This window comes from Schistocerca nitens, chromosome 4, assembly GCF_023898315.1.
Source record: "Schistocerca nitens isolate TAMUIC-IGC-003100 chromosome 4, iqSchNite1.1, whole genome shotgun sequence".
In the NCBI taxonomy this organism is placed as follows: Eukaryota; Metazoa; Arthropoda; class Insecta; order Orthoptera; family Acrididae; genus Schistocerca; species Schistocerca nitens.
The window spans coordinates 577,122,713-577,194,801 of NC_064617.1; the positions used below are offsets into that span (position 1 = coordinate 577,122,713).

Consider the following 72,089-nt stretch of genomic DNA (forward strand, 5'->3'; position numbering starts at 1 on the left):
CGCTCAAAGTCCGTCAACTGCACATACGGTTCACGTCCACGCTGTCGCGGCATGCTATCAGTGTTAAAGACTGCGATGGAGCTCCGTATGCCACGGCAAACTGGCTGATACTGACGGCGGCGGTGCACAAATGCTGCGCAGCTAGCGCCATTCGACGGCCAACACCGCGGTTCCTGGTGTGTCCGCTGTGTCGTGCGTGTGATCATTGCTTGTACAGCCCTCTCGCAGTGTCCGGAGCAAGTATGGTGGGTCTGACACACCGGTGTCAATGTGTTCTTTTTTCCATTTCCAGGAGTGTATTATGGTCATAAGCTGCGGAACTCGCTGGTGTGGAAGATTTCGTGCCACGTCAGACAACACCGTGCCGGTGCCGCATTAGAGTGCGATGTATTTGCCTGTGAAAGAGTGGCAATAATTCTCAAGTGAACCTTGGATTTAAAAAAAATGAGACTTCTCAGGATAGTATGTTTATTTCTTCTCTTAACACAATAGGCATACTGGAACACCACAGAAGTCTTTGGTGTTCAGACTATGTTGGGCATCAGTCCAAGTACATCGCGTCTGTATGTACAAGATTTTTTTCGTAACGCACATACCATTATTTTCAAAACCAGCCAGGAACGCAATCCCCGTTCCTGTGCAGCATTCTAAGACTTCCATACGAAAGTAAAGTTACCATTTTGAAGTCCATCCCTTTCCCTCCCCTTTCTCTGCAAATGTCCTTTTCTCTCTTCTCTGTTCATCCCCCCCCCCCCCCGTTATCACCCTACACCCTACCACTTCCACACCAATCCCCATAGCCTTTTTTTTTTTTTTGAGATAGTAATATGTATACCAAGCTTAGTTGAAATCAATCCTGGAGATTAGGAGAAAATGTTGAACATTTGCGGGTGAGACATTTATGGCATACATTGATGTCTGATTTTCTGCTGTTTTGCACCAGACGACTCTAGAGAAGATGTTGAATTTATCTCTTGTATTCGGCCGTGTGGCTTTACCTGAGGCCTCGAAACACGTTGACAAAACTTATTGGCTCGCTGCAATGCTCATTGTTCCGACCTGGTTGACACACTGAACAGCACAAACAAGAGACATACTTTTAAAAGTATTCAAGTCAATTAAATGAATGAAATAGATACCAACAGGTCGTTTTTGAACATTTTTACTTAACTCCTTCACAGCCTCACCCCAAATGATAGTGGGGAATCTTACTCCGACAGTATTTTTACGTAAATAATTAATGACGTTCATAGCAAATACCACTGACATTGCTACAGGTCTTCTTGAGTTGTACTTCAGTGTCACTTCATTTTCATTCTTACATCTGTGGTATGTAGGTGGTTCTTAACTCGATAATGCTTCCTTCCAAACAGTAAATCCCCGATTATATAAAGACTGGAACTCTGCTGTATCAAAAGGTTACAAACTTCTGATTACTTTAGCAAATGAGTTAGTGTGCTAAACAATTGACATTAGGGATAAAAGTGAGAAAAGCTTAGGAAAGGTTTGAAATTATGTTTAACGTTCATTAAAAATCGCTTAGTGCTCTCATCATCAAACACAGGGTGAGTATCTCCCGGCTAATTTGTACTCCGTTTTAATAACCCTAGTTTGCTTCGCATCTAAGTGTCTATGGTGTCATATCCCCTGAACTATGAGTCGTACAATCATACACGGGGGCATGCTGAAAGGTAATGCCACCAAATTTTTATGTGAAATATTTAAAGATTTCTGAACAAATCAAACGTTATTAACATTCTACATCTTTATTCTTCGTACTTACATATTTATTTTTTCAACATAGTCACTCCACGACGAACGCAGTTCTTCGAACGAGAGGCAAGTTTGTTATACTGAAGAATGTTTGAATTTGTTGACGGAACCACAATCTCACCTCTACTTGCACCGTTTCATCAATATTCAATTGAAGTCCTCGAAGGTGCTCTTCATGTCTTGTAAATAAATGAAAATCGAATGGGGCCGACTCGGGACTGTTTGAAGGGCGATCTATGACAGTGAACACAAGGGGGCGGACTGTTGGTGACGTCGCAGAGCTCGTGTATGGTCTGGTATTGTCATGTTGAAGGAGGGAGTGCTCCATGTTTGGACGAACTCTTCCAATTCGAAACTCTGTTACAGCATGCTGTTTCTCACACATCGACATAGGTAATTTACACACCGCCATGTTGCACGCTACAATTCAGAGCCCTCTAGCGGCACTGCGTTACAAACACTTAGACATGAAGAATACAGATGAAGAATGTTAATAAAGTTTTATTTAAAAAGTATAACAGTTCTGACTTGAAAAAATTGGAGGCATTACTTTTCAGCACGCCCTCATAATGTAACTGATACATTCTGTTGCACGTGTATATACGGCAGGAAAACTGTGCTGTGAATAGAGTTCGCAGTAAAAAAGTAATAAATTATGACATCATACTTGATGCGCCAGTTTTATTGCCTGAGCAGCGTAAATGTACTAAACGATAACCTTTTCCATTTCATTATTTCGTTCGAGTGTCAGCGGGAGACTTTCGAAGATTTGAAGGTATGTGTTGTTTGGAAGTCGCTAATGCTCGTATTATGGAGGAATATGGTCTGTATAGTCTGGACACTTTCACGCGATGCGTTATGCTTATTTTTCACCCTCACTCACACCCCTGTAAGAGGTGGTGTTTTTACCCCCACGGTGCTTCTTTCCGGATGTCAAGAGATACGTGTACCAAATTTGATAGTTTAGAAAATGTTGAACATACATAAATATAGATACATAAGTAGAGCGGTTGGACAAAAATATGGAATCTACTCGAGAAACGCACGTTTGAACATAAATGCAGATACTAATCACGCCTGCAGGTTGCGCTGTTGTATTTGACCACGAACGGCACCAACGCATGATCCTCAATACGTTGCAAGTGTCGATCGTGGCCCCAATGGTGTAATTGAGTGCATAGTGTCAGAGCTCAGTACGTTCGAAAGTTGTGAAACTGTTGGTGATCGTATGTAGGTGCTTCCGTAACCAAGGCAGCCGAAATGTTTGGTATTCAAGAGGCACGGTATCGATGATTAATCTCCCACGTAGGAAAGGCGAAGAAACGTTGCCCACTTAGTCACAACGCGGGCGGAAGTTTGTGTTGAACGGTCGCGATGGACGGGCAGTGAGGACTGTGACAAAAACAAGAGGTCAACAGCTGCGAAACTCACTAGAGAACTAAATGTTGAAACGTCCTGGCAGATTAAAACTGTATGCTCCATACTCAGGGAATTGCAGGGACAGCTGGAACTGCAAAACCACTCATCAGTGTGAGACCTGAGTTTCTCCTGGCGTGTACAATTATCAAACAACTTACCGGTATTCAGCCAGGTAATACTTTCAGCGACCACCATATTTCGGCGGGAGTACACCCCGCCATTTTGAAGGCCAACTGCAACGGACAGGCTATGTACAGGCAAATTTAAAACTTCGATTTTTAGACTGATGAAGGAAAGATAACACACACTGAACACTAGTGCCACCAAAGATGACTAAAGTCAGAGATATCGATAATGAGACTACGAACTAGCAGGTGAGGTAACAGTGACTCGATCCCACCGTTTCTTGACAAGGCAGAGAGGAGGATTCCAAACAGAGTTTAAACAAAAGTCTCCATCCCTGTTTACAAGGTTGCTCGCTAATTTAATCTCAACTGCCTCCTTAATAACACTGTCCCAATAGCTGGACGTGCATGCCAGTATCTCGGCGTCGTTATATATCATGGGGTGACCAGTATCCAAGCAATGTTCGGCAATAGCAGATCTACTTGGCTGCTGTAATCGTGTGTGCCGTTTATGTTCAGTACGTCGGTCCTCCACGGTCCTGATAGTTTGACCAATATATACCATGCCACAGCTACAAAGAATGCGATATACACCCGCCTTACGCAAACGAAGATCATCCTTAACAGAACCCGAAAGCACTTTAATTTAAGTTGGAGGTCGGAAAACTCATTTCACATTGTATTTCCGTAAAATACGATCTATCTTGTTGAAAGTGCTTCCTACGTAAGGCAAAAAGGCAATAGACTTAGGTGACGACTCAGAATTATCGTCAATCACCCGATGCACAGTTGGTCGATAGCGCAACGCACGTTCAATCTGTCTATCACTATAACCATTTTGACGAAACGTAACTTCAAGATGGGACAGCTCAGCTGGCAAAGTCTCAGCGTCGGAAATGGCATGTGCCCTGTGTACCAAGGTACGAAGTACCCCTTCACGCAGAGCCGGATGGTGACAACTATTAGCCTGTAATTACAGGTCGGCGTGAGTACGTTTCCTGTAAACCGCATGACCCACACGTCAAGAAAAGGATAGCAACCATCCTCTTCTACCTCCATTGTAAAACGAATGTTCAGGTGGATCGAGTTCAGATGTTCTAGAAAGGCTTTCAAATTCTTCCTACCATGAGGCCAAACAACAAAAGTATTGTCAACATATCCCAAGAAACAGGCGGGTTTGAAAGGCGCCGACTCCAATGCACGTTCCTCAGAGTCTTCCACTAACAAATATGCGAGCACAGGGGACAACGGACTACCCATCGCAACTCCATCTGTCTGCTCGTAATACTGGTCATTGAATAAAAAGTAAGTGGATGTCAACACATGCCGAAAGAAGTTAGTTAATTCAGCACCAAACCTAAACTCAATTAACCTCAACGGATCAGACATAGGAACACGCGTGAAGAAGAGACCACATGGAAACTTACTAAAATACCAGTCGTTCAACCGCAGTCCCTCCAAACGACGTAAAAAACAGCTGAGGTCCTGATATGATGTTGACACCGACCAACTTGTGGACTCAACAGAGAAACAAGATGCTTGGCTACACGAAATGTCGAAGCGCCGATATTACTCACTATAAAACCCTCATCAGTGATGCAAACATCTGTAAAAGGAAAACGTGGTACCGAGGCATAAAAAACTTCGACTTTGGAATAATGGAATAAAATTATTTTTGTTCGGATGAGTCTTGTGTCCAACCTCCGACCGATTTTATACCCCAATAGTGAAGCATGGCGTGGGTTCCAGGTGATTAGGTCAGCCATATCGTGGTATTCGTCCCCCTCCACCCCCTCCTCCCGCCATGAACCATGGACCTTGCCGTTGGCAAGGAGGTTTGCGTGCCTCAGCGATGTATACAGCTGTACTGTAGGTGCAACCACAGCCGAGGGGTACCTGTTGAGAGGTAAGACAAACACGTGGTTTCTGCAGTGGGGCAGCAACCTTGTCAGTAGTTGCAGAGGCAATAGTCTGGGTGATTGACCGATCTGGTCTTGTAACAGAAATGAAAACGGCCTGCTGTGGGAACGGCTGAAAGCAGGGGGGAACTACAGTCATAATTTTTCCCAGGTCATGCAGTTCTACTGTATGGTTAAATAATGATGGTATCCTCTTGGGTAAAATACGAGTATCCCGGAGGTAAAATAGTCCCTCATTCGGATATCCGGGCCGAACCAACTCTGAATGATGTTATCCGGAGAAACAAAACGCGTTGTACGGTTCAGAGCATGGAATATGTCCCTTAATTGGGCAGGTAGGTAAGAAAAAATTAAAAAGGGAAATCGATAGGTTAAAGCTAGATATAGTTGGAGCTAGTTAAGTTCGGTGGCAGGTGGAACAGGACTTCTGGTCGGGCGAATACAGGGTAATAAGAACAAAATCAATTAGAAAACAGGAAGGCGGATAAGCTATTACGAACAGTATGTGAAAGCATTATTGTAGCCAAAGAAATGCACAAAACCCAGACCCACAACAGTAGTACAAGCTTATATGCTAACTAGCACTGCATATGATGATGAGATTGAAGAAATGTAAGATGAGAAAAAGGAAATTATTCAGATATTTGAGGGAGACGAAAATTTAATAGTCATGGGGGACTGGAATTCCATAGTAGTACAAGGAAGTGAAGGAAAAATAGTAGATGAATATGGTCTGAGGAAATGGAATGGAAAAGGAAGCCGCCTGGTAGAATTTTGCACAGAGCATAATTTGATCATCACCAACGAATGTTTAAGAAACGTAAAATGAGGTTGTATACGTGGAAGACACTGAAAGATATCACATTCATTATATAATGTTAAGTCAGAGATTTCGGAACCAGGTTTTAAACGGTAAGACATTTCCAGGGGTAATGTAGACTCTGACCACAATTTACTGGTTATGAACTGTAGATTAAAACCAAAGAAATTGCGAAAAAGTAGGAATTTAGGAAGCTGAGACCTGCATAAACTGAAAGAACTAGAGGTTGTTAAGAGAGCATTAGGGAACAATTGACAAGAACAGTGGAAAGGAATGCAGGAGAAGAAGAACGGGTAACGCTGAGAGAGGAATAAGTGAAGGCAGCAGAGGATCAGATAGGTAAAAAGACGAAGGCGAAAAACTAAAAATGCAGTAAATGAAGTCCTTGAAGGCGATTACAAACGTCTAAAAGCGAGGTTGACAGGAGGTGCAAAATTGCTAAGCAGGAATGGCTAGAGGCCAATGAAAGGATTTATAAGTACATATCACTAGGGAAATACAGATGCCACCCACAGTAAAATTAGACCTTCGGAGAAAAGAGAATGAGTATCAAGAACTCAGATGGAAAACCAGTCCTAAGGAAAGAAGGGAGACCTGAAGCGTGGAACGAGCATATAGAGGATCTATACAAGAGAGATGTACTTGAGGGCAGTGTTATAGAAATGGAAGAGGATGCAGATGAAGATGAGACGAGAGATAAGATAGTGCGTAAAGAATTTGAAGAGAACTGAAAGATCTAACTCAAAACAAGGCTCAGGAAGTAGACAACACCTTCTTAGAACTACTGATAGCCTTGGAGAGCCAGCCATCACAAAACTCTTCCAGAGCAAGATGAATGAAACAGGCGAAATACTCTCAGACTTCAAGAAGAATATAATAATTCCAATTCCAAAGAAAGCAAGTGCTGACAGGTGCGATAACTGTGGAACTATCAATTTAATAAGTTATGGTTGGAAATACTAACACGAATTATTTACAGAACAATGGAAAAACTAGTACAAATGTCCTCGAGGAAGCTCAGTTTGGACTCCGGAGAAATGTAGGAAAACGCAAGGCAGTACTGACTCTACGACTGCTCATGGGAGATAGGTTAATCATTACGTTTATATCATTTGTAGACTTAGAGTAAGCTTTTTGACAATGTTGACTGGAACACTCAAATGGTTCAAATGGCTCTGAGCACTATGGGACTGAACAGCGGAGGTCATCAGTCTCCTAGAACTTAGAACTACTTAAACCTAACTAACCTAAGGACATCACACACAGCCATGCCCGAGGCAGGATTCGAACGTGCGACCGTAGCAGTCGCGCAGTTCCAGACTGAAGCGCCTAAAACCGTTCGGCCACTCTGGCCGGCTGGAATACTCACTCTGCAATTCTGAGGGTAGCAGGGATGAAATAAAGGGAGCGAAAGGCTATCTGCAACTTGTACAGAAACCATTCGGCAGTTGTGAGTTGAGGAGCATGAAAGGGAAATCATGTTTGAGAAGAGAGTGAGACAGGGTTGTAGCCTATCTCCGACGTTTAATCTGTACACTGAGTAAGCAATAAAGGAAACAAAGGAAACATTTTGGGTAGGAATTAAAGTCCAGGAAAAAGAAATAAAAGCTTTGTAATTCTGTCAGAGACAGCAAAGGACTTCGAAGAGCAGTTGAACGGAATGGACAGTGTCTTGAAAGGAGGATATAAGATGAACATCAACAAAAGCAAAACGAGGATAATGGAATGCAGTCGAATTAAATCAGGTGATGCTGAGGGATTAGATTAGGAAATGAGAAACTTAAAGTAGTAAATGAGTTTGCTATTTGGGGAGCAAAATAACTAATGGTGGTCGAAGTAGAGAAGATATAAAATGTGGCCTGCAAGGCCAAGAAAATCGATTCTGACGAAGAGAAATTTGTTAACATTGACTATAGATATAAGTATCGGGAACTCTTTTCTGAAAGTATTTGTGTGGAGTGCAGCCATGAATGGAAGTGAAACATGGACGACAAACAGTTTAGACAGGAAGAGAATAGAAGCTTCTGAAATGTGATGCTACAGAATAATACTGATAAATGATTAGACAGGTCGATCACGTAACTAATGTGGAGGTACTGAGCAGAATTGGGGAGAAAAGTTGTCGCACAGTTTGACCAGAAGAAGGGATCGGTTGATAAGACACATTCTGACACATTAATTTAATACTGGAGGGAAGTATGGGGGGCAAAAATCTTACGGGAAGACCAAGAGAGCAAGAAGTGAATACAACAAGCAAATTCAGAAGGATGTAGGTTGCAATAGTTACTCGGAGATGAAGAAGCTTGCACAGGACAGATTAGCATGGAGAGCTGCATCAGACCAGTCAGCATCATGGTATTCCATGAATCCCATGATTACCCTGCAAGGTCGCATTACTTCCAAGGGCTATGTGAGCATTCTGGATGACCATGTCCACCCCATGGAATGCTGTTCATTCCCCGATGGTGACGCTGATTTCCAAGACGACAGGACCCCCTTTCACACAGCTCGCATTGCCCGGGATTGGTTTTGTGAGCGCGAAGAACTGCCGCATGTCCCCTTGCCCAAGAGTCACTAGATCTCAATATTGTTGAGCCTCTGTGGTCTAGTTTGGAGAAAAGGGTGGTATACATCTGCATCAGCATTACCTGGACTTGCCAGTATTTTGCGAAAATAATCATATAAGATGCCCTTGAAAACCATATAGGACATATTTATATTTTCCAAGTTGACTGGAAGCTGTTTTGAAGACCGATGGCCGGCCGCTGGTGGCCGAGCGGTTCTGGCGCTACAGTCTGGAACCGCGCGACCGCTACGGTCGCAGGTTCGAATCCTGCCTCGGGCATGGATGTGTGTGTTGTCCTTAGGTTAGTTAGGTTTAAGTAGTTCTAAGTTCTAGGGGACTTATGACCTCAGCAGTTGAGTCCCATAGTGCTCAGAGCCATTTGAACCATTTGAAGACCGATGGTTTTCCCGTTTTCCTCTACCGCATGAGACATGACAGTGTGTTGTTGTTATGGCTTTTCCACATTTTTAACCAACCCATGTACATACCACCATCAGTTCTATAAGACATAGAAGCGTCTCACTCTTATTGCCTTCCCTTCTCCGTATTCCAGAAAATTAAACTGCGGCAGTGTTTATCACGACTGTGGCTACACAGTTACACATGTCAGGACGCACACATAGCTTGCAAGAGGGCGCAGACTGTACAGAACGCAATTGTCAAAGAATTTAACGAAGGAATGTACTTCTTTCGGTGTTACAGAAATCTTACGATTGTGCTAAACAAGAACAGAATAACTGGAAGGGAAAAAAGGGAATACCAAGTGAAAAAATTATGATGGCCTAAAAGTATAATAATATTCGTCGTCTTACATATATAACTGAGAATTTCATTCGTTGTTTCTGTTACTGTTACAACAAGAATAATAAGAAATAACTACGTAAGTAAGGAATTAGAAACCGCTGAAACAAGTTCATCACTGTTCGCTGTTCGTTTCGTTGTCGTCGTCATAGGTTCCACAAAAGTTTTGTTTTAATTGTAGAGGTTCAATTTGATTGTTCGAAGATAATATCCTTATGATCATTTCTAGTTTACACGACCGTGCGTCCAGCTTTATTGTTTAGCGAAAGTCATATCTTTGCATTGAAACCTGACAACTTGACTGGAGTTTGCACACTTATTTTTTTTAACATTCGTCAAGACTGGCAGTACTTGGGACGCACTACACTGACGCGAGCGACACTGCTGCGAACGGCGGCCGGCGGGCGTCAGAAGCTGCACTGGAGGCGTCCTCTGCTGGGGTTGTAGCTGCAAGGCAGGTGCGCCGTGCTCTCTGGCGCCCGCGACCCCCTCTGGAGCACCACCTCCACGAAACCGCGCTGCGCGGCCCCAATTCGCTGATGCACGCCCACCAGCGCGCTGAAGTTGTCGGCGTCGGCCACGTCACGAGCCAGCACGAGGACCGTGCAGTTGCTGGAGCGGCCCGCGCACACCGCCACCGACAAGAAGCGTTCGTCGGGTGACAGGTCCACCACTGTGTACCCGAAGACGGCCACTGTAAAACAGACGAGCGGTGCAACACTTAAAGCTCTTCCATAGCGACGTAAGAAAGTACATTTATAACAGCAGACAGAGACATTTAAGGGGACAACACCGTGGTTCAGGTCTAAAAAGTAGATTTTCAGTTATCATCATATTTCGATAGATTAAGGTTTTATTTAAGTACTCTGAAAAGGATTTTGCTGAAAAAAGTTTTTTCGAGCATTTAAAGAGCATTTTCCTACCACGTGTGTTTATGTGTCACGCACACTTTTCCGCCACCCAATGTCAACCCATCCATTGTCAACTCTAAGCGATATGAAGATGACATTATTAGCAAAATAGAATGTGTAGGCCATGTTCAAAAACGTTTGGGAACAAGGCTGAGAAAACTAACTGTTGATATGAGAGGAAAAAAATTAGAAGATGGAAAATTGTTGACCGGACAGGGTCAGTTAACTAAAACTGAAATAGAAAACTTGCAGGTTCAAAAAATGGTTCAAATGGCTCTGAGCACTATGGGACTTAACATCTTAGGTCATCAGTCCCCTAGAACTTAGAACTACTTAAACCTAACTAACCTAAGGACATCACACACATCCATGCCCGAGGCAGGATTCGAACCTGCGACCGTAGCAGTCGCGCGGTTCCGGACTGCGCGCCTAGAACCGCGAGACCACCGCGGCCGGCTCTTGCAGGTATACTTTGGGCAGGCAATTAGGAGAAATAAAGAAAATCTGGAGGCAATGAAGAGAGACGTGTGGGCCAAATTCTTCCGTAAGTCCTCTACTGATGATAAGCCATGTCGTGGATTGTGTCCATCAGGAGAAAATTCGTGGTTCAAATACAATAGGGCTCAGGCAACTGGGGTATCTCATTCCCAACAGCATTCTCTTCTTGCTGCTGTTATTACAGCAATTAAACCTATTTTCAGAGACTTGGCACATCCTGACCTTCTAAGGAAATGTCTGCTTAGGCAGGCACAGAACCCAAATGAATGTTTCAACAGCATAATTTGGAACCGCCTTCCTAAAACTGTATTTGTACGCACGCATACAATGAAACTAGGGGTTCATGATGCTGTTGTTACATTCAGTTGTTGTAATATTGGAAAGTGTTGGGTACTGAAAACGCTGGGAATTAATAATGGTGAAAATATGATCACTGGGCTGCAACACTGCGCTAAAATGAGGATAGCCGATGACGACTGGTCTGCATCTAATATGGCCAAGAAAGGAAGACAAACATCCAGGAAGGTGAAAAAGAAGCTGGAAGACCTGCTAGAGGCCAAAGAAGGGCCATCATATGCAGCAGGACAGTTTTAATTAATTGTAAGTAACAAATTTTAAAAGTTTTTTCTTTAAAGTCAATTTCCCGCAAACTAAAATTTTCAGTACATATTCCTCATTATATCACAAACTATCATAGATAAATGAATGAAATTTTCAGACACTCTGCATAACATAAAAATCCGCCTCTGGTACTACACTCATTAATATTCCCCAATTAGGAAATTCACAAAAAAATATTTTCTGCAGAAAAAACTTAATATTTTTGTTAATAAATTTAAAAAAGTATTTCTTAAAAATTATATATAAAGTAGATTTTAGTACAGTTGTCTCTATTAGCATCATGTAACATATAATAAAAAATATTAAGGTCCTGCATCAAAATATTTTTCAGAAATGGTCCAAATACTTGCCTAAATTAACGTAGGTTAGATAGGTAGGGTGTGGTCCCCTTAACACAAAATACTTTTCATTCGCCCATTTTGCATGGGCTTATGACCTGGCCCATAACACTGCGGCCTGGTAAAGGTGCTCGTTCGCAGGCTGATCAAACCTGCTATGACCTAAGTAACCTAAGGACATCACACACACCCTCGCCCGAGGCAGGATTCCAACCTGCGACCGTAGCGGTCGCGCGGTTCCAGACTGTAGCGCCTAGAACCGCTGGGCCACTCTGGCCAGCAGTTTTAGTTAGGTTTAAGTAGTTCTAAGTTCTAGGGGACTGATGGCCTCATAAATTAAGTCCCATAGTGCTCAGAGCCATTTGAACCATTTTTTGAACCTGCTATAACCAAAAATCCGACACAATTCGTAAGTCCACCTCAAGTAGAAGCTACAAAGAACAGGATATTGAATAAAAGAGCTGTGGATTCCATTTACGTAAAAACAGACTGTAGAGATACACGAAATGACTTAGACAAAATTTCTAATTGGTATGATGAACGAAAAAATTAAATCATCGTATTGCATTGATGGCCGGCAGTCCCCACGAAGTTCGGCAGCCGACTTGCAAGTGTTCTCAGTCGAAGCCACATTGGGCGACTTACATGTCGATGATGACCAAACGATGATGAAAACAACGCAATATCCAGTCCCGAGGCGGAACAAATCTCCGATTCGGCCAGGAATCGAACCCACGCCCGCTGCATAGGAGGCGAACGCGGTAAACACTTAGCTAAGGGGGCGAACAGTGTGAGTATGTCAGGTTGCTCCAAATGTAGAAGAATGCAAGTCAGTGCGGATGACTAGGAAAAAACCGTCCTGTAACGTTCGAATACAGTATTAGTAGGATGCAGCGTGACAGTCACTTCGATTAAATATACAGGCGTAACGTTGCAAAGCTATATAAAATGGAATGAACACGTCCGGATGATGGTAGAGAAGGTGAATGCTGGACTACGTTTCACTGGCAGAATTTTGGGAAGATGCAACTCATCCGTAAATGAGACGGTGTATACAACGGTAGTGCGGTCAACTCTTGAGTATTGTTAGAGTGTTTGCGATCCCCTCCAGGTCGGGTTAAAGAAAGCCGTCGAAGCAGTTCAGAGGCCGGCTGCTAGATTTGTTACCGGTATGTTCGATCAGCACGCAAGTATTACGGAGATGGTAAGTGAACTCAAATTGCAATCTCTGAGAGGAAGACGACGCTCCTTCCGCAAGATATTGCTATGGAAATTTAGAGAACTTGCATCTGAGGTCGACTGCAGAACGATTCTACTGCCGCCAACGTACATTTCGCCGGACAACCATGAAGAAAAGACGCGGGAAATTTGGGCTCGTAGATAGGCCTTTAGACAGTCGTCTTTCCCTCGCTCTGTTTCTGAGTGTAGTAGGAGAGGAAATGACTAGTAGTGGTAAGAGGTGCCCTCCGCCGTGCACCCTACAGTGGATTGCGGAGTATTTACGTAGAAGTAGATGTAGAACACTCCCTGCTTTACCACAAAACGTTCTGCTTTCATTACTGCAAAAGTGCACATATCTTTACCATTTAAGTTAGAAATCGCTACCTCATTAATAAAGTGTGCAACAGATTATTTTTACTGTTGTGCGCCCTAAAACACTAATAATCATCATCATCAACAGATTATTTTTAAAACGGGTAGCACTACACACTGCTTGCCCCAGTGAAACATTAGCCCTTGAGTGGGATAGGATGGATCCAATCTGCAATTCTTTTTAAGTACTCCAGTAACGATAACTGACCACGGTAATATTTGTCCTCCCACAATTCCCTAGCAACACGATGATTTTCATGGTCACCTCAATTTTTTTTTACAATGCATTTTGTAAAAACGCAGAGACTTACCGACAACCATTCTTCCCACGCACTATTCGCGGGTGGAACAGGGTCGGAGGGATCAGATAGTGGTACCGAAAGTACCCTCCGCCACACACCATTAGATGCGGAGTATGATGTAGATGTAGATGTAGACTTCGCATTCATTTTTCCTTTATAATGCATTGTGTTAAGGCACAGGTAAGCTTCACTTTGCAATTGACTTAAAATTTCTGTAAACTCGCATATGGAAGGACGTGGTTTGTAGAAATGGTGTGTTAAATGTCGATGAAACCAATCCGCACCATTTATAGTTATGATTTCATTTCTTGGTTTACTGGCACAAAAATTATGGGGGAAAATTAGATTCTCTGCTTACATAGTTTTCAAGTACATAGTCATTGTTATTGTGAGCGATACTCTACGAACGCATCCCTGACTGTGTTTGGTGGTAGAAATCTTAAATCATACATACATTTCAGAAACTTTCCGACTTCTGCTTGAGGACTGGTATAGTCGGAAAGAAGATCAGTTCGATTAACTTTCGATACCATGCCTGACCTAAGTGAAAACTGCAGCCTTATATGTCAAGGCTTGGAAACACTTTCTGTGCCGCCACATGCAGTTCAACTTCGGTATCTAAGATTAGTCTTCCAGGTTTAGCATTGTTAGTGTACAAACTATGAATACCGTTCGATATGCATTAGAACGCTTACACAGTTTTTGATAACACAGGGATATTGAAAACTTATCTTTTGCCCTAATGAAAAAATATTGTTACCGGTAATCAAAATTAATATTTGTGGAATTTCTTTTATTTTTTTGCGAATTTTCTGTCTAGCCTAAAGGAAGACTGAAAGAAAAAGATCCTCCACTTAAAAAAAAAAAAAACAACAGAAAGACTGACTTCCGAACGTACGTGAAAGAAAGTGGATTCCCGTCATTTAGTCTCATTTAGCCACTTTCTTCACTCCACGTTCACATCCGTCGTTCTAAGTGAAATACGGATAACTGTGAGCCCACACATCGGTTTTATATTGTGTAATTATGACGTTGTCAAAGTTGAAATAGTTCGTTACTAACATAGTTCTTAGATATGTTGTTCTCAAATGTCCGGACGAATTCTTTTCGATTTATTCAATAGAAAGAGCTCCACAAATTGTGCAAGTCAACAACGCGTTGGTCCACATATGGCCCTTACGCTAGCATTTATTCCTCTTGGCACTGATACAGTTGTTGAGTGTCCTCCTGAGGGTTACCGTGTCAAATTCTGTCCGATTGGGGCGTTACATAGACATATACCGAAAAACCGCTGTACAGTACAAGAAACCATATAAGAACTTGTAAACGAGTCTTACAAGGAGAAAGCCTCAAACACGACCGAACGATTCGGCTCCTATTTGACAGGTTGTTTGTATGCAACACAAAATGAGAGACTCTAAGGTTTCGGCTCAACAGCCCTCCGGTTTTGAGAAGACCACACCTTAAGCTCATGAAGTGCAGTCGTCTCAGAATTAACAAGATCGATAGATAATTGAAAATTCAGAACTTTTCATCTGCATATGTTTGGTCCGCATACGCGTATTTTCTGATAAATCGAGCAAAGAAACTATTACGACTGCCGCTTTTGTGTTCATAATGTCAACGCTGTCTAATGAAAACGCCGCTATCGTAGCGACCCTTGCATATGGGTGGACAGCAGGGAATCCTTGTCGATTCCTAGATATATTCTGCAGTTATTTTTTATTTGTTTTTACTCGTATCGAAATTGGTAGGAATGGGAAGACTAATAAGGTAATCGATAAGGAATAATAATAACGTAGGCAAATTAATTTCTCCAATTACTTGGAGTAGTAGAGAATGAAACTGTTAAACCTGGTTGTGTGAAAATTATTCTGGGTAATACAGCTGCGAGTTCTCGCGAGGAACCACAGGCAGCCGGCTGCGTGATGCTTGTTAATAGGGAGACGCGATACAGGACTGTATATGGAGGTTTCCAAATTGCAGTGTGCTTCGGAAAACGTAGCGGGAATTGCACGGTCGCGCTGATGCAACAACGATTTAGAGCATAATCATGAACTTTCAGGACCAATTTTCCAGGCGACGTTACCGTATGCGTGGTTGCATTAAAATTAATTCCCAAAAAATAAATATTTTTAAATGTAAGCCAACACACTGTTTTTCGTCGAATCTTCGGAAGGAACGATTTAGTTGGGTGAAAATCGCGTTCATTTCATGTTCTTCATGCCGCGAGTATACTTGCTTCGAATGTTTATGTGAAAAGTGCCTTCCATGTAGTTGTTTGAAGTACAGTGACGCCACGTAACAGAGTTGGTGGAAGAGATGTTGTAAGACAACCAGGATTAAAAATGTAATTCTTTACTAATCCAAGTCTTTTTAGAAATTTATTCGCTTACGTTCTTTTTGCTCCTTATTGATTATCTTATTAATCCTCCAATTTCTACGAATTTCGATACGGAAAAAATAAAGAAATTACAGAACGTATTTGGAAATCGGACACAGTTTCTTTCCAAGATTTGTAACAAAACACACGTTTGCGAACCCCACATATGACGAAGAAAAATGCTCAGTTTCCTACAGATTCCGTCGCTTTTGAGTCGATTAAGTGTCACGAAGTTTGAGTTGTTTCCTCAAAAACGAGGAGGTGTTGACCTACAATATCTTAATCTTATTTTTAGTTGTACACAAGACGCATGCCAAGTATGAACCGAATTGTTTGACCGTGTCTGAGGCCTTCCCCTTGTTAGCCATCGGAGCAAAGGGTAAACAACATGTTCCATTAACGGGTGATTTCCTCTCTGTGCAGCTCGGAATTACCGCGTTACAGCAGTTATAGCACAGCGCTACCCATTGCGCGCACTATTTTTGTGAAACACGACTGGCTCTCTACTCACAAGAAGTAAAGTATTTAAAGGCAGGGGATTTGAAGCTGATTCCGCGTTCCTAGATTTCCATAAAGCTTCTAAATCCGTGTCTCCAGAATGGCTTCTAATCAATGTGCTTGCCGACAAAGTGTCACCTCAGTTAAGAGAATGCATTTGTGATTTCCTGCCACTAAATAGTCACAGTACACAGTAATCGTCGTGAACAGAAGTAGCATATGGCGCTCGTCGAGGAAATGTGATAAGTCTGTTGCCATTTTCAATCTGTATAAATAGCTTAAGATACAGCAGTTCTTATATACTATTTGTAAATATTCCGTTGTTTACCTACTAATGAAATCAACAGAAGAACAAAACAAGTCACAGTATGATTTAGACAAGATATCGGAGACTTGCAAATAATCGTAATTGATTCTGAATAAGGAAAAAATTTTGGAAATTTGTTGTGAGGTCTTATGGGACCAAACAGCTGAGGTCATCGGTCCGTAAGCCTACACACTACTTAATCTAACTTAAACTAACTTACACTATGGACAAAACACACACACACACACACACACACACACACACACACACACACACACACACGCACACACACATGTCCGAGGGAGGACTGAACCTCCGATGAGAGGAGCTGCACGGACCGTGACACGGCGACTCAGGCCGCGCGGCTACCCTGCACGGCGATAAGGAAAAGTTTGAGGTTCTCCTCATAACACAAATTTAAAGGTTGTCGATTTTACTAACAGGAGCATCGCAAATTGGTACGATCACATACATGTTGTCATAAGGCGAACCGACAACAGCGATTTGTTAGCAAAATGCTTACAAGATGCATGAAATCCACTAAAGAAACTGCTTACTTGTAAATAAGTTATACACAACTGCAACCAGTCACTTTTTTTCAATAATAATGCTTTATTACATGAACCGGTTTTCGAACCCTTTCAGGTTCATCTTCAGATGATTTCGGGAGGATCCGGGAAGCTACATCATTACTGGTAGTAGCATAATGCTGGGTGCTGGTTCTATGGCAGAAAGATGGGTCACACTTTAATGTATCGCCATGACTATAGCTTATCTGTCGATATGGATGTAAATTTAGTTTTTACTTACTGCGACAGTATAGGCGGCTTTTTTCGTATCTGTCTGCCTCCATTTTGATGTCCAGAACACTTTCACACGAACTATATTAGTTTACACTTTGACAGTGACTTTACCAGCATCCAGCATACACTTTACAATTTATCAAAATTTTACATAAACGGATATTTTTCTACCGGTCGTGTGATAGGCTCACTTCTTGGCCACATTGACACTAGATGGGGGCCGCAAGTGGTCCCGTGGGCCGGCGGGTTCGACGCCCCTGGTTTAGATGATCATTTTTTCCTCGCGCTTTTCGTGAATAGAATGGTAGATATGATGTTCGGAATTAGTGTCTTGGAGTCTCTTTACATGGGGTGGTCAGAAACAATCTGAAAAGTTCCTAAGGGTGTTACAGGGGAGACCGTTGTGAGAAATAATTGTTAAGGAAAAAAAAATCGATACGTTGCATCGTTTCCGTGTTATATACGATGACCTGATTGGCTAACTTCAACACTAAATTACTCGAAAACGGAGCAACGTATCGAATATTTTTCTTAACAATTATTTATCAGCACAACTTCCCCTGCAACACGCTTACAAGCTTTTTAAATGGTTCAAATGGCTCTGAGCACTATGGGACTTAACATCTGAGATCATCAGTCCCCTAGAACTTAGAACTACTTAAACCTAACTAACCTAAGGACATTACACACATCCATGCCCGAGGCAGGATTCGAACCTGCGACCGTAGCAGTCGCGCGGTTCCAGTCTGAAGCGTCTAGACCCGCACGGCCACCGCGGCCGGCTACAAGCTTTTCAGACTGTTTCTAATCACCCGGTATGAACACCAAAGACGGACGCTCAGGCGTTGCTGCTCAATTCGGCCACTCTACCTCTCTGAAATTCTTGTCGTTAAAAATAATAAATGAATGTCCCATAAGTGTGATGTCATTTACATGCACGCCCTATGGTCACGTATTTCCATAAACAAAAGTGTATAAATATTTATTTCTAACTTCATTTAAAACAACGAGTTTTATGTGATAAACATGAAGAGTACGAAGTCTGGACAACAGTAATCAAGTTCAAATGTATTGCTGGCTCCTTTAGTTAGGCAGAGATGAAGAGATTTGCACAGGAAAGACTAGAGTGGAGAGATGCGTCAAACACATATTGGGACTGATGACCAAAAAAGGAACACAACAAAATCAACAACAACACGAGGACGGAAAACTTAGTATCAAAAGTTCAGAATATGATGAGGGTGAAGAGGCTACGAAGATAGACGAGTTAAGATTACCATGCTTTTGGTGTCAATAGCTTTGGATTATCATCCAAAGTATACGATATAGACCAAGACTAGCTCATTTTCTGTAATGAGATGGTTGTGAACACATGTTCAAAACAATAAATGAATAAATAAAATCAAATGCTCGAAAGCGCAAGTTTTAAGTCGCGTCTAAAGGCGATCAAGTGATGTAAAGCACTGTACTCTGGATTTGCATCAAGCTAATATGGGCAATGATACAACAGACAGATTGATTGATTGATTTTGGGGATGGACCAAACAGCGGGGTCATCGGTCCCGTCGGATTAGGGTAGCAAGTCGGCAGTTCACTTTCAAAGGAACCATCCCGCTATTTGCCTAAAGCGATTTAGGGAAATCATGGAAAACCGACATCAAGATGGTTGGACGCGGGTTTGAACCGTCATCCTCTCGAATGCGAGTCCAGTGTGCTAACCACTGCGCCACCTCGTTCGATCCCCAGACAGACACCCCGAATGTATTCCTTGTCAGTGGTTTGTCATATTGCGTTGTTTCTGGATGCGAAAGCTGGTACCACACAACGTACTGATTGTTCCACGTTCTGTGTGCTATGACCCCTGTGAGGTACTTGAACTTCAGTTTTGCAGCATTAATGAGCAGCAATTAAAATGAACAGTCTGCGCTCTTTTTGGCACGGTAACGTCTTTAAAATTGTTCCACTCCATGTCGTAACTATGTTAGAATTATTGAAAAATTACGTTCTCTTTGCTGTAAATGTGCGCATGTGTCATTCATATTCTCTATACAAAAACAGCTGCTCACCTCTCTCAATCCTTGTTCTCACACCATTGAGGTAGGTAAAGTAACGTCACACTTCGACTGAGCACAGAATTAGCAGTACATCACTTTCAGAATGAGACAGACGTGCAGCTGCTACACTTGCATGAATAAAAAAGCTTCTGAGGTTAAAGGAATCGCTTAAGCATAAAGAACCAATAGTTTCTTAGTCTAAAGTGATAAACATCGTAAGACTCAAATTCACGAATTGAGCGTGAAGCCAAAATAAACCAGGAAGATGTGCCAGGAGTAACCGAACACGGCTCGAAAGAAGTGAGTCTGAAGAGTCGAACAAGCCTAAGATAATCTCTGCAGAGCGAATGAAAAAGGTGTAACTGGGGCGTTGACTGTGGTGAACCATCCGACAGCAAAGAGTGAGAGCGATGCAGGCGAAGTATGCACAGAGCTAAGTCGACTCGTGGCCAAAAGGACAGGAAAGAAATGACGCCGAACAGGAGACAGCAGTTGAGTTAGTATCGGTCCCCAAGAAAGTAGTGAAATGTAACAAATAGCGAAAGTTTCTCATTATTTTAGGCACTGACTGGTTATGATTCATCCGAAAGAAATTTATTGATACCTTCTACAGCATACACAACGCTACTCACCCACGAGTTTCAGATAAGTATGAGTAAAAAAAAATTCTTAACATAATGATCGATTTGACGTATGAAATAGTGACACTGTGGCTGCAATGCTTCTAGAGATAGCGTGACATGATGTGATTAATCGAAAAGTATTTTAGCTATGATTAAACTGACTGCCAGTTTCCTTGTTCCCCTAATGGACTAACGATCTTAAACCTCACCTGTGGCTGTGCTTTTGTCCCAACAGCAGCCACCATCAGGCTCCGTCAGGTCTCGCTTGGATTCAGTATTCAATTGATAATACAAAGAGACGCCTGGGGGAAACCACAGACTAAGGCAAAATAGACATACCTGATAAAATATCGCATGCATTGTCACAGAGGAAAACATTACATGAGAGGTGGCATGTTACGAGGGATAACTGATAGAATACACAAATTAAGCTAAGATATTGGCGAGAACTAGTATTGCTGCAGGTCGAGACACAATAAAAATTAAACAGGTAACAAATTACCGACGTTGCGACAAACGGTCTAACACGCTATTGCATGACTTCAGAATTATTACCGATTACCAAATGGAAATCGATTACTGACCGTACTGTAGCGAGTCGCGCCATCGATGGCCACTGTCGATGTAACAAGCATGTACATCCGTGCATAATGGCGGCAATTCACTAGCTGACGATGATCATGAACCTCCTCCAACAAGAACTGGGGTGTCGATGGCGTCTCTTATCACTTTTGTGAACGAAGACCCCAACGACACTGTAAAGTTCCGCCGGCACGAAGAGGAGCCCAGTGATCAACCTAACAGGTTGTTCGGGCCTGTAAAGGCAGTGCGTGCGGTCCACAAAAAATGGTTCAAATGGCTCTGAGCACTATGGGACTTATCTTCTGAAGTCATCAGTCCCCTAGAACTTAGAACTACTTAAACCTAACTAACCTAAGGACATTACACCCATCCATGAGGGTCGTCAGTCGCCTAGAACTTAGAACTACTTAAACCTAGCTAACCTAAGGACATCACACACATCCATGAGGCAGGATTCGAACCTGCGACCGTAGCGGTCGCGCGGTTCCAGACTGAAGCACCTAGAACCGCTCGGCCACTTCGGCCGGCGTGCGGACCACAGATTGGAAGAACAGGAATAGCGAGTCCCCTGCGAAAATGGCGGGCGCGGTGTGTCCCTCCGTCGTTATTGAAGGGCTGAAATTCAAACTAACGGCCGACTTGGCCTTCCAGAAATACAGCATATTGTACAAATTTTATGTTAATTAAACCAGGCGTCAGAAAATTATGTCTTCACGAGCTGTGGGTCCTGTGGTTAGGCAAGCCTACGGAGGTCTCTAATTTCTGTGGAAAATTCATTTGATATAATTTAAATGGAATTAAATTAAATCGACTTTTAACTTCTGGGACCATTAGCCCATGACCTATATCAACTGACTCGTTCTTAAAGACAAATCTAAATCTGTAATTAAAAGTATTAATTAAATTTTATGTGAGCACTGCCCCTTTGTCAGGAGGCTGGACTAGCTGCTTCCATGCTTCCACATGTTTTGTGCCTAGGTAGCACAATTTATCAGTGCTACAACAAGAATGATAATGTTGCTATACATAATTGTCACGTATATCTGTAGCAGAGCATGACGCATTTTTAATAGCAGACGCACAGTATATGACACAGTGAATTAGCAGGTATAAAACTTATTAGATACTCACTCTTCTCATCCGCCAGTTCATCGTCGAACTCAGGGGTTGCAGGAAATTCCGTTTCGATAGCTGCAGCTGGCGTTATCACGTAGCCTTCTTCTGGCTTTGTAAACCACTCGACCGTCAGTATACCATTTTCATCGAGCGAGAAGTCGAACCAATCATATATGGTATAATCTAAGACGTGACTTGGACCCCACTCTTCCACAACGTACCAGCGTCCAAGAACCTGTGGACGAATGTCGTTAGCTGCCGTGTTTGATGGATGGTATCATAAAATGTTATCTAGTTGGAGAGAACCTCCGCAGCACGTAAACAAAATATGAATATACCAACCCACTATTTTCAAAATTTTATATTCCTAAGTAACAGAAGATAATAAAGACAAATTACGTGAATGATAACGAGTACTGTAATTGATGACAGTATACTGTATAGTCGAAATAATCAATAAATACAACACCATGAGAAACCTGAAGTCGGTGTGAAGTGAATTCAAGTTATTACTAATTTTCAAGTCGTATCATTACTTCTAACAACTATGAATCCAGTCGTCTCGGCAATACGGCCAGCATTCATTATGCCCTATCCACCTTAGAGACAACATAACGAAGGAATTAAATTTCCTTCCTGTGATGAACTTTTTTAGGAGCCACCAAATGATGCAAGACTATACGATGATTGTCTGAAGTACAATCCAATGATAGAAAATAGATTTACGAGTGCCTATGAATGCCTAAGATTAGCAACCGCATGATCTAATGAAAACAGCTAAGTTGCTGAAAAATTCTACAGAAAAGTGGTGTTATTAACGGTGTTCCAAACTTGGCAACATATATTCTGTAGAAACTCCAAAAATCCTCCGACGTGTCACAATCCATGGACTCCATATACATAAAGATGGCAAAAGTAGACATGAAATACTGATATTTTGCAGATACAGTATTCATATGCATACATTGTTAACACCGATATCGCACATTTCACAGATACATCGAGTTTCGTATTCTGTTTTCCATAATTTTTACTGGGTAATGGGTGTAGGTAATTACTAGTTTTCAAGCATCCTATCAAATAAACGTAATGAATCGTCATTTCCTTATGTAGGCTGATGGAAAAAAGGGGCAAAATCAAGAAAGAGTAATGTGACATTGAAAGGGTACAGGACCGCCCGACATTGAACATAGGTACAACATACTTCATTATTTTTGTCAGAAAAACACATTTTTTTGTAAAATAACTCAATTTCAATTAATACAGCGAAGCCAGATACCAGTGTGGGAAAGAATGACAATTTATTTATTTAATTGATCACATGTGCACTCCCACAAAATAAATCCCTACATCCAGTTTGGTGAGATCTGTGAAATGAATGAATGTATGGTCGTCTGCTAACAGCAGATAGTGAATGTGAATATATGATCATCTTTGAGACGATCTTTTGGCCACCTTTGGTGGGACCAAAGAGATGAAATTTACCTGAGCTTTGAGCGCCTGAAATGTGGCTGACCAATACGGTAGCAAGGTGCTCCCCCACTTCGGTAGAGGTGCGAGAGGACCTGAAGAACGGCCATGTTTTCGGCACTCTGCCGCTGATCTTGTGTTGTTAAGACCTGTCTTACGTGTGCTCCGTAAAGACAAAAGAGTGGAGACATGGTATGGATGTGGAATATTTAAGAGTAGTTTGAAATAATAATTTCTCTATTTCAGGAACTTTTGTGGGGAGAATTAAATCTCAGGCAGGTAATATTAATGGGATCGTAGTAATCTTCCGAAGTGACCAACGGTCACAATGAAACCACGTGTAGCAATAAGTTGAAATACTTCCGTGTGCTTAAGTTAAGCTGAATTACTAGCGTGTGTACTATAAGTTGAAATATTTAAGAAATAGCGTGTGCAGGACTTGAAATTAGAGGCGAGTACTTCCACGTGGCGAGTACTGTGTGAGTCTCAATCTGTGTATGAGACAAAGGATAAAGAGAAGTACTCGTCCATGGTATCAGTTGAGGACTCGCGTGTGTGATGAATATGTTCTTAATATTACTTTGCGTGATATTTTTCTGTGTGACGCTTGATTCAAACTATAATACTCTGAGAGAGAAACAAGGTGAGTTAGCCGTCTATTCAGCAACGGCACTTGGTTTGCATTGCACAGGAAGACGTGCATATATCTCCAGAGTTCATAGTAGGAAAGTAGAATTACGAAGTGGGGCAGTGTCGTGTGAAACTGGGATAAATATTAATTGAAGTGGGAAAGCTGAAAGTGATAATGTTGTGACTATTCCCTGTGATGTATTTCATGTTGTAGTGTGGTTTGCATGGGAGAGTAGCAAGGTAGTTTCAGAGGTAGTGGGTTATGCGTGTTCCTTTTGTACTGCTCGGTCGGGAGGAAAGTTTCGTGATGATGATTGTGAGAGTCGAAGTGTGAGAAATAATAAAAGATCCACCTTCCTATCCAGAAAGTGCACTGTAGCGTTAAATAATTACGAGACCATAAGATAGAGATTCACCAATGTAAAGCCATGCCCACTGGGCGGAATTTCTCATGTGTTAGTGTTGTAGGTTATAGAATTTGTGTGTTTAGGTTATAGAATTTATCGGAATAAATAAGATAGTGAAAAGAAAAAGATTGGTGGCCTTTTCCTTCGAATTGTATGTTGTCATGATATCCAGAATTTATAATGTGTGCGCCACTCATATTCAGTGCAATGGCCACGTGTTGATAAAAGCCGTTAAAAAAAAGAAAAACAGAAAATGTGGTATTGCCAGTGCGTAATGAAAACTCAGAGTTCTGTAAATTACTGATAGTCAGATGTGCGTTTCCGTTGCGTATTATTTTTACAGGAGGATAATTTGTAACTTAATTGTGAGTACGAGAGTTCATGTTACTCGATAAATAAGAATGAATCCACTCGCTTGGCAGACCACTCATCTTGCAGGCCTGACTGCTTGATGCCACAGTATGAGCAAGGCATGTGGGTGCCTCTCAACATAAACGAAAGTTGGTAGGCGTCTTTCTACATCTGAAAGATACCCTCTGTTCAAATTTCGCGCCAGTCGAGTAAAAGTATCGCCACTATGAGGATGCAAATCAGGTTTTCTTTAAATAAACGCCGTAGGAGGAGATTATTAGTGTTTAACGTCCCGTCAACAACGACGTCATTAGAGGCGGAGCACAAGCTCGGATTAGAGAAAGATGGGGAAGGAAATCGGCCATGTTCTTTCAAAGGAATCATCTCGGCATCTGCCTCAAACACTTTAGGAAAATTATGGAAAACCTAAATCAGGATGGCCGTACACGGGTTTGAACCGTCGTCCTCCCGAAAGCGAGTCCAGTGTACTAACCAATGTACAGTCTCGCTCGGTAAATAGACGCTGTAACAATCGTGAACGCTAGCTGCCTTTAAGATTGGACGTGGTGAGTTAATGTTAATCACGTATGCCTTTAAGGCGAGGAAGAAGCCATTATCGACACCTCACTGAATTTGAGCAACGAGAAGGTGGATGTTCCTTCTGCGATATTGCAGGAAATCCTGCCAAGAGCATAACCACTGTACACGACTGCTGGCAGCGGTGGTGACAGGAACATACAGTCGCAAGAAGACGATGCTCCGGACTGCCACTTGGCACTGCCTAGAAGGAAGACCATCGCATTCGGCGTGTGGCTCTGCCGCATCGTACTGCATCTACAGCAGCAGTATGAGCAGCAGTTGGCACAACAGTGACACAACGAACTGTTACAAGGACAGCTCCGAGTCAGACGCCCTGTTGGGTGCATTCCACTAACCCCAAACCACCGCCACTTGCGACTTCAGTGGTGTCAAGCAAGAGCTCGTTGGAGGGTAGGGTGTTTCCTGATGATTTCTGCCTCGGTGCCAGTGACTGCCGTGTGTTGGTTAGAAGGGCCCAGTTTAGGGCCTGCTACCAACATGTATGCGTGATAGACACACGAGAGCTACATCTGGAGTTATGCTCTGCAATGCGATTTCGTATGAAAGCAGGAGCACAGTCGAGATTACCTCACGCATCCTGACTGCAAAACTGTACGTCAGTATGGTGATTCGACCCGTTGGGCTGCCATTCATGAACACCAATCCAGGAAGTGTTTACCAACTGGATAACGCTATAAAATGGCTCTGAGCACTATGGTACTTAACTTCTGAGGTTATCAGTCCCCTAGAGCATAGAACTACTTAAACCTAACTAACCTAAGGATATCACACACATCCATGCCCGAGGCGGGATTCGAACCTGCGACCGTAGCGGTCACGCGGTTCCAAACTGAAGCGCTTGGAACCGCACGGCCACACTGGCCAGCGATAACGCTATAACGTTTGCTCATGAACCGCTGTTGTAACCGACCACTTTCTACAGAATGTCAACAAGTTGCCTTGGCCTGCTCGATCACCTTCAGTTGTATAACGAAATGATCACAACGAAAATTCATGCCGGACCGGCATTCGCACCCAAATTTCTCACTTATCACTAGCAGTCGCCTTACCGTTATGCTATCCGAGCACTCCTTAGGGCCAGACCCAAACTTCCACATGTCATCAACCACATGTCTACAATTTGCACACATACAACCATTATGCATATTTCCGTGCATGTATGTCAAAAGGAACATTGCATTGTATTTCTGAGCAACAAACGCACTGCAATATCTTAATTTGAAGGTAGTTCGATCAACCTTCTGCCTGGCACTTAAGCGTAGTCATATAGATGTATATCTAGATGGGTAGATCGAATAACAGACCAGGAGTTACTGAATCGAAACGGTGGAAAAGAGAAATTTATGACACAACTTGACTAACAGAAGGGGTCAGTTAACAGGATACATCCGGAGGCATCAAGGAATTGGTAGTATCGTAATGGAAGGAAGTGTGGAGAAAAAAAAAATGTAGAGGGAGAGCAAGGCTTGAATACTGTAAACTGGCTGAAATGGATGTAGACTGCGGTAGCTATGCAGAGATGAAGAGGCTTACACGGGACAGACTTATGTTGAGAGCTGCATCAAACCAGTCTTCGAACTAAAGACAACAACAAATAATAACCTTTGTTAACCTGCGTTAATCTACTCTTATTACCGAACCCGCTTTGGTATGTTTGTAGGATCTGATTCTTTATCCTTCCACTGCACCTTCCTTAGTTATTATTCTTAGCAAAACATTCAAATTGTTCATCATATCCATCTTAGCCTGTATTCTCCTTCTCACATTTTCTGTCCAAGTTACTCCACTCAACAGTTTAACGTTTTCATAATTTGCAGTCTAAAAGGAATTTAATCTCAGATCTGTAGCATTGGTATCTGCCCCTGCTGTAAGGGGTGATCGAAAAGTTTCCGTTCGAAGGCCGTACAGTCCAGAAACTGTATCCCAACCAGGCAAAATCGCTGTGAGCATTGAGGCAATCATCCCACAGATCCTCCGGGCTGAAGATACCCGTTTGGTCAAACACCATGTCCTGCTGGTTGAAGAAGTTTGCAATGTTTGCTGCTCATCCTCGTCCGACAGGAATCGTCGCCACTTCAAGGCAATTTTTAAGGGACCAAAGGCGAGATAATCGCGTGGGGGGAGATCAGGACCATAGGGCGGGTGCTCTAGTGTCCCCCACTTAAGTTGGCGTTAACTTCTGCGTTACGATATTTGCAACATGTGAACGTGCTTTGTCACGAAGCAGCAGTGACCTGCTCGCACATCATTGCATGAAGGTGATTTTCGATAGACATGCTGCCCCATTACACATTCTTCGTTCTCCGATGGATATCTACTAGTGTTTATTTTTCACAAGCCAAAAAAAGAATAATAAAAAATGGTTCAAATGGCTCTGAGCACTATGGGACTTAACATCGGAGGCCATCAGTCCCCTAGAACTTACAACTACTTAAACCTGACTAACCTAAGGACATCACACACATCCATGCCCGAGGCGGGATTCGAACCTGCGACCGTAGCGGCCGCGCGGCTCCAGACTGTAGCGCCTAGAACCGCTCGGCCACTCCGGCCGGCAAAAGATTAATAGAACATTGGTACTGTTTGGAGGCATTTAGTTATAACGTCGCCATATTCAAAAGACTGGGAAGTCAGAAATTAGTTGAAGTTTCAGCATTAACAGCAGGCACCTCAGAAAGAAGATGAATGTCACACTATTCTCTTGCCTACATGTCAATCGCATCAGAGTCACGCTACGTTGCGTATACGCTGCAGCAACGCACTTAAACGAAAACTTTTTAATCGCCCCGTGCTTATTTTTATTCCTTCTTGCCTTCTTAAATTTAATGGCCTTGCATTACTTTACACTTGGGTGACAAAGTCCATGGGATAGCAATAAGCCGGCCGAAGTGGCCGTGCGGTTAAAGGCGCTGCAGTCTGGAACCGCAAGACCGCTACGGTCGCAGGTTCGAATCCTGCCTCGGGCATGGATGTTTGTGATGTCCTTAGGTTAGTTAGGTTTAACTAGTTCTAAGTTCTAGGGGACTAATGACCTCAGCAGTTGAGTCCCATAGTGCTCAGAGCCATTTGAACCATTTTTTTGGATAGCAATATGTACGTATCCAGAGGGCGGTAATATCAGGTTCACAGTGCATGAAAGGGCAGTGCATGGGCAGAGCTGTAATATGAACTCAGGTGATCCATGTGTAAATGTTTCCGACGTGATTATGGCCGCACGAAGGAAATTAACAGACTTTGAACGCGGAATTGCAGCTGGAGCTAGACGCATGGGACATTCCATTCCGAAAATCGTTAGGGAATTCAATATTTCGAGATCCACAGTGTGAAGAGTAAGCCGAGAATACCAGACTTCATGAGTTACCTCTCACCACAGACCTCGCAGTGGCGGACGGCCTTCACTTAACGACCGAGAGCATCAGCGTTTGCGTAGAGTTGTCAGTGCTAACAACAAGCAACGTTGCTTAAAACAACCGCAGAAATCAATGTGGAATGTACGTCGAATGTATCCGTTGGTACCGTGTGGCGAAATTCGGCTTTAATGGGCTATGACAGCAGGCAACCGACGCGAGTGCCTTTGCTAACAACACGACATCGCATGCAGCAGCTCTCCTGGGCTCGTGACCATATCGGTTGGACCCTAGACGACTGGAAAACCGTGGGCTGGTCAGATGAGTCCCGATTTCAGTTGATAAGAGCTGATGGTAGAGTTGGAGTGTGGCGAAGACCCCAAAAGCCATCGAGCCATGTGAGGATGGTATCTGTTCTTTCGGGCATGTCTTCATATAAATAGGCTTACTGGACAATGATCTTCTTCAGTGCGGATGCACTCACATTGCTCGAACTCTTACCGGAATCGGTAGATTGACTGCGCGAGTAATGAGTATAGTGGGCGGGGCACTACAAATGTATTGTGTGGACAGTAAGTTGGAAATGTGAGTCTCACGGGGAGCGTGCCAGAGATAAGTCCCTGCAGTTCCACTATCCTCTGACCTCGATGGCTCAGCCGGATAGAGCATCTGCCATATAAGCAGGAGAGCCCGGATTCGAGTCCCGGTCGAGGCACACATTTTCAACTGTCTCCGTTGATATTTATCAACGCCTGTAAGCAGCTAATGGTCTGGATTTCATTGTAATTTCATTGAGCCATGTTGTCAACAAGACACTGTGCAAGCCGGTGGTAGCTCCGTAATGGTGTTGGCTGTGTTTACATGGAATGGACTGTTGCCGCCGGTACAAATGAACCAATCATTGACTAGATATGGCTATGTTCGGCTACTTGGGACAATGCGCCGTGTCACCGGGCTACAATTGTTCGCGACTGGTTTGAAGAACGTTCTAGATTTTTCGAACAAATGATTTGGCCACCCAGATCGCCCGACATGAATCCTGTCGAACATTCATGTGACATAAACGAGGCTCAGTTCGTGCACCGCCAACACTTTCGCATTGTGGACGACTGAGGACGCAGCATGCATCAGTAATTCTGCAGGGCGCTTCCAACGACTTGTTGAGTCCATGCCTCGTCGATTTGTTGCACTACGCCGGGGAACAGGAGGTCCGACACGATGTCGGGAGGTATCGCATAACTTTTATCATCTCACTGTAGATCATTCGTGGTCTGGTCTTCGTTTTTGAGTTTTGGCTATTATTATTGGACGTGGTATTTGTGGATGTTACAGATTATACTTTGTAATTTCTTTACATTGTGTTCAGAGTCTCTAGCAAAGCAATCCACAGTATAATGTTGAGAGGCATGCGTAATCCACAACTTACATGAATGTATCTTTGTTTTTCCTCAGTCTCCCTTTCTAGGGCAAGTAGGTCACATGTGCTTCTCTAGTAGCCATAATGTTCTTTAACCTGTGCATTTTCATTTTTTTCTTTCGTCTCTATACTGTTCTCGTCTGTAATTTACGAACGTGAGACGTCGGACCAATTGTCTGTCAGTCCTCGAGTTGGGAAAAGAAAGAATGTAGGGGTTTTATAGCCGTCCTCTTTTTCAAAGGAACCATCCTCGCATTTGTCTGGGAAATTAAGGGAAACCACGGAAGACCTTAATCTGGATGGCCGAACAGGGATTTGAACCGCCGTCTTCGCGAACGAGCCTATTAACAATTGTGCCACCGCGTTCGGTACCTGGATAGCAAAACAAGCGTAACGATACACTTTTTTGCGTAGCAACTCAGCGAAGTTAACTTTTTTGTGTTGTATTAGAATTTTGATCAGTTGACTATATTTGTCATTTGAAAATTTTATTTTTGTAATTTAGGAGCAACTCAACAAAGACCCTTTCTTGACTCGTTATTTTGGTGGTAAGGGTATTTCACAGCGTAGAAACGAAACAATTGTTTTCGACTTCTCAAATCACAATAGTAGTGATCTCACGACAAACAGAAACTGATTGTTGTAGCTGTTTTTATACACCTGCTACAGTGAACTACTACAAGATGTCAGGCACATCCAGAGGTGATAAGACATTCCCCAAAAGCTTTGTAAAATTAATATAAAGGCCACCACATCGGAATCAGATATTAGTATGTTATCATATTACTCGGTTTCGAAGTTTTCTGATCGTCATTACTATGCTACAGCAAGGTCAATTCCCTTCGGCAGGTCGCGTGGCTGAGTGTTAGAAGATTCATCTACCATGTATGTGGTCTCGGTTCGATTCCCGGCCTCGCCATAATATTAAACAAAGGTGCATGTTCCATGAACATTTCTATGAAGCTTAAAACACATAAGGATAAAAAATGTATGTAATGTTTGTTTAACCTTTTTTAGAAGATCAGTAATGTATATTGGCAATGAAAACTGGATATTTGTGTGCGATATTTAATCAGAAATAAGCATACGTGCGTTTTTCATAAAAATAGCAGTTAGATATCAGTTAGAATATATTTCATGAATTTTTTATTCAAATGACTGAAACGAGACTCGAACCAGAGGTTACCGGTCTCGAGCGCAACAGATTTTTTTCTATTTTTATTTATTTTAAACTATACGGAACCGCTAGTACGACAAGCATCCCTTTTTAAAAATTGTCGTTAGCCAGGAATCAAACCCAAACATGAAAGGCGAGCATTCTACCACGTGGCCACATAAGCAGTCCAAAAAATACCGCTTGTTCGAAGCATATTAAGGAAGGCCGGAAACTTCAATGTATTTCCTCGGGAACCTTTTTAGGATTGCGTCGATCTATTTCGAGGGATTTATATTTGAGTTCTGAGCTTCCACAAACATACAAAATCACAAAAATCCGATATCCGTGTCGCCCCCTTATAAGTTGGTGATAAGTATCAAAATCCACGAAAGAAACACTAAAATTTTGTGATTAGTGTACATCCCAAGACCCTTGGAGAACTACTTTTGTCGTAATCATACCTCTATGTCATTTACAACAACGTTATTTGGTGGGATGCACACTTTCCATGACCCTGAAAGCTACATACGACAACAGGCAGACATTACAGCTGGTGCAGCGGACTACTGGAGGATGTCAGGAGCGCACAGAAGTGGTACGACGTATTTCCAGAAACACAATGAAGAAATACAGTCAGTGGTAAGTGTATGCCCTGCGGCCGCAGGAGAGTTGAAGTGCCCATTTTTTAAATATGTCTTCTGTTTATCATTGATGGAATTGATTGACCTACGAAATGCTTATGTTGCCTGGGTCCAAGTAATCATCAACATTCAAGTTGAAATGTGCAGATGATAAGAGTTTGAAGAAATGTGATGAGTAGGTGCTAGAAAAACATTTCGTTATCTGTTTTGGATTCATGAGATGCTAGAGAAATAACGTTACTGAAGACCGTACAGGCCCCCACCCGACTACAGAGCGACTTATGACGCAAGGTTACTGAGGACGAGGAGCAACAGATTAGTGTTTCACGTCCCGTCGACAACTAGAAGCACAAGCTCGGATTAGGGAAGGATTGAGAAGGAAAGCGGCCGTGCGCTTTCGGAGAAACCATCCCTGCATTTGCCTGAAGTGATTCAGGGAAATCACGGAAAACCTAAATCAGTATGTCTGGACGTCGCTTTGAACTGTCCTCCTCCAGAATGCGAATCCAGTGTGCTAAGCACTGTGCGTTGTTACTACTCTACGGTGTCATCTCAGTTACCGTAACTGAGACTGAAGTTTTCTTCCAAGCCGTAACCTGTTTCCTAATGGAGAAAGCTGAAGTGAGAGCGCGGAGAAAATGGGTATACGAGAAATATGTGCTTAGAAATCTGAACAAAAATAACTGCGAAGCGATAATGTATAATAATGGTACTGTGTATTGTCAAAACTCTGAACTTATAAATTGTTTGTAGAGTTCTTCGTACCCATTTGGTGACTTGAGAATGGTACGGACACGGCTGCGAGAAGTCTTGAGCGGGCCAGTTACAGCGCAGTGAGCCTGTCCGACGATGGAGATTGTATCGTGTTAACGGTACATTCTGACGCACCGTCTGGCCGGCCCGGTATGTACGGTACTGGAGCACGACCTTCTGTCGTCGATGCCAGATACGCTATGCGCTTCTCGCATTATAGTAGGTAGTGAATGGGGGATGTATGGGTGAAGCATTTTTTTTTCTCACAGTCATCTATCATATCGCACATAAGCACATTGATTATACCAACAATCCTCTAGCCACATTTTGGTATGTGGCAGAGGGTACTTTGTGTATCACTCTCTCTTTCCTCTTTTCCTGTTGCAGTCCCGAATATTTCCTGGCAAGAACGACTAGTGGTAAGTCTCCGTGTGGGCTCGAATCTCTGATTTCATCTTCATGCTCTTTCCGCACGATATACATATGAAGAAGCAATGTATTGATTCTTCAAGCAACGTACGCTCTCGGAACCTTAACAGTCAACCACCCCGTGACGCAGAACGCCTCTCATGCAGCACCTGCCACTGCAGTTGGCTGAGCATCTCCCGTGATACTTTCGTACTTACTAAACGAACCTGTAATGAAACACGCTGCTCTTCTTTCGAGTTTTTCTGTTTCCTTCATTAATCCTATCGGGTACGGAACCCGGATTGCCTAACAGTACTCAAGTGTTGGTCGAGCGCGTGTTTTGTAAGAAACCTCCTTTATTTATGGAGCACATCCTGAGGATTGTTCCAGTGAATCTGTCTGGCATCTGCCTTACCCCCGATTACTTATGGGTGGTCGTTCTACTTTAAGTCACTCCGTATGTGTATTCCTAGATATTTTATGGAAATAATTCTTTCAAGTGGTTGTTCTGAAATAGCGTAATCATACAATAAGGAGTTTTATGTATACGAAATGTGTTACATTTGTTTATGTTTTTTGATCAATTGGCACTCCCTGCGCAAAGCGTCGATCCTCTGCAGGCCCTCCTGCATATTAGGTACACCAATTCCCACTAAATCCAATCTTTCTTGAATCCTGACGGCTTGGCGCGACAGTTATTGAATAGATACTCCCTGTTTTGAGAATCATCCGATATAAAAATTAGGAAAACGCCGATGTGACGCACTATGTGGAAAAACGAGGCGATCAGCAAAGTAGCCACCGCTAAGCATGGCGCTCAGAAACTTAAGCGTCGTTTAAGGCTGCAATATTACACACTGGATAAACCTGAAAAATTGCTGCAAGGCAAATCAGCGTCAGCGTTTCATTTTTTCTAATATATTTACAAAATCGGCAAAAAATGTGGACTATACCACTGCACGACTCTACACACGTTATGGAATTCAATCACTGATGACGTTAAAACCTGGAAAGAAGTGTCAGAGAAGGACGCTGAAAATAAGATAAAAATGAATGAGGAGGTTCTTCGCAGAATCGGCGAGAAAGAAATGTATTGAAAATACTAGCAGAAAGACAATATGAGACACCGCGTGTTAAGACGTCAGCTTATAATTGCAGTTCTGCTAGAAGAAGAAGAAGAAGAAGAAGAAGGCAAAAACTGTGGATGAAGATGGAGATTGGAATACATTCAACAAATAATAATGACATTAGGTGAAATTTCGACTCTGAAATAAAGATTTTTGCATGGCAGCCAGATGACTGATGTTCCAAATAATGGACAGAGGAAGCTGTCTTGTGAATAGCTGTTCACACAATTTCATGAACCGCGTTTTTAGTAAACACTCTTAGGATTCCACAGATGCTAGCAATTATCCCGCCTAAGGAAGAACTAAATCTGCCACATTACTTCACATAAGGAGATATAAGCGCTTTTTTATACTTATATCCGACGCAAATGGAACGAAAGTGTTTTAAATTGCTATAGAACAACCTCATAATGCAATTCTATGAAAACTATAAATAAGGAAAATTATTAGCTTTCCCCGTTATTGTTTCCTCCCTATTAGTCTCTCTAGGATCCCACGCATCCATCCGAGTCTACTTTTATTCATGGCAGTAGAACCACGACTGTGTCAGTACGAGACGACACAATAGTGAAGGCACTGGCTGGTATTGATGAGTTTTAAGTGTAGCTTATTTCTGTCTCAACGTCCAGGCATTCTGATTCACCTTTTTCCCATTTCCCCAGACCAACTGAAAAGCACAGTGGCCGTATTGCGTTCTCTTCCTTGTCCTATTTGAGTTCGTTGTCAGTCTCTTACCACTTGGTCGTAGAAGGTAAATTCAGCATTAATTTTCCTGCCTTTTTGCCGAGTATTGGGTCATAGTGAAGATTATCCAACTGCAACTGAGACTGCAGTACCAAATTTTTCACAGAGAGGGAGAAGTCAGTGACTTGACTCTGTGTTTATTATTTTCTTGAATGAGATTCAGGACTACAAAATAACGTTTCAGTATGACCCACAATTATATACAACAGATCTCACTGATCCCTTACCCCCGCAAGTATCACACGCCAAAGGTTTCTTTCCTCTTTGTTGGAAATCATATACAGGATGTCTCATAAGAGAGAAAACGCCACGGGTGGTAACATAAAAGCACTGCAACAAAAGCGTTCCAACAAACGGGGTCTGCAAACGAGCTAATATGTGATGACGACCCATCGTCTCAGTGTGATATATTGTCCCATTTAGCGTAAATATATTTGAAATATGTACTTTTCAAGTCCCTGTCTCAAATTTCACCTGCGACCTATCTGAACAAGGTATACTACATCAGCACCTTGTATGATTTAATTTACTGAAGACTCATACCTCCTGAACGACGTGTTCCATGTATTATCCCCAAATTTAAATGCGCTACTGCACTCTTGGAATTTCACCCATGGTAAAGTGTTAACCTTCTTTGACAAGCCTAATCACAACGGGCTCTATCCCAGATAGTTCTCTCAATTCTAAATAAAAATTATTTCACCCGCGACCTATCTGAACAAGGTATACTACATCAGCACCTTGTATGATTTAATTTATTAGCAAAGGCCGCCGAAGACGTCCGACATAGAAAGTCTCCCTCGCCCCACCAACGCCCTTGTCAAATTCAGGGCCACGTCTTTCCGTCGAGAAGAGAAACAGTCCCTAAAACGAGGAAGAATCTATAATAATCAGTGGCATAAGGGTTCCGAAGGCAAAGGAAACCACTGCATGAAATACACAAAATGTGTATCCATTGGCTATGTGTCCTGTAATTGATGATCTAACTGTTGGCAAAAGATTCCGGATTAATCTCTCATTCGGATCTCCGAGGTGTACTGCCAAAAGTGAAGCTGATCATGAGAAAATGAGTGAACAGTCAACGAAATGGTAACATTCCACGACTCGGAGCGTAGGACATCAGTAGCTTGTATGTGATAAAGAAGCGACAAAATTTGACAATGGAAATGCGGAGGCTCAATCTAGGTACCGTATAGTGAGGGTCATTGAAGTGGAATGCAGTGAAGATGAGGATTTCAGGTGAGATGAATATAGGGCAATATCAGCAGAAGCATAAAATGGTATAACAATAGTAGAATTCGTTACAATTAGGAAGGCAGGGGAGGAAGTACGTTACAGTGAACGGTTCAGTCATAGGGTTGCTCGCATCACAATAAATCAACGCGAAGAACGATAGTTCAGGTACGCGTGCCGACGATACAAGCAGAAAATGAAGAGACAGAGAAGACATATGAGGATATTGAACGGGCAATTCAGTTTGCAAAGGAAGATGATAACTTGGTAATGACTGTAACGCAGTAGTAACGAAAGAATAGAATACTTAGTTACGGTAGAATATGCGTTGGTAGTATGAAAGAGAGAGGAGAAATATTATTTTCTTTGAGCAGTAAAATTCGGATGGTAATATCGAATACATTGTTCAGAAATCACAAGAGGAAGGGAAATATTTGAAAAAGGGCCAGAGACACACAAATATTACAGCTGGATTCCATCATGGTCAGAAAGAGATTCCGAAAGCAGATATTGGACTGTAAGGCGTAACAAGAAACGAATATAAATTCATATCACATTTCAGTAATGATGTAGAGTAGGCTTCTTATTTTAAGAGATTTGTCAAGGAGGATCAATGTAGACAGAAGTCGGATACATGTATACTGAGGAATAATGAGGTGGGTTTGAAGTTTTCTAAGGCTGTAGATAGTGCGATGATGAATACGACAGTAAACAGTACAGTTGAAGAGGTATCCAGAACTCTTAAAAAATAACCATTACAGAATATTTGAACGATACTTTCGGTATATGAGAGTATAAAGTTCTATATTTTAAGTTACTATATTGATTTCGTCTAAAACAATTATCAAGTATAACTGAAAATAAATTGCACAAATACATAGAAAGTGAGAGGACCAAATTTGACATCAGTATGCCATTCCAATGTCAGATTAAAAATTATCGAAATAATATTACTCACATTTTAGGTATAATTAGACTTTATTACGTGACGGCATGGTCAAGGTCTATTATAAACTGGGTGCCCCAGAGTGTAGATAAGTACAAAATTACAAAAATATATGACAGATAGGCCATGATGGGTATAGTTAGGCTTTGTTAAATGACATCATCGTCAAGACCAGGCGCGGCTCGTAATTAAAGGCTCTGAGGTGGAGCCGCCTCAAAATATATGTTAAAGTAAATTTCGCAAGAACGTATTACATAATTTAAATTATCAGGACGAATTTTGCATATTTCCCATTCCGATTAAAATTACGACGGTCAACGTTTTTGGAACTGTTTGTATCGATAGATGTTTTCCGAACGGTTATAGGTCTGATTTAAAGTAGTTGTCACTTGACGTTTGCGCTGCGAAGTTGCGACGTTGTCACGTCAAGCACCGGCTGGAGGCAGCCGCCTCAGCGCATCGCTACCCCCGGCGACAGAAAATCGTTTTAAAGCCTGTATCTTCTACAAAAAGTAAGTGAAAAATTTCAAACCCACATATGATGTATATCTCTACAATCTCTCTCAATCTGTCAAATATCTATTCTTAATTTTAATTAAGACAAGAGTTACGTTAATTTGTTTGAAACCATTTAAATTCTCGATTTCGCAAACAGCTTCTAACTTATCACGTCATTACTGAAAAAGTATTTGTTTCACAGCAAAATATTTTTTTCCGTTCATTACCAAAATAATGCACTCGGCAAAGAATCCTTAAAAGTTTTCGTAGTGCATTACGTTTCCTGTATATAAATTTCTGAAAACAGCGTTTTTAAGCAACCCTATCAGTACTGAACTCGAAACAAGTCTGACGTTTGAAATCTCTATCTCCTATACATATTATGTAAATGTTTTGAAATTTACGTACAGTATCGGTCTCAGTGGTATCTATAAGCATATCAAATATCTTTTCTTAATTTTAAATAGGGCCGTTGTTACACTAATTATTGAAGTGTGAGAAACTTTCGCGTTCGAAAAAGTTTTCTTCTTTACATTGCAAATCTCGAAAACTATTACACACATTGAATAACATCTTGGTGTATACACAAAATGAAATAGAATTAAAATTCAGTCTAACTTACTGTAAGGAGATGACGAGAGCTGGCCAAACAGTATTTCTTAGTCTCACAACAAGAATAAGAATTAATCGAAATAAATTCACAAACACAATATTTAATGAAACTTCCTGGCAGATTAAAACTGTGTGCCCGACCGAGACTCGAACTCTGGACCTTTGCCTTTCGCGGGCAAGTGCTCTACCATCTGAGCTACCGAAGCACGACTCACGCCCGGTACTCACAGCTTTACTTCTGCCAGTATCTCGTCTCCTACCTTCCAAACTTTACAGAAGCTCTCCTGCGAACCTTGAAGTTCTGCAAGGTTCGCAGGAGAGCTTCTGTAAAGTTTGGAAGGTAGGAGACGAGATACTGGCAGAAGTAAAGCTGTGAGTACCGGGCGTGAGTCGTGGTTTGGTAGCTCAGATGGTAGAGCACTTGCCCGCGAAAGGCAAAGGTCCAGAGTTCGAGTCTCGGTCGGGCACACAGTTTTAATCTACCAGGAAGTTTCATATCAGCGCACACTCCGCTGCAGAGTGAAAATCTCATTCTGGACAATATTTAATGGCAGTAAGTACACTACACACTAATCAGACAATGCGAAAACACCGCTTAATTCAGAGTCAGTGGAACTATCGGTGTCGCTGCTCGTATTGACAGATATAATCAAGTCTTCGACACTTTGTTGTAAGACACCTTCACTGTTCCATGCGTCCTGTATCTCTTTTCACGTGATGCGCTACCTTCTGCCGGTCTTCCGATGTCACAATTTCAACTGCCTCTTTCAAAAGGCGTTCCACTACGGTTAATGCGAATTTCTTATTTTCTGCAGCAATATGCCGTTTAAGCTGAGCCCAAATCAGGCAATGATAAGGAGGCAATCTGAGCACTTTATGCCCGTATTTTTTTGCTACTTCATCCACAATGTAAATCGAGTTCTTTGGATTCTGTTGCGATACAAGTTCTAATAATTCTGCCCTTGTCAAATTACTGTCGAACTGTACCTTATGTTTGTGTAACCAGCTCACAATGTCGTGTTTCCTCGTTACCTTTGTGGGTGCTTTATCTTGTATTACTGAGTGATAAGGAGCGTTATCCGCAATATTGATAGTTTTTTGTTAAGTTCTGGAGCACACACGTCTTCAAACCATTCCACAAAAGTATTGTGGTTCATCTCTTCGTGGTAGTCGGAGGTCTTATTTGAACCGAATAGCAGCAGACAATTTGGAATGAAACCTTTTGAATTTCCGACATGTGCTACAATTATCCTTTTTCCTCTGCCGATCGGAGCTGCCATGCTACCACTGATGGTACCGTCTGTCCAGTCTTTTTTTAAACTGTATCCTGCATTCACCCACGTTTCATGAAGCCAATTGATATCATCAAAATTTGTCCCCACTAATTCTCTAAGAAAGCGGCATCGCCAGGCTGCAATATCATGGCATTCCATTAGAAACTTTCTGCTAGAGATGGATTTATAGCGGAATCCTAACATTTTCACAACTCGTAACAAAGACGATTTACTACCCTGAAACAGGTCAGCCGCTGTGAGGGTAGCATGTAGTTTTTTGAGTGTTGGATACTCCTTCCTCGAATAAAATGCGTATATTTGACGACAAATGGCATCTTCCTGAAAAGAGTCAAGTTTTATGACCCTCTTCTCTAGTCGCCTCTTTTTGCCAGGTGTCTCCAATTTAGATGATTCACTGGAGACTTCCTTCGTGAATTTCTCCTTAAAGATTCTTATTACTGATCGTTCGCCAACTTGCAGAGCAGCTGCAGTTCGCTCCACCACCTTATCCAAAGGAACGAGAGACCCTCCTGCATCCCTCTCTATCTCAAAATACTCCCTTAAGGAACACACGTATTCACGCGCCTGACTGCGTATAACGACGCCATGTCCGCCACTTTTTGAAGGTTACCGAGGAGTGTGCAGCCTCGGCCTCCCTCTCTTGCGACTGCTTTCATTAGACATCGTAAACACGCGAAGCTACAAGCCACTCAAATCTCTCACGCGCACGTCTACAACGGCTCGCTGATGACTGGCTGGCTGGCTCAATGCCTTAGCACAGACAAAGATATACAGACAGGCAACCTCCGTAAGGGCCTGTTGACGCGGACAGGGGTGCGGGACGGGGGGGTTACAGCAGTTCTGTCAGATGACACGGGATGGCGCTGGGGTGCGAAACTGCTCGGACAGCGGGCAGCAGGTAACTGCACACGAGGCCGTGGCAGTGGAAATCCCCACCACCACTTCCCCTCAAATGCCGGCACAGGGCACCATCCAGTTCTGAGACATTAGTTAAATGCCCAGACACCTAACTCAGTCATTTGCAACGATAAACGCACTCTTCGTAACAAACCGAACCTAAAATCATTCTATGAATCGGCATGAGCTGACTAAAGGAGCGATTATTTGTGTAATCGTATTCAAGCAGATTATTGATCCTTATGTGACTGGTCGGCGTTTTTATTCATTTCCTATGTCCTATGAAATGAGGATAAAGTAGATATCATTAATTGCAACGCCGGCCGAAGTGGCCGTGCGGTTAAAGGCGCTGCAGTCTGGAACCGCAAGACCGCTACGGTCGCAGGTTCGAATCCTGCCTCGGGCATGGATGTTTGTGATGTCCTTAGGTTAGTTAGGTTTAACTAGTTCTAAGTTCTAGGGGACTAATGACCTCAGCAGTTGAGTCCCATAGTGCTCAGAGCCATTTGAACCATTAATTGCAACGCATGTTACTGCCGCCAGTTGCAGCTGTACGCAGAATTATGCAACAGAATTGTCTCGTGACACTATGTTGTAACGTCTGTTGTAGAAGGCCAGTTTTCGGCATAAAACCTAGCTATGAATATTGGCTCATCACGGCTCCCTATTAGAGAATAAGCCAGCTGCTACAGCCAAAATTGCGCACAGCGGAGAAGCGCAAAATTTTGTTGCGGCGCTCCTTTCCATTATTTGTTAGAAGTATTTTCCAACATTGCTTATTTCAAAAGGTCTGTCTTCACGTACTGTGAAGAACTTGTCTCAGGCTTTGCTGCCTCAGGTAGAGCCCATAGTGTCTGCGCAGAACTGCTCCGATCTGCGCAATACGTCACCGTCGAGAAGCTCGGCACGGTTCGCGCGCACTCTTGCGTGTTGAAGCGATAAAGTTTCATGTTGTTGCTGTTTATTTTTGTCTTCTTTCGATTTTGTTCGTTATGTTTGACATTAATAATGCCGAATTGTCCTACGGCTGTGTGTGAAAACGGTAATCAGAAGACTAAAAGGCAGTAGTATTACTTGTCATAAGTTCCCTCGAATTCCTGAAACATTTGCTCGGTGGGTTCAGCTCTGTAGCAGTAGTGACAGCATTAACATTAAAAATGCTACTGCCTGTAGCAAAAACTTTAGAGAGGACGTTTGTTTACAGTATCTACAAGCTGAAATAAAGAAACTTCAACCAAAATAGGTTTTAAAGCCGACTGCAAATTCTATAAGCTCGTGAAACTCGTAAACGTGCACTTAACATGCTAGAAAAAGTAGATCAAAGCATAGAATCAGAGAAAGGTATTATCGAGGATGAAATGAAAAAAACTTAATGAAGAATTATCACCATTGAGAGAAAACAATTCAGTGTTTAATTTGCTTTTCGTTCTCAGTATATTGTTATCCGCTATTACTGTTTCACGTGTTAAGCAAAGAGAGGAAGTAATGCAAAGCATTAAGTATCTACACAGTGCTGACGACTAAAGTACACAAAAGTTTTGCTAAAAGCACTTCACGAGTAAGCAAAAAACAAGCTTAAGTGAAGCAGAAAATTTGTGTGTTGAGAATTTGATGAAATGATTGGCATATGCTACGACTAAGAAAGTGACGCCGTATACGGACCACATAGCCAGGTACAGGTTGTGAGACCTGAGTTTCTCCTGGCGTATACAACTTTCAAATAACTTCCGGGAATTCAGCCAGGTAACACTTTCAGCAGTTTGCCTTGAAAATCGCGGGGTGTTCTCCCGCCGAAATATCGGCGGTCGCTGCAAGTGTTACCTGGCTGAATTCCCGGAAGTTATTTGAAAGGTACAGGTTGTTATTGCATGTGGTTTATATGGAGCCTGGAAGCAGTCTGTATACTGCTGGCCACGAAAGAGACGCAAAAATACATCACTGGATGTATTTCTTCCAGATCCGACTCCATAGACAAATCACTTGGACATCATAGTGACAAGATAATAGTAATATCAAAAGGTCCTATAAGCTCTGCGGCAACTGAGGAACTATCTCGTCCTAGCTTAATCGTCTCTTCAAACGCAGCTCTCTGTGTAAAGAAGCAGATGTGAATAAAAACCTGCCAAAACTTTTAATCGAAAGCTTCAAACTATTTCTCAAGAGATCTCCGCAATTTACACTAAGATCATTACTGTGCCTACATCCGGATAAGGCACCTAACACGTCGGCAAAGACAATGAGGGCTAAACAGCTGCAGAGAGGAGCACACACATGGAGAGCTTCCGCAGTTCATTCCAGATGGTATTAAGGTATTTAATTTGTTGTTGAATTGTTGAAGTACGGCGATCAATACTGAAGCTTCAGGATCATCAAACGCAGAAATGACAAGTACATGGAATTGTATCGTTTCCTTTCTACTTAATATCTGCACGAAAAAAAACGTTATACACTATTGCTGATTTTGACGAAACTGCGTTTAGAAACTGAAAGCTCTTATGATTGTTGCGTTTCCTGTACTATTAAAAATGTGTAATACTTAATAACGACTGAAGGATGCCAAGTTATAACTTATCTCATAGAAAATGTCAACCAATAGAATGTATATGTCAAGGTGATCCAAAATACGTAGTTATACATCTGTCATTACTAGAAAGACAATATGATAATTTCATTGCCGTAGGAAGCAGTAAGTCCCTGTGTAGGTAAGTTTCAATCGAACTCATATCTTATTACATCGCCCTTCAGTTTAGCAAATTAATGGTGGTTTAAGCGGAATACGGCCATGCACGAACGTGAAAAATCGTCTCTTCTCGACAGTGACGTCACGCGGAAGCGCTCGCCGAAAGCGTTGGCCCAAATTTTCTATATAAGTATTGCTTGTTGCTGCCCTCACAGATGCGGCTACGCTCTCTCGGTCTCACCCCTCTGTCACCCCACCACGCTACCCTTGACGTCAGGGAGGCCGTTGCCGAAGCGTCTCTAGCGTGATCTTCCGAAACTAACCAGGCGACACGCCAGACATCTACTGTCGTCTTACGGAACTACGAGCACACCCCCGGGACAGTGGTTTAGGGGGGCTTCCTCTCTGTATATGTTACATATGTTACTCTGTGGCCTTAGTCAGCTCAGCAGAGCAAAGTGGCAACGCAGTGGCAGCCGACAGCGCCGGCTGCCATTGGTTTATTGGTGGCGGGAGCCCTGCAGCCCGTTGCCTGTCAAGTGACAGCTACTTTAAATCAGACTATAGTAGTGTTTAGGCTGCGCCTTGGAACGTCCATAAGCTGCATGTAGTAGCGGTTTGGGGGCGTGGCTTCTATATAGTACTGCTCTTTATGGGCGACCCGAAGGCTCAGAGCTTGCAGCCTAAGGGTGTCATACCAACCACCACACATTTTTCAGGTTCCACTATCTATGTAATAAAGGAATGTAGAGTGGCCGAAACTTCGCTATCCAATCTCTGTCTCTGCACATCTCTACTACGCTTCGATGCGTCATTAATCGACGTTTAGTATTATTGTTTTGATAATATTTTACATAGTTGTTTTGTTTCTGCTATTGGCTATTTTATCCACATTTAGAATAAGTTTGCAAATATCCCGCCAGAGTGCACTACACTACAGTAACATACCAGTACTGCCATCTAGCGAGAGTTTCATAAGTGGTTAGAGGACAAAGCGCGCGAAATTTGTCCCGTTACTTTACTTTCCTTGCTTGCTGATGGTGACTGCATTTGTTGATACCGTGTGATATTAGCAAGTTTCTTTTTCGGAGTATATTTCGCAAGATTTTAGTGAGTTTTACTTGCTGGTGAATATCTGCGACATACCGCGAGTGTGAAACAAGCGCAATATTAATTCAGTGTGCAATTTAATAGGTAAAAACTTGGAACACGGCCATAGGATGAAAGTGAAAGAACTTGGTGCATCCAGACCCGCATTAAAGATCTCTCCGAAACGCATCTTTTCATATTATTTGCTGCAAAGTGTCAGAAAATGTAATGATGACGTATAAAAACACTAACCAAAGATTTTAACTCGAAGTTAGCTTCTAACGATATTTAATACCTGATTATAGAAGATACAGTACGTAAAATTATGGGCAGAGAGTGATCTGCTCACCCCCTCCCCCTGAATTCTTAGTTTTTTATGTCAGACTAATCTGTAGCGTAACCCGAGGTCTATGTTGGCTCCGATCGATAAATGCCACAGCCTTCCCCAGTATAGAAACCACGAGCCGCGCCTGGTCAAGACCTATTAAACTGAGCGTTCCAGCGTGTAGATAAGTACAAACTCACAAAATATGGCAGACAGACAGCAAATACGTTTTACAACTTTAGAACAGTTGAAACACAGAATAAACATCAATACAGTCGTTAAGTAGGCATCCTATACGCAACGAGTCTGCAGGACTGAACAGCGGGGAAAAAAGATCATCCGCTAAGTCACAAAGCGGACGAAAGTGTGTGCTGAGTCATCGTGACGGACGGTCATGAAGGAGACAGTAACGAAAAACAAGACGACCACATTTGTCAACGTCACTGTATAACTTAATGTTGCACTCAATAAATATTTAAGCAAAAAACCACACAAATTGAACTCCAGAAGCAGGGAATTCCAGGGCAAGCTAGAGTTCCCGAACCACTCATCAAGTGATAAAGATGCCCGTAATAGGAAAATGTATGCTCGAAGTCATCAACTCTGGATTGTGGAGCAGTGGGAAAATATCATTCCGTCGGATAAGTCTTGTTTCACAGTCTTTTCACCTCCTGGCTGAGTTTACATCTCATTAATCAACCGTGGCGGGTGTTCGGTGATGATTTGGGCATCCGTATACTGCTACGTCTACATACATACTTTGCAAACAAACGTTCGGTCTATGGGTGATTTCCTCTCCTGTTCCGCTCGCAAACAGAGAGGGGAAAACGACTGTCTGAACGCAGTCAGTACAGCTCTAGTTTGTCGCATCTTATGTTCGTGGTTCTTACTCGAAATATTCGTTGGCGGCAGCAAAGTCGTTCCGCAGACGCTCTCAAATGCTAGTGCTCTAAATCTACAAAATAGTGCCTTGCGGAAAGAGCACTGTCTTCCCGCTAGAGATTCCCATTTGAGTTCATGAAGCATCTCGATAATGCTTGCTTGCTGATCGAATCAACTAGTAACAAATCTAGCAGCCCGCCTCTGGGCTGCTTCGATATCTTCTTTTCATCCTACATGGCGGAGATACAAAACACTGTAACAATACTCCAGAATGGGTCGCATTAGCTACGTTTTCCCATAAATTTCCCATTGAATCACAGTCGGTCATTCGCCTTCCCTACTACCAACCTGACATTCTCTTTCCATTTCATATGGTTTGCAGCGTTACGCCTACATATTTAATAAGAGTAACTGTGTCAAAATACACCCTACTCATGCTGTATTCGAACACTAGAGGGCTGTTTTTCCCACTCACCAGCATTAACATACATTCTTCTACATTTAGAGCAAGCTGCCATTCATTATATTCACTAGAAATTTCGTCTAAGTTATTTTGTGTATTGCGGCAGTCACTCAACGACGACAACTTCCCGTTCATCACAGCGGCGCCGCCGGCCGTTGTGGCCGTGCGGTTCTAGGCGTTTCAGTCTGGAACCGCGCGACCTTCGTCAACAGTCTTCTGTGGGGCACCGTGTCAAATGCTCTCCGGAAATCTAGGAATGTGGAATCTGCCTTTTGCCCTCCATCTGTGGTTTGTAGGACATCATGTGAGAAAAGGGTAAACTGAGCTTTGTATGAGCGATACTTCCTAAATCCGTGCTGATTCGTGGACAGGACCTTTTGTTTTTAACAATGAAACTGACGAGCCGCTGTCCCATGTTCATAATGAATCAACAGATATAGAAGCTTTTGTGTCTCAAGAAAATTGATTATATCCGAGCTCAGAATATGTTCCAGTATTCTGCAAAAACCGATGTTACGGGTATTGGTCTGTAAGTCTGCACATCATTTCTTTTACCTTTTTTACATACAGGAGTTGCACTTGTTTCCAGTCGCTTGCGACTTTTCGCTGGACGAGAGAATGGCGATAAATGCAAGCCCAGTAAGGGGCCAATGCCGCGAAGCACTCTCCGTAACAGCGAACTAGGATTCCATCCGGACTAGGCGACTAATTTGTTTTCAGCTCTCTCAGTTGCTTCCCTGCGGCTCGGATAGCAACTTCTGCTTCGGCCATGCGGATTCCGTACGGCAGTCACAGATCTGTATGTTTGCACGATCCTCTTGAGTGAATGACTTCTTAAACGTGAAATTTAAAACTCCAGGTTTCCTTTTGCTGTCTTCTATTGCCACCCTAGATGAGTCTACGAGTGACTGGATAGAACCCTTCGACTCCTTTAGTGGTTTTACTTATGACCAGAATTTTCTCGGGTTCAGGGCAACATCTTTCGCTAAGGTAAGACAGTGGAAGCTTTTGTATGCTTGGTGCATTGTTCTTACGGAGGAACGAATTTTTACTAACTTTAGCCACGGAGCCCCTGGGTACTCTACAAGGCAGCATTACTGGCAATGATTAAGCGTCCGTTTTGGCTGATCAGGTTCACCCCACGGTACAGGTTTTGTTCCCCAGTGGTGATCCTATGTTTCAAGACGACAGGCCCTCTGTTCACATCGTCCAGGACTGGATTTGTGAGCACGAGATGAATTATTTCATGTCTCCTGCCGCTACAGTACCAGATCTCAATACTATTTAACCTTTTCCGTTTGCTCTGGGGAGAAGGGTATGTGCTTGCTATGCATCTACATCACCTTTACCTGCGCTTGCCACTATTTTGCAGGAAGGATGGTAAAATATTTCCTTGAAAACGATATACAACTTGAATTTATCCAAAGGGAGGAGTTGTTTTGAATGCCAGCGGTTTTCCCACACTATATTAAGCATGGTGATGTGTTGTCTTTCTGGAGTTCCCATATTTTTTGTCCACCCCCTGTGTTGTCTTTGTTGTTTTTGTAGTCTTCAGTACGAAGACTAGTTTGAAGCAGCTTTCCATGCTAATCCATCCTTTGCAAGCCCCTTCATCTCCGAGTAACTACTACAGCCTACATCCATCTGAGTCTGCTTACTGTATTCATTTCGTAATCTTCCTCTACAGTTTTCATCTTCCCCCCCCCCCCCCCACCGCCTGCTACACACACAGACTTCCCTCCAATACTAAACTGGTATTTCCCTGATACCTCAGAATGAGTTCTATCAGCCTATCCCTTCTTCTAATGAGGTTGTGCCACGAATTCCTTTTCTCCCCAGTTCTTTTCAGTACCTCCTCACTAGTTACGTGATCTGCCGGTCTAATCTGCAGCATTCTTCAGTAGCAGCACATTTCTGAAGGTTCTATTCTCTTTTCGTCTGAACTGTGTATCATCCATGTTTCAGTTCCGTTCAAGGCTGCACTCCATGCAAATACCTTCGAAAAAGATTTCCTAACACTTACGGCTTCTCTTTCCATTGTCAGTCTACATTTTATATCCTACCTACATTGGCCACCATCAGTTATTCTGCTGCCTAAACAACAAAACTCAACTACTACTTTAAGTGTGTCGTTTCCTAATATAATTCCCTCAGCATCACCTCATTTATTTCGACTACATTCCGTTATCATTGTCTCGATGTTGTTGATATTCAACTTACATTCTCCTTTCAAGAAACTGTCCTTTCCGTTATTCTGCTTTTCGAAGTCCTTTGCTGTCTCTGACAGAATTACGATGTCATCGGCAAAACTCAAAATTTTTATTTCTTCTTCCCGAACTTTACTTCCGACTGCAAACTTTTCGTTTGTTTCCTTCACTGCTTGCTCAGTGTACAGACGGAATAACATCGTTGATAGACTACAACGCTGACTCTCTTCTTAACCACTGCTTCCCTTCGATGCCCCTCGATTCTTATCACTGCCTTCTTGTTAGTGTACAAGTTGTAAATAGCATTTCACTCCCTGTGTTTTACGCCTGCTACCCTCAGAATTCCATAGAGAGTATTTCAGTCAAAACTATCAAAATCTTTTCTAAGTCCACTAATGGTATAACAGTAGGTTTGCCATTCATAAACTATCTTCTAACAAGGGAACCTCCCCATCGCACCCCCCTCAGATTTAGTTATAAATTGATACAGTGGATAGGCCTTGAAAAACTGATCACAGATCAATCGAGAAAACAGGAAGAAGTTGTGTGGAACTATGAAAAAATAAGCAAAATATACAAACTGAGTAGTCCATGTGCAAGATAGGCAACATAAAGGAGAATGATAGCTGTTGAGCGCCGTGGTCTCGTGGTTAGAGTGAGCAACTGATGAACGAAAGGTACTTGGTTCGAGTCCTCCCTCGAGTGAAAATTTTACTTTCTTTATTTTCGCAAAGTTACGATCTGTCTGTTCATTCATTGACGTCTCTGTTCACTGTAATAAGTTTAATGTCTGTGTTTTGCGACCGCACCGCAAAACCGTGCGATTAGTAGACGAAAGGACGTGCCTCTCCAATCGGAACAGAAAACATTTGATCGCAAGGTCATAGGTCAACCGATTCCTCCACAGGAAAACACGTCTGATATATTCTTTACGACACTGGTGACGGCATGTGCGTCACATGACAGGAATATGTTGTCGACCCACCTAACTTGCACACTTGGCGAATGGGTAAAAAGGTTCTTCTACCTTGCCCGATTTAGGTTTTCTTGTGGATGTGATAATCACTCCAAAAAAAGTGATGAAAACATAAGAGTTTGTCACAAACTGCATCAAATGAAAGCAACCGTTTCAGAGTCGCACAGTTTTCCCTGTGCTCTGTCAAAACATATGTTTTTTACGTTTTCAAATGTTTCCGTGCGTAGACCGTCAAATTCTGTATATGTCCAAGCAAATCTGAACATGTCATGGACTACTCAGTTTGTATATTTTGCTTCTTCCTGTTTTCTCGATTGATCTGTGTTCAGTTTTTCAAGGCCTATCCCTATGCCAACTTATAACTAAATCTGGGGGGGGGGGGGGTGCGATGGGGAGGTTCCCTTGTAAGACAAATCGCACGGTTAGTATTGCCTCGCGTGTTCCTCCGAAATTGTAACTGATCTTCCCCGATGTCGGCTTCTACCAATTTTTTTTCCATTCTTCTATAAGGAATTCGAGTTAGTATTTTGCAACCGTGACTTATTAAACCGATAGTTCGGTGATATTCACACCTGTCAGCACCTGTCGTAACTCGCGGAAAATGAAAAGTAATGAAACGCGGAGCAGCAAATGCGGTCGACGTACCCGGTCGAGACTGATGATATACGTAAGCGGCGCGGTCAGTGGGGTCCAGGCGACGTCGTCGTCGTCGGCCCCGCCGGCGTCCGTGCTATTGAGGGCGGCCCCCCGCGGGCCCAGCGGCAGCAGGTACAGCAGCGTCAGCCACGCCGCCAGCCGGACGAGTCGGCGCAGCGGCCTCTCCGCAGCGGCGCGCTGTCCCACGCGCGCCGCAGCCTCTTCTTCCTCTGGGCTGTCCTGCGGACCCAGACCGCAGAACGGTGTACAGTAGTCAGAAACAACAGAGTGACTTTATGGAAAATGTGAGTCGCACTCCTGCTTGTGCACCTCTCTCATAACGATTACGTATTACACTGACAAAAGTCATCAGACAGCGATATGCACATATACATATGGTAGTAGCATCGCGTACACAAGGTATAAATGGGCGGTGCATAGGCTGGTGTGTGTAGGCTGAAGAGCGGCATACTAAGCTGCTGCCAGCACGCCCACTTCGGGGGCAATCGAAACTCAATAAAGAAAAAAAGAAAAAAGGCTGGTGTGTCATCCGCGATCGCTAGCCTCCTCGGCCAAGCGCTCGGGTTGGACAGAAAGCAGAAGAGGAAGAAGCCTGTTGAGTACTTCCGCTGTCAGAAGCTGGGGCACTTCGCCGCGGACTGCACAGGCGTACTCACGCGTTTAAAATGTGCAAAGTCGCACCTCACACGCGAGTGCACGAAGCCTAGGGACGCTGCCGCTCGCCAACTACCGTGGCTGCAGTTATCTCAAGAGCTGTGGCCGCGGGAAGGGGCGGCACACACGCCGACGGTGAATCACCGCGGAAGAGATGGCAATGGACTTTTGCTGATTTTGGCGCGAGTGGAGGACCGTGCTGCTTCAGACCCGACAGCATTCGCAAAATCGATTATGCTGTCGCCAACGCAGTTGCCGCTCTCAAATCTGCCATGGCAGAGGAGAGGCTGCACTTCGGGCTCAGGTGGACGAGGTGCGCCTTCAGCTTGCGCAGCTCCGCGAGTTGCTGGCCTGCAAGTCTCGCGAGGGGCGAGACGTTGCGACTGCCACCACCGCCACGCACATGGACTCTCTCCCGGTTCCTGCGGTAACTCAGGCCGTTATGGGCGTGCCCACGGAGGTGGCGATAGAGGTCTGCTCCCTCCTCGAAAGGGGAGGGCCTGCGGAAACAAGATTCCGAGCCAGCTCCACCAGCAACAAGGAACGACTTGGCCGAAGACGTCGCACCGCCCGCCCGCCCTCCGAGGACAAGGGGGAACAGCCGCTGCTGGAAGATGAAGACAACTGCTGCGCCCATCCGAGAACAAGACACAGAAGAGGTAGTCAATAAGTCGCCAGCAGAGACAGTGATGACTGTGTCAGGACTATGGTCGCAAAATCATTGCGTGACAAGACGTACGCGCATCACAGTACCCCGTCCCTTTTACCGACTCCAATGTTCCTAAACCACCTCTATCCCGCAAGCCTTATGATTTCGGTTGGGCAATTGCAAATCTAACCGCCGTCTTTCCTAAGAGGGACTTGGACCTTATAAACCGCTTCCCTTTTTTTTACCGAGTATGACTGGCAACGCATAATCGCTGCTATTCCAAGAGTTAAGCAGAAGAAGAAGAAGAGACATTCCTCTTCCTCGCACCGCTAGTTTCCTAGCACCCACAGTATTTAATCTCAGTCAATTTTATCTTATATTTGTGGAATAAATGTCAATAGACAAAAGACTCCGAAATTCTAGACCACCTCTCGGGAGGTTGTCCATACCAGAGAGCAGAGGGTGTACTCAGGTGATACATGTGAAAAAGTTCTCGATGTGACTATGGCAGCACGATGGGAATAACCACGCTTTGAATTCGGCGTGGAATGGTAGAGCTAAACGCATGGGACATTCCATTTCCGAAATCTCGAGGGTATTTATTATTCCACTATCGATAGTGTCGAGAGTGTACTGAGAATACCAATTTTCAGGCTTTACCTGTCACCACGGACAATGCAGTGGCCGACGGCCTTCATTTAACGACCTAGAGGAGCGGCGTTTGCATACAGTTGTAAGCTCTAACAGACAAGCAAATCTGCGTGAAATAACCGCAGAAATCAATGTCGGAGGTACAACGAACGTATCCGTTAGGACAGTGCGGCTAAATGTGGCGTTAATGGGCTATGGCAGCAGACAACTGAGGCCAGTGCCTCTGCTAACAGCACGACATCGCCTGCAAAGCCTCTACTCGGCTCGTGACCATATCGGTTGGACCCTAGACGACCATTTCAGTTGGTAAGAGCTGATGGTAGGATTCGAGTGTGGCGCAGACCCCACGAACCCATGGACACAGGCTGTTAAGCTGTCAACAAGGCACTGTGCAAGCTTATGATGGTTCCATAACGTTCTGGGTTGCGTTTACATGGTCCACCTGAAACGATCATTGACTGAGAATGATTATATTCGGTTACTTGGAGTCCATTTGCAGCCATTCATGGACTTCATGTTCCCAAAACACTATGTGTCCCCAGGCCATAATTGTTAGCGATTGGTTTTAAGAACGTTCTGGATAATTCTACATCCACATCTACATCCACATGGATACTCTGCAATTCATATTTAAGTGCCTGGCAGAGCATTCATCGAACCACCTTCACAATTCTCTATTATTCCAATCTCGTATAGCGCGCGGAAAGAACGAACACCTCTATCTTTCCGTACGAGCTATGATTTCCCTTATTTTATCGTGGTGATCGTTTCTCCCTATGTAGGCCGGTGTCAACAAAATATTTTCGCATTCGGAGGAGAAAGCTGGTGATTGGAATTTCGTGAGAAAATTTCGTCGCAAGGAAAAACGCCTTTCTTTTAATGATGTCCAGCCCAAATCCTGTATCATTTCTGTGACACTCTCTCCCATATTTCGCGATAACACAAAACGTGCTATCCTTCTTTGAACTTTTTCGATGTACTCCGTCAGTCCTATCTGGTAAGGATCCCACACCGCGCAGCAGTATTCTAAAAGAGGACGGACAAGCGTAGTGTAGGCAGTCTACTTACTAGATCTGTTACATTTTCTAAGTGTCCTGCCAATAAAACGCAGTCTTTGATTAGCCTTCCCCACAACAAGATATGGCCACCTTGATCGCCCGATATGAACAGCATCGAATTTTTATGAGGTATAATCTAGAGGTCAGTTCGTGCACAACATCGTGTACCGACAACACTGCCGCAGTTATGAACGGCTCTGAAGGCGACATGGCTCAATATTTCTGCAGGGGACTGCCAACGATCTGTTGAGTCGATGCCACGTCAGGTTGCTACACTACGCCAGGCAAAAGGAGATCTGACACCATATTATCAGCTATTACTTGGCCTTTGTCATCTGACAGTAAGATGACATCGGGTTTTAATTCGCGTCTTCTGTTATTTTGAGTGTTCGAGAACGAAATTGAAAAATTATCAAAGTTATTTGTTGACAACACCAGGGAACATGAAGGAATTGCATTTGCAACTTTCTGTGTTTTGGAATACGTGCCCTGCCCCACAGCAAAGAACCTCCTTCTATTAGAAAATAACAAAATATTACCGAACTGTGTGAGAGACAAAAGAACATATTCATAAATTTATAGGCTAACATCCCGAATGGATACTGATTGCAGAATTCGATTCCAATTACCACTTGAAAAAAAGAAATTAGAAAACAGAAAAAAGGACATTCGCGGAGCTCCCTCCTACCCCTCATGATATCTCGCTAGATATACGAGTGCTATTTTGGAAAGTAAGGTCCGATCGGACGCGAAATAAAAACCACAGTGAAAATCTGGCAAAGCTTTGTACAGATGCGTTGGGCAGTGTCTTCCTGTCGATCGCGTCACATCGCTCTTTTCAGTTCTGAGCGCACAGTGATTATGTAAAGATGCCTAGAAAACAGTGTCTCCCGCTTAGTATAGGTGCCTGGCGTAAGATTTTGCCTGATTTCATGCAGCACACATAACATAACTGTCATGTATTTCCTTCTTCACGGCAATTCTTGGCAGCACACTGCAGGGGCACCGAACACACTGCTGCAGCTTTTTCGATGGGAAGTGTTTGATGGCCCACCATGCAGCCCAGACATGGTTCCCTCTGATATTCAGTCCCTGCTCACATTAACTGATAGGTATGAAAACGTAATTCTGACGCAGACAACAAACTGCAGACCAGCTTGGAAATCTGGCGGAAAGTACAGGCGGCTGCCTTCTATGACGCTGCTATCGAAAAGTTGGCACAAAGCTATCACAAATGTCTACTTTGGAGCGCGACTATGTAGAGCTGTGGCTGGAAGGTGTAGCTAACTGTTGAAAATAAAATATTTTTTACTTTCACAGAGCTTTCCATTCCGTGAGCGATCGGACCTTAACTTCCGAATAGCTCTCGTAGGCGCTGCTATATCACACGGTTGATTGACTATTAATACGAGTGGGTGCTGAGAACTATTGCGTCCGAATTTTTGTGTCAAAACTCTTAAACCTTTTTAAATCAAACTAACTTTATTAACATATATCTTTATTCTCATGCCTATAAATTTACAGCCCTGTGCCGCTAGAGGGCTGCGAATTGCAGCGTGTAAAGTGGCAGGGCATAACTTAATCATAGCTAACACTTGGTTCAAGAATCATGAAAGAAGGTTGTATACATGGAAGAACCCTGGAGATACTAGAAGGTTTCAGATAGATTATATAATGGTAAGACAGAGATTTAGGAACCAGGTTTTAAATTGTAAGACATTTCCTGGGGCAGATGTGGACTCTGACCACAATCTATTGGTTATGAACTGTAGATTAAAACTGAAGAAACTACAAAAAGGTGGGAATTTAAGGAGATGGGACCTGGATAAACTGAAAGAACCAGAGGTTCTACAGAGTTTCAGGGAGAGCATAAGGGAACAATTGACAGGAATGGGGGAAAGAAATACAGTAGAAGAAGAATGGGTAGCTCTGAGGGATGAAGTAGTGAAGGCAACAGAGGATCAAGTAGGTAAAAAGACGAGGGCTAGTAGAAATCCTTGGGTAACATAAGGGATACTGCATTTAATTGATGAAAGGAGAAAATACAAAATTGCAGTAAATGAAGCAGGAATAATGGAATACAAACGCCTCAAAAATGAGATCGGCAGGAAGTGCAAAATGGCTAATCAGGGATGGTTTGAGGACGAATGTAAGGATGTAGAGGCATATATCATTAGGTGTAAGATAAATACTGCCTACAGGAAAATTAAAGAGACCTTTGGAGAAAAGAGAACCACTTGTATGAATATCAAGAGCTCAGATGGGAACCCAGTTCTAAGCAAAGAAGTGAAGGCAGAAAGGTGGAAGCAGTATATAGAGGGACTATACAGGGGCGATGTTCTTGCGGACAATATTATGGAAATGGAATAGTATGTAGATGAAGATGAAATGGGAGATACGATACTGCGTGAAGAGTTTGACAGTGCACTGAATGACCTAAGTCGAAACAAGGCCCTGGGAGTAGACAACTTTCCATTAGAACTACTGACAGCCTTGGGAGAGCCAGTCCTGACAAAACTCTACCATCTGGTGGGCAAGATGTATGAGACAGGCGAAATTCCCTCAGATTTCAAGAAGAATATAATAATTCCAATCCCAAAGAAAGCAGGTGTTGACAGATGTGAAAATTACCGAACTATCAATTTAATAAGTCACAGCTGCAAAATACTAACGCGAATTCTTTACAGACGAATGGAAAAACTAGTAGAAGCCGACCTTGGGGAAGATCAGTTTGGATTCCGTACAAGTGTTGGAACACGTGAGGCAATACTGACCCTACGACTTTTTAGAAAATAGATTAAGTAAAGGCAAACCTACGTTTCTAGCATTTGTAGAGCTGGAGAAAGCTTTTGACAGTGTTAACTGGAATATTCTCTTTCAAATTCTGAAGGTGGCAGGGGTGAAATACAGGGATCGAAAGGCTATTTACAATTTGTACAGAAACGAGATGGCAGTTATAAGAGTCGGGGGACATGAAAGGGAAGCAGTAGTTGGGAAGGGAGTCAGACAGGGTTGTAGCCTCTCCCCGATGCTATTCAATCTGTATATTGAGCAAGCAGTAAAGGAAACAAAAGAAAAGTTCGGAGTAGGTATTAAAATCCATGGAGAAGATATAAAAACTTTGAGGTTCGCCGATGACATTGTAATTCTGTCAGAGACAGCAAAGGATTTGGAAGATCAGTTGAACGGAATGGACAGGGTCTTGAAAGGAGGATATAATACGAACACCAACAAAAGCAAAACGACAATAATGGAATGTAGTGAAATTAAATCGGGTGTTGCTGCAGGAATTAGATTAGGAAATGAGATGCATAAAGTAGTAAATGAGTTTTGCTATTTGGGGAGCAAATTAACTGATGATGGTCGAAGTAGAGAGGATATAAAATGTAGACTGGCAATGGCAAGGAAAGCGTTTCTGAAGAAGAGAAATTTGTTAACATCGAGTATTGATTTAAGTGTCAGGAAGTCGTTTCTGAAAGTATTTGTATGGATTGTATCCATGTATGGAAGTGAAACATGGACGATAAATAGTTTGGACAAGAAGAGAATAGAAGCTTTCGAAATGTGGTGCTACAGAAGAATGCCGAAGATTAGATGGGTAAATCATATAACTAATGAGAAGGTATTGAATAGGATTGGGGGTTCAAATGGTTCAAATGGCTCTGAGCAATGTGGGACTCAACATCTTAGGTCATAAGTCCCCTAGAACTTAGAACTACTTAAACCTAACTAACCTAAGGACATCACACACACCCATGCCCGAGGCAGGATTCGAACCTGCGACCGTAGCAGTCCCGCGGTTCCGGACTGCAGCGCCAGAACCGCTAGACCACCGCGGCCGGCGAGGATTGGGGGGAAGAGAAATTTATGACACAACTTGACTAGAAGAAGGGATCGGTTGGTAGGACATGTTCAGAGGCATCAAGGGATCACCAATTTAGTACTGGAGGGCAGCGTGGAGGGTAAAAATCGTAGAGGGAGACCAAGAGATGAATACACTAAGCAGATTCAGAAGGATGTAGGTTGCAGTAGGTACTGGGAGATGAAGAAGCTTGCACAGGAGAGAGTAGCATGGAGAGCTGCATCAAACCAATCTCAGGACTGAAGACCACAACAACAACAAGGTGGCAGGGTTTAATGTAACAATGTCCGTGCGTGAAAAGCAGCATACTGTAACTACAGTAGTTTCCAACCGCGAATACGTTAACACATGGAGCACCCTCTCCTTCAGCATGACAATGCCAGACCACATACGAGTACTGCGACATCTGCAGTAATTTGACACCATTGGTTCACTGTCATCGATCATCTTCCATGCGACTCGGACTCACCCGCTCTTTATCTTTTCCAAATCTTACAAAATACCTTCAAGGACTACATTTGAATGCGGTGAAGAGGTGTAAGAAGAGGTGAGGTTGTGAATCCGTCGACAGTGTCAAACATTTTTCAGTAACAACATCAATAAGCGTATCTTCCATTGGGAGAAATGTGTTAGTCGCCAGTGAAAGTGGAGATGATGTGTCAGCTGAAGACAGTGAATGAAAAAAATAAGTGATGTCTTGTATTATTTCAGAAGTGAGAGCAAAGAACCATAACTGTGGAACTGTTGTTCCAGTTGAAAAAATGCAACAGAAGCAAAGCATCTACCAATACATAGCACCTCAAGACACTGTATACACTGTAGCACGGATATGGAACATCATAGAAGCAGAGGGAAGTAGCCCTATGATTAATTGCAGAAAGGAACTGCAATTTACCTTATAACCCAAGCAACGACATTTCATGAACAGTGGCTCCATTTGAAACCACTCCGTATGAGTTCAAGTTTCTCTCGTTGTTCCGTCTGAATATATGTCTAATAACCAAATAATAACAAGAAAACTCAAAAAAAAATTATTTTTAAAAGTTCGAGACTGAAAGGGTTAACACTATTCTATGAGGCAGTCGCTAGACTTAACGATATTCAGTTCATACATTTTATATAGGAGACAGTTTATACGTCATTGGAATACATATCATGTCAGGAAGGCCTAGCAGTATTCAATTCATGCATTTATGTTAGAAAATATTCCACACGCTTTACAGTACAGGTACATATCATACATTTTCATGTGAGAAAATATTCACATATGAAAATGTGACTTGTATGGACAGCAACAGGAAACAAACTGTATAACAGCTCATTCGGCCTATCCAGCACTCTCTCTCTACACGTGACAGTAGCACACACCTCTTCTATAAAGTAGTAAGTACATGTTTCGGCTACACACTTTCTTAAAGTACTGATCGGGTTCGCTCCCTATATAAGCGAGCAGTGCACTCTGGTGGAATCATTCCGCTGTGAGCTCTATCTGCAACAGCATTGAAGCACTATGCCTCGTCGACGTGTATATCGTCAACGTCGCCATCGCATGCCAGTCTACAAACACATAATAAGCCTCGAGAATAAGCTTGGTACAAATGGAACAGCACAAAGTGTTATATTGAATGGACCCATATTTTTCCGAGGATGTCGAATGAATTTCAGTCTTGATACTGGCACAGGGAATACTGGAAGTGGATGGTTCACTCTAACTATCGTCCGATGTGAGAATGCCTCTCTACCTGGATTAGAATCATTCGCCGACCGAGATGTCATCGCCTATAAGACCTGGCATTGTGGAATAGATACTAAGTCGCAATCGAGACCTAGTTATGTATATAGTAATATGCCTTTTACATTGAATACCCGCCCTTGTCGTAAAGTTAGTAATGACGAAAAAATACATGTATGAATGAAAGGACTTGGTGTACTTGGTGAAAATGTAACTCTAACTGGTGATGTAACTCTGTACTATAATTATTAATAAAGTGATCTGTAGCGTCAGCCATTAACCGGGCAGGGGTACATCTCGAACCGGAGGCTCAAGGATGCAACAGTTTGAAAAAATAACAAAGCATAGTGCCACATTGCCCGCTGTGCGCCTAGCAGGCTGGTTACGCCTTAGATGATGCTCAAATTTCATTGTCAACATACAAACTGTAATCACAAGTGTACCGCAGTTAGCAACAGCACACTTAAATACGTACACAGTACTACCATATCTCTTCAAAAAGCAAATAGCATGCAAAGCAAATTCATGTGCACATTGTCTGCAGTTAACTCGCAAGATACGCTTCAAGCCATGTTTCATCCAACCATGTGTCTTCTCGGACCAATAAGCAACATTGTACATAAAGCGTATCTTGTAGATGTCGCTCTCAACACCGAGAGATCAATTCATTAATATGTCACCTTGCGTTGGCTAACGGTAGCAGCTCCCGTGACTTTCGCAGTGAAATCGCAACACAAAAGGTAGCGGTAACTGCACAGTTATCAATGCGCTCACGTGTCTGTGTGTGTGTTTGTGTGTGTAGTCAGTTCTCCAACACTTGTAGTAATTGTTATAGGATACATTACATCTTCGAGAAAAGCATCTGCTTCCATCTCTGCAGAGTTCTGTTTTCCGACCACCAAGTTATAATTATCGATAAACTATGTTCGGTGAGTCATATTGAACTAAAATAACATACAGAATACTCTTTAAAAATATTTCAGGTTTTTCTTCAGATGTGGTACAGACTCTATCTGTTCCGTGTGTAGTAGACCATCTGTAGAAAGCAGAGGATTTTGCAAGCATAAGGCAGTTTATATGCAGAAGTCTTCACAGTCTTTCGCCATTCATTAAGTGTGATTCAAACTCAACAATATGCAACCCATTCGTGTTTTGCAGACTGCATTTTTCTCACTATAGTATGAAACTGAAATAAAATTTCCCTCAACATGAATCTTACACATCCCTTTTGCACATTAAGAACCACACACGTTAACAATGTCCCGAAAGAGTGAAGAAGAATTTACATGACAATATTTAACCCTTGTATAAAATGAAACAACTCATCTAAATAAGATCGTGACCAAGTTACTGAGACTAACAAAGTTAAATCATCTGTTCATGAAATCTGACTACTCAGACAGTTTTCGTGCCAATTTTTGATATGCTCTCACAACTTGCTTCATCAGCATCTATCATAATAGCGACATCGTCCCAGTGTCAGCTAAGCGAAAAATAAATAATGAGTAGAAACGCGCTTGCGTGTTTGTACTGGAATGTACAGTGAACACTTCAATTTTCTAATACATCTACATCCATATTCCGCAAGCAAACTTATTGTGTGTGATAGATTCTAATTTGTGTACCATTATCACTTCCCTCTTTTCCTGTTCCAATCGCGAATATTTCTAGGGAACAAGGATTGCCGGCAAGCCTCCGTATGGGCTCGAATCCCTCGAAAGTTGTGCTGATGGACTTTTCGCGAAGGGTAGGTAGGAGGAAGCAGTCTATTGCTTAACTCTTCTGGAAACGTACAGTCTCGGAACGTTAACACTAAACCTCACCGAGATGCGGAACACCTCTCTTGCAGCCTCTGCCACCGTAGTTGACCGAGCATCTCCGTGACGCTGCCGTACTTACTATGTGAATCTGTAAAGAAACGCGTTGACCTGTCGATGTTTTTATTTTCTCTAGAAATCCTGTATGGTACCGGTCCACACTGACGACCAATATTCAAGCATTGACTGAACGAGGGTTTTTGCAAGCTACTTCCTTCTTTAATAGCCTACATTTCCTGACGATTCTTCCACTGAATCTCGGTCTAGCATTTGCCTTACCCGTGATTAATTTTACGTGGTTGTTCCACTTTAACTTTCTCCGTACACATACTCCTAGATATTTTGTAGAAGTAATTATCTCCAGCGAATGTACTGAAATCGGTTTTTCTGTCCACGTCATTGTTTGTGTTGAGTTCCATTGCCATTTCCTGCACCAAGTGTCGATCGACTTCCTCTACGGTTTTCTTACATTGAGGCTTCTCTGTATACACCAGCATCAACCGCGAAAAGCATCTTAGAACTTCCGGCGTTATCTGTTAGGTCATTTATACATATGGCGAAAAGTAATGGTCCTATAACCACCGTTGGGGCACGTCCGAAGTTACGAGGGCGTGGTGAAAAGTAATGCCTGCGAAGTTTTTGTTATGTTCTAAATATCGGTTGAGGTATAACATGTCATACGTATTACTCAGTCTACTTCCCTACTTCGCTGACACGTGTTTCAACCCTCTGCCGCTAGGGCTTTGAATTGTAACGAATCACGGTGGTGTGTAACGTAACTACATTGGTGCCTGAGAAACGACTCGACGTCAGTAATGTGCGCCATTAGGTTATTCGTCCTCGTAATGAAGGAAATGGTGGTGCTAACGTCAGCGTGTGTGACACAGCTCGGAGTGGACGACCACGTACGGCAACCGACGAGGCTCGCCGGAATCGGGTTAATGAACTCATCAAAGAAAATTGTCGGATAACAAAGACACAACACTCAGATAAGTGTGGCATATCACGAGACCGTGTACAGCCATTACTGCAGAACTGCGGTACAGAAAACTGTGTACACACATGGCGCCTCGAATACTCACTCCTGATATTAAACAGAGGAGACTGGACAGCTCTCAACCATTTCTTTTGCGTTTTGATCGTGAGAGTGATGGGTCCCATAACAACAATGTGACACGTGATGAAAGCTGGCTTCACTACTCTGACGTTGAAAACAAGAGAGCATCACTCGAGTTCCGTCACAAATGATCACCGATGCCAAGAATATTTAAGGCCATGTCATCAGCAGACAAAAAAAAAAAAAAAAAAAATAGACTCCACCCGAACAGTCCATGAAGGCTCAATGGAGCTGACCGGTCGCCGTGTCATCCTCAGCCCGTACCGAGCGAGGTGGCGCAGTGGTTAGCACACTGGACTCGCATTCTGGAGGACGACGGTTCAATCCCGTCTCCGGCCATCCTGATTTAGGTTTTCCGTGATTTCCCTAAAATCATTTCAGGCAAATGCCGGGATGGTTCCTTTGAAAGGGCACGGCCGATTTCCTTCCCAATCCTTCCCTAACCCGAGCTTGCGCTCCGTCTCTAATGACCTCGTTGTCGACGGGACGTTAAACACTAACCACCACCACCACCACCTCAGCCCATAGACGTCTCTGGATGCGGGTGTGGAGGGGCATGTAGTCAGTACACCCCTTACCCGCGATACGTCAGTTTATGAGACCGGAGCCGCTACTTCTCAGTCAAGTTGCTCCTCAGTTTGCCTCATAAGAGCTGAGTGCACCTCACTTTCCAACAGCGCTAAGCAGACCGGATGGTCACCCACCCAAGTTCTAGCCCAGCCCGACAGCGCTTAACTTCGATGATCTGACGGGAACCGGTGTTACCACGAATGCCGGACATTTTCCACGCCGGACATTTGCCACGACGGACATTAGCCACACTTGCCCCTTCGCCAGGTAGCTTGAGTAGCGATCCCTCAGGTAAGGGACGCCCTTCCTCGTACTTCTTCTGTCCGCTTTAAAATCGCAGTCTCCACATTTTACTCGCTGCAACCAGTACATAAGGGACCTTCTTCTTCGACATCTTAGCGAAATACAGAGCTTCTTTTCCGAAATCGAAATATTTATAACTTTGAGGAAACGAAAGCAATACCGACGATTATGTCAGTATGTAATTAGTTCTGCTAAGTACTAATATAGATCCCTCTGTCTGTACGGTAGCTTCCTTTCACGCTTACAGATTGCGATAGATAGAAACAGTCCATTGCCATGGGAGCAATAAGAAAGGAACGATCTAAAGAGAATGCGAATGTACGCTAATCATTTCTTTTTGAGTACTGCATTTGTGCCTACTTTTAATTACAACAACTGCATGCCCAAAAGACAATAAGGAAAGAAGAAATGGGTATGTGAATGTCTGAAAAGAAGAACGACATACTCCATATTAATTTACCCTCTAAAATCCGATATCCCTTGCGGCGGCACATTAGTTGATAAAGTGTAGCGGATCAATGTTCAAAAGATGACTGAAAATACGTTCACTCAAAATGGTTCAAATGGCTCTGAGCAATATGCGACTTAACTTCTGAGGTCATCATTCCTCTAGAACTTAGAACTACTTAAACCTCACTAACCTAAGGACATCACACACATCAATGCCCGAGACAGGATTCGAACCTGCGGCCGTAGAGGTCGCGCGGTTCCAGACTGTAGCGCCTAGAACCGCTCGGCCACCCCAGCCGGCAAAATACGTTCACTAAATAGAGATAAGAACATCTATGATTGACATGTCATTTAAAGTCGACGTACAATTTTAAAATGTTAGAAATAAGGAAATGAAGTAATTCAGAATGCTATGCTTGTAAGGTACGTTGTTGTTCTACATTGTTTAGCTCTGGTATTTACAGGGTCACAGAGAAAGCATCCTAGGTTTTGGAGGGACAAACGGTAATTGTAATGATCTGCACTGCAACAGAAACAAGAGACACAACTTAAGAAAAAAATAATGTAATGTATGTTCCAGCTCACAAGCGACATTGAAGCAGATAGTTCCTGTGACTTAGTATGGGCAGAGGCTATATTCGACAACCGTAATAAATTAATAACTGGCTCCTTTTATCGATCCCCCGTTTCAGATGAAACAGTTGCTGAACAGTTCAAAGAAAACTTGAGTCTCATCACAAATAGGTACCCTACACATACAATTATCGTTGGCAGTGACTTCAATCTACCTTCTGTATATTGACAAAAATACATTTTCGGACCCTAATTTAGATAGAAAACAACTTCCATAATTGTTCGAAATGCTTTTTTTAAAATTATTTTGAACAATTACGAAAACACACTTAACCTCTTAGCCACAAATAATCCTGAGCATCACGACGGATACAGGGATTAGTGAACACACAGTCGTAGCGAGGCTCAATTCCGTAACAAAGAAATTCACCAAAAATAATCGCAAAATATATCTATTTATAAAAGCAGCTAAAAATTCGGTTGACTTCTTTCCAAGAGACAGTTTCCAATCCATCGAAACTATGTAAGTGAAGACCATTTGTGGCTTAAGTTCAAAGAAATAGTATCAACAGCACTCGAGAGAGCCGGCCGTGGTGGCCGTGCGGTTCTAGGCGCTGCAGTCCGGAACCGTGGGACTGCTACGGTCGCAGGTTCGAATTCTGCGTCGGGCATGGATGTGTGTGATGTCCTTAGGTTAGTTAGGTTTAAGTAGTTCTAAGTTCTAGGGGACTGATGACCTAAGATATTAAGTCCCATAGTGCTCAGAGCCATTTAGCACTCACAAGATTCATACCAAATAAATTAATAAAATACGGAACTGATCCCCCATGGTACACAAAACACGGCAGAAAGCTATTACAGGAACACTGAAAAAGGCACGTATAATTTAGACGAACGCCAAATCTCCGAGATTGGCGAAGTTTTACTGAGGCTCGAAATTTGGTGCGGATTTCAATGTGAGATGCATGTAATAGTTTTCACAACGAAACTCTCTATAGAAATGTGGCGGAAAATCCAAAGAGATTCTGGTCCTATGTTAAGTAAACCAGCGGAAAGGCTCAGTAAGTACCTTTACTGCGCGACAATGACGGTAATGTTACTGATGACAGTGCCACCAAAGTGGAGTTACTAAATGCGGTTGCAGGGGTTTGGAGGTGGGTGAGGTGGAGGGGGGAGGGAGGCAAGAGAACCAACCCTTAGGATTAGGTAAAATCGTGGCAGATGTCCGGCGTGACAACTGTCCGGCGTGGCAAATGTCCGCACACCGTTACCACTGCGGCAAGACCGTTGGCATCACCAGACAAAGTCATGCTCAAAGTGTTCCGCGATGTTGGTGTGGTGCATTTGGAATTTATGCCGAAATGCACCAACATAAATTCTGCAAGGTACTGCGAGATCCTCAGATAACTGAAAGCACAAATTCAAAGAGTTCGTCCACACAGGAGCACCCTCTCCCTCAACATGGCAATTCCAGACCACACACGAATACTGCGACATCTGCAACAATCCGACGGCTTGTGTTCGCTGTCATCGATCACCTACCATACAGTCCCGTTTTGGTCCCACCCGATTTTCATCTGTTTTCAGAACTAAAAGAACACCTCCGAGGACTTCACTTTGACAATGATGAAGAGGTGCAAACAGATATGAGGTTGTGGCTCCGTCAATGAAGTCAAACATTCTGCAATCTCGGTATCAACAAACTGGTGTCATTGGGAGAAACATGTTCGTCGCCAGGGCGACTACTCTGAGAAATAAATATGTATAAATGAAAATACAGGTGTAGAACACTAATAAACTCTCTTTTATTTAAGAAACTTTACTTTTTAGCACCCCCTCGTACTTTTATGCCTGAAGACTTCTCTCCGTTGTTCTGTTCGCTAGAAAGTCTTCAATTCACTCAGTTGGTCTGATAGTCTGTACTTTCGTATTTTCTTTATTATGCGGCGGCGCGGAGCTATATCGAACGCCTACCGGAAGCCAAGGAACAAGGCATCTACATGTTCGCCTGTATCTATTGCTTTTTGTGTCTCTTGGAAGAACAGTGCTACCTGGGTTTTCGGAGACAATGTTATCTACTACATAGGAGATTCCAACAGTAACACATGCCATAATCACGCCAATATCGCATATGCTAATTAATCCTTTAACTGATCTGGGCGTGTTAAAGCGCGCCTTTGTACCAGTCCCTCTGTGCTCTGAACGTATTTACGCTTGTCACCAGTCCTTCTACCTGTTACTGTGAACTTATTTACGCGCGCCGCCTTAGTGGCACTTGTGTGCTCCTGACCTGGGGAAAGCCATTACCGCAGGTACCAGGATTAGGCGGCCTCAACGGCGCGCTCGACCCTGCTAGATGGATGCACGGCTGCAGCAGCCAAAGGGTTAAATGAAAAAAAAAAGACTGTACGAGCTGTTATTCAGTGCTCTTTTTAAGCTGTGTATTTAGTAAGTAAGGCTTGGAAGGAAGTTTAATTGTCACATTAAGTTACATTGACAGATTTTTGCGTCACTGTTATTTCTGTGTATTGGCTTTGAGCCCTGTTGATAACTGATGAATATTATACGAGTTGCTCCTGTAACCTATTGTGTAATCAGCATAAACATGACTTTAATTTTTCTGTCGTAGTTCAAGCCATGAAAATGGAATTTTTCTTTATTGGTTAGGGGTAGTTGGTTCATTGTTCGGATGGGAATAAGTAAATTTAATCGTTCATGTGACTTGCACTCAGGGATTGAAGATTTTACCACTTCTTTACTATTTTCAGAAATTAATTACTTGGTATAATAACATTTATTATTAAAGATAAATTTTTGTAATAGTGATTGTCATGGGAAATGCTGAGTCTCGGCTTTTGCAGTACTGTTTTTAAAGGTCAATTATTTTCAATCATTTAGCAACTTCAGATTCCACTAACGTCTTCTTACGAAAGAATTTTCACATCTAATTACGTGCGTCGCTTTGCACAGAACGGAACATAGTTTCTTAAAAAGTAAAGTACGATCTCTTTAGAATTGCTGCACGCCTTTGCATTGCAGTGTGCAAGGTTTTCTTTCCTATTTACCTTGCATGTTACTGCACTGCATATTTTAAGTTAATAATTTCGAGCGGTACCAATTTCCCGTCTCCACAGGTAAGCTATGATAATTAGCTAGGACCAATTCTGCATTACACTCAAGGAGTAGTTATCTCATTCATTGTCAAGCATTGCATTTCTAAGTTCATTATCAGTTTAGTTTAGATATAGTTAATTTATATTTCATTTCATATGCAGACACTTTTAATTTTTTACAGTGCAGTGTTACAATTGCTTTCGTACTATTCAGTGTTAGGAAATTTATTCAGTCACATTGCGTACGTAAATTCACAGGGGATTTCAGCGAAACTTTTTGGTGATTCATTCCTTCAACATGTGTTTGGTAAACTTATGTATCATTTTTTATTCTGTTAACTTTATCTTTTGGAATTGTAAGTCACGTATTGTGACGTCTCGCATTGTAGCACTGTTCGCGCCTACACAATACGTAGTTTGATACGATAGCTTATTTAATTTATCGTCTTGGATACTAATTACTTTGGCAAAGTTAGTTAAAAATATAGTTATAAAATTTCAGTTTGGCGAACAATTTTTCAGAGAGCGTTTCCGTAATTACACTGTAAGATGGCAAGAACTATGCCCCTTACAGGAAGTCATTAAAGATCACCTAAATCACATTGAGCAAACAGTAGGGCTGACCAAAAATGACTGACAAGGCACAATGCATCTTGTAGAGGGTATAGTATGGATGTATTGGAATAATTAATGTCGGGCGATGAAATGTATGACGAGATAAAAGAAATTATTCAGGTAGTGAAGGGAGACGAAAATTTAATAGTCATGGGTGACTGGAATTCGTCAGTAGGAAAAGGGAGAGAAGGAAACATAGTAGGTGAATATGGATTGGGGGGAAGAAATGAGCCGGCCGCGGTGGTCTAGCGGTTCTGGCGCTGCCGTCCGGAACCACGGGACTGCTACGGTCGCAGGTTCGAATCCTGCCTCGGGCATGGGTGTGTGTGATGTCCTTAGGTTAGTTAGGTTTAAGTAGTTCTAAGTTCTAGGGGACTTATGACCTAAGATGTTGAGTCCCATAGTGCTCAGAGCCATTTGAACCATTTTTTTGGAAGAAATGAAAGAGGAAGCCGCCTTGTAGAATTTTGCACAGAGCATAACTTAATCATAGCTAACACTTGGTTCAAGAATCATAAAAGAAGGTTGTATACCTGGAAGAATCCTGGAGATACTAAAAGGTATCAGATAGATTATATAATGGTAAGACAGAGATTTAGGAACCAGGTTTTAAATTATAAGACATTTCCAGGTGCAGATGTGGATTCTGATCACAATCTATTGGTTATGAACTGCAGATTGAAACTGAAGAGACTGCAAAAAGGTGGGAATTTAAGGAGATGGGACCTGGATAAACTGAAAGAACCAGAGGTTCTACAGAGTTTCAGGGAGAGCATAAGGGAACAATTGACAGGAATGGGGGAAAGAAATACAGTAGAAGAAGAATGGGTAGCTCTGAGGGATGAAGTAGTGAAGGCAGCAGAGGATCAAATAGGTAAAAAGACGAGATCCAGTAGAAACACTAGGGTAACAGAAGAAATATTGAATTTAATTGATGAAAGGAGAAAATATAAAAATGCAGTAAATGAAGCAGGCGAAAAGGAATACAAACGTCTCAAAAATGAGATAGACAGGAAGTGCAAAATGGCTAAGCAGGGATGGCTAGAGGACAAATGTAAGGATGTAGAGGCTTATCTCACTAGGATAAGATAGATACTGCCTACAGGAAAATTAAAAGAGACCTTTGGAGAGAAGAGAACCACTTGTATGAATATCAAGAGCTCAGATGGGAACCCAGTTCTAAGCAAAGAAGGGAAAGCAGAAAGGTGGAAGCAATATATAGAGGGACTATACAGGGGCGATGTTCTTGAGGACAATATTATGGAAATGGAATAGTATGTAGATGAAGATGAAATGGGAGATATGATGCTGCGTGAAGAGTTTGACAGTGCACTGAATAACATAAGTCGAAACAAGGCCCTGGGAGTAGACAACTTTCCATTAGAACTACTGACAGCCTTGGGAGAGCCAGTCCTGACAAAACTCTACCATCTGGTGGGCAAGATGTATGAGACAGGCGAAATTCCCTCAGATTTCAAGAATTTCAAGAAGAATATAATAATTCCAATCCCAAAGAAAGCAGGTGTTGACAGATGTGAAAATTACCGAACTATCAATTTAATAAGTCACAGCTGCAAAATACTAACGCGAATTCTTTACAGACGAATGGAAAAACTAGTAGAAGCCGACCTTGGGGAAGATCAGTTTGGATTCCGTACAAGTGTTGGAACACGTGAGGCAATACTGACCCTACGACTTTTTAGAAAATAGATTAAGTAAAGGCAAACCTACGTTTCTAGCATTTGTAGAGCTGGAGAAAGCTTTTGACAGTGTTAACTGGAATATTCTCTTTCAAATTCTGAAGGTGGCAGGGGTGAAATACAGGGATCGAAAGGCTATTTACAATTTGTACAGAAACGAGATGGCAGTTATAAGAGTCGAGGGACATGAAAGGGAAGCAGTGGTTGGGAAGGGTGTGAGACAGGGTTGTAGCCTCTCCCCGATGTTATTCAATCCGTATATTGAGCAAGCAGTAAAGGAAACAAAAGAAAAATTCGGAGTAGGTATTAAAATTCATGGAGAAGAAGTAAAAACTTTGAGGTTCACCGATGACATTGTAATTCTGTCCAAGACAGCAAAGGATTTGGAAGAGCAGTTGAACGGAATGAACAGTGTCTTGAAAGGAGGATATAAGATGAACATCAACAAAAGCAAAACGAGGATAATGGAATGTAGTCAAATTAAATCGGGTGATGCTGAGGGTATTAGATTAGTAAATGAGACACTTAACGTAGTAAAGGAGTTTTGCTATTTGGGGAGCAAAATAACTGATGATGGTGGAAGTAGAGAGGATATAACATGTAGACTGGCAATGGCAAGGAAATCGTTTCTGAAGAAGAGAAATTTGTTAACATCGAGTATAGATTTAAGTGTCAGGAATTCGTTTCTGAAAGTATTTCTATGGAGTGTAGCCATGTATGGAAGTGAAACATGGACGGTAACCAGTTTGGACAAGAAGAGAATAGAAGCTTTCGAAATGTGGTGCTACAGAAGAATGCTGAAGATAAGGTGGGTAGACCACGTAACTAATGAGGAGGTATTGAACAGGATTGGGGAGAAGAGAAGTTTGTGGCACAACTTGACTAGAAGAAGGGATCGGTTGGTAGGACATGTTTTGAGGCATCAAGGGATCACAAATTTAGCATTGGAGGGCAGCGTGGAGGGTAAAAATTGTAGATGGAGACCAAGAGATCAATACACTAAGCAGATCCAGAAGGATGTAGGTTGCAGTAGGTACTGGTAGATGAAGAAGCTTGCACAGGATAGAGTAGCATGGAGAGCTGCATCAAACCAGTCTCAGGACTGAAGACCACAACAACAACAACAACATATGGTTTTAAAGTAATTCACACATCTTGAAAAACTTTGTGGAAACGCGTCGATTTACTGGAGGCTAGTTTATCCCAGGGAAGTATACAGAGTTGACCGCGGCGCGCGGCTGGGGAGCGGCGAAGGGAAGCGACAATAGGCAGCTTGGGGTGGCTCAAGCACTGAGAAAGCAGTAACGGAGCGTGGCCTCCAGCTGCCTTAAGATGAATGATAGTGAGTGGGTGGTTGACCCCATGCTGGTGTACCGGGAAGCAGACGGAGAACTTGTACGCCTGTTGATAAATGTCCATCGTCCCGTTTTCAGTGAAACATGCGAGAAAGCTGCGGTCAACAGAGGTCAAAATATGCGTGTTCATGACTATAGCAACTTCACGCTGAATTCACAGTCTGCAGAGTCTGAAGTAAATCAGGTGAAGAGCGACAGAATGAAATACGCCAGCCTCCAATGGGAACGTAGGACCAAGGAATTTTAAGTACTAACCTGGGTGTCAGAATTCCGGAAAAATTGGTGTTTGTGCAGACGCTAACCTTGATGGGTGGCCTGGGAGGAGCTAAATAGCAGATGTTGAGAGGAAAGGAAATTTTGTGGGAATTTGTTCACTTCCCAGAGCAGGCATTGGTCTGCGCTGGGAAGCGACGCATAATTAACGTGACTTGCGTTGCAATTGACATAAGTGATTTTGCTGGAGGGGAAACCGAGGCGAAGAGCGGACTGGGTGAAGTCTCCGTAGGGGTCTTCCATTCCCAGCTTGCCTAGAGTGCGGACGTGGCGTTCTTTACTCAGCATGCCCGAGAAAGAGTGAGCATCTCTGCAGTTTAGGACTTAGCAAATGGAACGGTTGAGCTTGGAGATAGGAAGTTTTGGTTCAGCTATGTACTGAGCAAGATAGCTAGGAGTGAATAGACGAGCACAGCCTTGCAGCACCACGAGGTGGCCGACGTCTGCACAACGCCGCCGCTCCGCCATGCTGTGTTTGGTGATATATCTCAGTAGAGTTAATGCGTAATGCATGGAGGGATTAGGAAAATACTGTAATAAGAACAGAGATATGAAGTGCTTAGAAACACACGCGATTTAATTTCCAAGATATCATGAAAATCCCCTAGTCATTTTATCATTTGATGATAACATCAGAGTCACACTCGTACAGATCTCCAAAGACCTCATCTGTGATAGTACACAGAAATCTTTAACGTTTCAGATCACAAATGTGTGTACCACTTCCGAAACAAAATGTTGTATTACTCACAATGTGCTGTTCATGGGAACTGGATCATCTTCATGAGTATCTCATGATACATGATACACACACTGGCCTCGATTCCCAAAGACTCTCCAGCGTCCTTGGTCAACTGATTGATTACACCAAGTACCCCTGCCTCCTGTGTGAATGGGACAGTCGTGCAAGGACAAGCAACGGTCTCAGAAAATCTGTTGAAGTAGAACGCCATAGGCTGGAGGAGAAAACTTACTAGGTATTCGTTTCTTTATGGAGGCACTTAAAAAATACTCCTGTCTTCAGATCATATAACACTAGCCATATGAAACAATTTATTAAAGCGCTACCAAAAATGGTGACACTTTCAAGTATGTGGAAAGCTACTAGAAGCTAAGCTGAAAGAAGGAATCTTCGTCGACTCTGACATTCGGAATCCAATCAGAGACGAAACTTCTGAAGACAGAATGAAAGATCAGCTCGGATATCTTTCAAAGAAGTTATTGACGACTTCATTAACAACTACAGCTGATTACGAGAGCATAGTAAGGAACACGCTGGGTAACTTCAAAGTCTTGGATGCCTCGATGAGCTTGATGCTGCACTTCCTTAACTACCACATCAGTAACTTTCGCGAAGGTTTAGGTGCTGCGAGTAGGAACGGGTAGAAAGGATTCACCAAGACATTAAAAAAATTGAATTCAGGGATCAGGGGCTAGGAGATGTCTGCGTGATGAATGACTATTGCTAGATGTTTCACAGGGATTGTCCTCAGGCAGTGCACAAAACCAAAGAAATGTACTCAAGCAGTGCACAAATACAAAGGTACAAAACGGAGCTTTTAGAAAGGATTTTAAATTTATGCAACTGTGTTATTATTGAATAACATAATAATTCAGAATAGTGTCAAGAGTGCCTTATTTTATCACGCTTTTTAATAAATTTTTGAATGTATGCATTGTGTGAGTTGTCTGAATAATCACAACCACTTATGAAAAATCTTACATGAAAAATAG

The 72,089-nt window shown here is 42.8% G+C and overlaps 1 protein-coding gene and 1 non-coding gene across 2 annotated transcripts; one reads left to right on the plus strand and one right to left on the minus strand.

Annotated features, from left to right (window-relative positions):
* Nucleotides 1-9,432: 9,432 nt before the first annotated feature.
* Nucleotides 9,433-51,154, minus strand: LOC126252447 (uncharacterized). Its single transcript, XM_049953341.1, has 4 exons — nucleotides 50,774-51,154; nucleotides 49,852-50,082; nucleotides 22,068-22,287; nucleotides 9,433-10,117 (listed from the first exon to the last, which is right to left on the minus strand). Exons 1-4 carry the CDS (start codon nucleotides 51,152-51,154, stop codon nucleotides 9,831-9,833), a joined length of 1,119 nt encoding a protein of 372 aa, XP_049809298.1. The 3' UTR covers nucleotides 9,433-9,830.
* Trnai-uau (transfer RNA isoleucine (anticodon UAU)) lies at nucleotides 29,499-29,572 on the plus strand. Its single transcript has one exon. It is a non-coding gene; the product is annotated as a tRNA-Ile (tRNA).
* Nucleotides 51,155-72,089: the final 20,935 nt, after the last annotated feature.

Coding starts and splice junctions, on each gene's coding strand:
- LOC126252447 (XM_049953341.1), bottom strand. CDS start 51,154: ATGGGCGCAGCAGTTGTCTTCATCTTCCAGCAGCGGCTGTTCCCCCTT. Junction 50,083..50,773: donor CCATGGCAGATTTGAGAGCG/GCAACTGCGTTG, acceptor CTGGGTCCGCAG/GACAGCCCAGAGGAAGAAGA. Junction 10,118..22,067: donor TGAACTGGCGGATGAGAAGA/GTGAGTATCTAA, acceptor TCTGTTTTACAG/TGGCCGTCTTCGGGTACACA.